The sequence below is a fragment of the Rattus rattus genome, chromosome 5, assembly GCF_011064425.1.
Source record: "Rattus rattus isolate New Zealand chromosome 5, Rrattus_CSIRO_v1, whole genome shotgun sequence".
Lineage (NCBI taxonomy): Eukaryota > Metazoa > Chordata > Mammalia > Rodentia > Muridae > Rattus > Rattus rattus.
The window spans coordinates 133,414,112-133,475,059 of NC_046158.1; the positions used below are offsets into that span (position 1 = coordinate 133,414,112).

General features: G+C 42.4%; 1 protein-coding gene and 1 non-coding gene across 3 annotated transcripts; both read left to right on the top strand.

Moving 5' to 3' along the window:
* The first annotated feature begins 11,059 nt into the window (after window positions 1-11,059).
* LOC116902636 lies at window positions 11,060-11,161 on the top strand. The gene has a single exon (XR_004388213.1). It is a non-coding gene; the product is annotated as a small nucleolar RNA U13 (small nucleolar RNA).
* Window positions 11,162-47,086: 35,925 nt separating this feature from the next.
* On the top strand, window positions 47,087-59,483 carry Bpifa3 (BPI fold containing family A member 3). 2 transcript variants are annotated; one of them, XM_032902424.1, is made up of 7 exons: window positions 47,087-47,405; window positions 53,370-53,520; window positions 55,273-55,380; window positions 57,080-57,229; window positions 58,288-58,372; window positions 58,709-58,772; window positions 59,269-59,483. In XM_032902424.1, exons 1-7 carry the CDS (start codon window positions 47,279-47,281, stop codon window positions 59,280-59,282), a joined length of 699 nt encoding a protein of 232 aa, XP_032758315.1. In that variant the 5' UTR covers window positions 47,087-47,278; the 3' UTR covers window positions 59,283-59,483. The 2 variants fall into 2 exon arrangements, with proteins under 2 accessions (XP_032758315.1, XP_032758313.1); XM_032902422.1 differs by having other exon boundaries at window positions 47,279-47,405; window positions 59,264-59,298.
* Window positions 59,484-60,948: the final 1,465 nt, after the last annotated feature.

A 60,948-nucleotide genomic window follows, 5' to 3' on the forward strand; every position in this document is an offset into this window, starting at 1 on the left:
TCTGATAGGAAAGAAGCACCAACTCACCCCAAATCATTTGGAGCTGAAAAGGGATTTGATCTTCCCAGGTCTAGTGTTTTCAAACCTCTTAGAATCCTGTCCTTGGCTAATGACCAAGCTGCGTTTTCCTGAAGTGAGCCCACATTCAGGTTCTGGTTTTGAAGGATATCTGTAAAAACAGTCATCAGACAGTGTCCCCACCACTAGGGAATGGCCTCCCATTTTCCTGGCTTTAGAGAAGTCTGTTTTCCTACACTGTGTCTTGCAGTCTCTGCAACAACTCAGTCAGGGGTGAAGGGAGTGGATTGCCACTGTCTCCATTGTACAGAAGAGGAACCTTCTGTAAGACTCTTAAGGTAAGGATATAAGTCTACACGGGTGGGTCCATGCATTGTTTTCAGGATGACCTAAGTGATATGAATTAAGCATCCATCAACAAACAAATGGTCAATTGTCCAAGCAGTTGAACTTGACCTATACCTGGGTCAGCGTTGACTTGAGGGTCTGTGCTCTTAAGGAGAAACTCATGTGAGTTTGAGAAACTTGGTCAACAATTGAGAGGATAAACTCTGTAAGAAAGAAAAAACAGGGAGGGAAAATATTGTTATAATCAGTAAAAGTAGGAAATAAAGGGCCCAAAATGGCTGTTTGGAATATGTTCCAGAAAATAATAATTGACACTGAAGTAGGGGATTGGACTCGTCCTAACAGAAGATCATGGAGAAGAACCTGGGAAAGAGTTCATGTGCCAAGCATCGGGTATGAAGTAGTAGGAATGTCCGTATAGGAAAATCTCTACTGTGAAACAAAGCAATTACAACTAAGTACAAAATGAACAAAATGAAACAGTACAATAATCTCTTACTTTCCAAAGGAGTCAACCTTAAAAATGCTGCTTTAAAATATTGATTGTGGGTTGGGGATTTAGCTCAGTGGTAGAGCGCTTGCCTAGCAAGTGAAAGGTCCTGGGTTCGGTCCCCAGCTCCGAAAAAAAGGAAAGAAAAAAAATATTGATTGTAACTCAGTTCTGCCTGCTCTTTTCTCCACATTTTTTAACCTGCTTCATTTCTTTGGGTTTAAAGCATTTTAGGTTAGAATTGCTATATCCTATATATTTTGGTCCAGTTGTATAGTGGTTTTTCAGTCCATCATCCAGCTTCACTTTCTGAAATTATAAATCTGCAAAGACTAGCCTTTGTTTCTCTTAGACTGCTTTCTTGTTCTTTATTGAGTATCTTTGAGTACTGTCAAAAACATTTCACTTCCTATGTAGTTCCTGTATAGTGTGTGTGTGTGTGTATAAATTGGGGTTTTGCTTGTTTGTTTGTTTTTAAGAAAAGCATTTGCATATATGACCATATTGGTTCTGTGCTTTCAAGGCAGTTGTAAGACTGGGAGGATGATTCAGCAGTTAAGAGTGCTTAATACTTTTATAGAAGACTAGCACTCAGTTCCCAGTACCCACTTTAGATCGTCATCTCTAACTCTAGGTGATCTGACACATCTTCTTGTATCTGGGAGCACACACAAAGACATATGCACAGAGATATGTGCACAGACATAAAAATAAAACATTAAAACACTTTTAGTCAAACAGGTGTAATCACAATATTGCAATTAGACTCTGAGATGGACAGGGTCTGCCTATTATAACAATTCAGAGAAGGCCAACTTCGCTAGCATTGTTTGGATGACTACATCTCACAATATGACTCCCTAGGTAACCTTGAACCTAAATGGTGGATATCTCCTTTCTTCATCTTTGAGAGTTGCCTTAACATGGAGCAGGCTTGAATGCAGCATACACAGAGCCTTCCTGTTCCTCTAAAAACTGCTTCTTGGTTATCCCACTTCCTCTATACAGAGAACAGAGGAGCCATTAAATAGTGGCATTTATGGACATCCAAGCCAGTTCAACTTATGCCCTTCATTTCCAGAAGTCAACATATATTAGTAAGAAAATAAACAAAAACAGACAAAAAATCTTACAGAAGTATATGCTAATAATTTCGAGATAGCACTTTAGTTGTATTAAGTATCAGTGAAAATGCGAAGAATGAACACACAGAGAAAGGCAAAGTTAAAGGAATTACATCCTCCCATCTCTGGTAATGTCCGAGCTGTAAAGGTGTTCAGGGCAGTACTTAAAAGAAGGAGAACTTGGAGGCAGGCTCCCACAGACTGCTAGAAGAAGTGGTACAAGGGAAATACTTGTCAACAGCTACTAAAGTTTAAATTGCAAGCTTTAGTACATTTTTAATCTCACTTTGATGGTTGTATCCTGTGTGTATATTGGCAGGTCTTTATTAGGATATAACGTCATTGCACTGTTTATGTCTAAAGTGATTCCGAGTGAGGCAGAAACTGAATAGCTGCACATTTCTCAGGGAACCACCCATAAGACAACACTGTCCCCTCCCATCAGCCTCTGCAATTGCAGGTTTAGTAATTCCTTTGTTACTCTTGTGATCAGCCATCACCTTCATTGACACACTTGCAAAAACAGAATTCAGAACGCCCCAATTATTCAGGCTACTGCCAATAGTACCAGAAACTGATCTTGAGGTTCCAATGAGCAAGCTGCACAAGACAGGAAGACTCAAAGCTGGAACATGTTTGATTCTGACACCCAGGTCATAGAAAGAAGAAACAAAAAACACACAGTTAACACACGTCACTTTAACTCTCACCTACCTGCAAGACAGATGAGCTTCTGTTCACAAGGTAAGGGATGGGGCCAGCAGAGATGCCCACTATCAGGAGTGGATAAAGAAAGAAAGGCCAATGCACAGTGGAATTTTATTCAGCCATAAAAAAATCAAAATCATGACATTTCAGGAAATGGATTGAAGAAGAACCCATTGTTTTCAGCAAAATTAACCACATTCAAAAAGCCAAAGTACCCTATTTTCTGTCAAGTGCAAATCAGCCTCAAGGTGAAAACATATATATGTGAATGAATACATTTATGGGAGGTTCCTACCTATCTGAATGTTGGAGGGACTTAAAATCAGAATATCATGAGAGGAGAAGTAGAAACCTTAAGGGAACAGATAGGAAGAAAGAGAGAGCAAAGAATGCATATGACATAAAGTAGAGACTAGAAAATGGTTGAAGTGGGGAAGGAGAGCAGGGGCTGGAGAAGGATAGGAACGAAGTATGTAGGAAAATACCACATCAAACACCCTATTACTACAGGGAATTTAAGCATAATTAGATTACATGCATAGTAAACATAATAACTGCATACAACTAAAACTGAGGAAAAACAGTCAATTTGTTCTAGAGATGAACAGACAGCATGGGGCAGGTAGAGAATCTTTAGAGACACAGTGAAGGGTCAGGGGCTTGGAAAGCCACCCCAACTCCTGCCTGTGCTCTGTGCTCAGGTCCCTTGGACTTGCTGCCTTCTCTGCTTGAAACATATTTGCTCTTTGCTTTCTCACCCAAATCTGTTCTCTTGCTTCAGAGAAACTTCATGCCTTCCATGAAACCAGCTTCAGACCCCTCTGTAGAGACCAGTTCTAGGTTCCCCACTGTCTGTCTCCAGAAAGCTAGGGCAACACAGTCCATAGGGAAATAACTATGTCTTCTGTTACTATTGACCGTAGACTCTAGTAGGAGGACTTTCTCTACACACTAAGACAAGTTATTGATGAATAAAGTCTGAACAGTAAACTACATGAGTGTAGGTTGCCATTAGTTTGACCTGTATCATCTGTGTCCTCAAATTTGTTAGGGTCAAATCTTTCCCAACACAACAGAGCCTTCTCTCTGCTTCTTCCCCCAAAGCCTCCTGAAGACTCACAGATGGGAACTCACTTTAGTGGAGCCAATACTCCCTGGCTTGGAGAAGGACGCACATGACAGCCTTGTTTCTATGCACAATCTCCTGGGATTTTGGGGTGGCCAGGGCTTTATATTGTGGTTCCAGAATGGGAAGTAAGCCCCATTTCTGGAATGTTTTAAAGAGACTCCAAAGAAAATACCTAAAGTTAGCCAAGACATTCAAAACCAAAGGTCACCCAGGAAGTTTGATTGACGGTGATGGATGGAGAGAATCTTCTGCCAAGACTGATTCCTCAGTGGAGGAACCTGAGGCTGCCAAGATGTGTCGGTTCAGTATTGTCTGGGAAGAAGACCCAGAGTGGATGAATGGGAGAATGTTGTGTTGTGAAGGCTGCTAGTGTGCACCTATGTTAGTCCATTAGTCACTTGAAACCTTGGAGAGGGGAAGACACCAGGTGTAGTCATGCAGTGAGAAGGGTAGAATGGGCTCTCAGGTGACGATGACCATCCTTCCTGTGCACCCACCCTGTATCCCAGAGCCCTACTCACCACACCTGGGCAGAGCCAGCCTCATTGAGGGATGAAGTGAAGTAGCAATAACGACTTCCCTCTACATGTTACTGACTTAGGCATATGTGTTTTAAACCAGCTCCTTAGATTATTTTGTTTAATGCTCCATGAAAGATATTTTTTTCTCAGAGTTGAGAGTTCCAGCAACACTAAAAATAAAGGGAGGAAAATAAGTGGGTTCATGGGCACTCTGCTGCCATGGGGGTATGTTGCTGTTCACAGAGCCAGCAAAAGTGGCTGAATGAGTCACATCCTTTCTCCTTAGAAATCAACCATGTGCACCTAAGCAGCAGGTCCCCTGCAGTCCAGACACTGCCCAGATTGGAAGGGACCCAATCAAAAGCAACCTGCACCCAAATCCTGTGGGAGGGACAGCTAAATCTTCAGGGGGGCAGACACGCTTGGGAAGCCAGAAGAGACTGCACTCTGCCCACATTTCTGACTCCAGAGGAAAACACCTAACACCAGCTGGGACCCCAGTGCACGAGGGGCTCCGGGAAAAGGTGGTGCAGGCCCTCCTGGTCACTGCCCTCACCGAGAGCTCAAAAACAGCACCCCACGAGCAACTTCAGTGGAAGGACCACAGGTAAGACCAACTTTTCTGCTCCAAGTGACCTGCATGGTGGACTCAGGACACAGGCCCACAGGAACAGCTGAAGACCAGTAGACAGGAAAGACTACACGCCCGAAAGCAGAACACTCTGCTCCCATAAATGGCTGAAAGAAAACAGGAAAATAGGTCTACAGCACTCCTCATGCACAGGCCTATAGGACGGTCAAGCCACTGTCAGAAATAGCAGAACAAGGTAACACCAGAGACAACCTGATGGCGAGAGGCAAGAGCAGGAATCCAAGCAACAGAAATCAAGACTTCATGACATCATCAGAGCCCAATTCTCCCACCAAACCAAACACTGAATATCCAAACACACCAGAAAAGCAAGATTTAGATTTAAAATCTCGTTTGATCATGATGACGGAGGACTTCAAGAAAGATATAAAGAACTCCCTTAGAGAAATGCAGGAAAACATAAATAAACAAGTAGAAGCCTATAGAGATGAATCACAAAAATCCCTGAAAGAATTCCAGGAAAACACAATCAAACAGGGGAAGGAACTAAAAATGGAAATAGAAGGAATAAAGAAAGCACAAAGGGAGACAACCCTGGATATAGAAAACCAAAGGAAGAGACAAGAAACCATAGATACAAGCATCACCAACAGAATATAAGAGATAGAAGAGAGAATCTCAGGAGCAGAAGATTCCATAGAAATCATCGACACAACTGTCAAAGATAATGTAAAATGAAAAAGGTACTGGTCCAAAACATACAGGAAATCCAGGACTCAATGAGAAAATCAAACCTAAGGATAATAGGTATAGAAGAGAGTGAAGACTCCCAGCTCAAAGGACCAGTAAATATCTTCAACAAAATCATAGAAGAAAATTTCCCTAACCTAAAGAAAGAGATGCCCATAAACATACAAGAGGCCTACAGAACTCCAAATAGACTGGAGCAGAAAAGAAACTCCTCCCATCACATAATAGTCAAAACACCAAATGCACAAAACAAAGAAAGAATATTAAAAGCAGTAAGGGAAAAAGGTCAAGTAACATATAAAAGCAGACCTATCAGAATCACACCAGACTTCCCACCAGAGACTATGAAAGTCAGAAGATCCTGGACAGATGTCACACAGACCCTAAGAGGACACAAATGCCAGCCCAGGTTACTGTATCCAGCAAAACTCTCAATTAACATAGATGGAGAAACCAAGATATTCCATGACAAAACCAAATTTACATAATATCTTTCTACAAATCCAGCGCTACAAAGGATAATAAATGGTAAAGCCCAACATAAGGAGGCAAGCTACACCCTAGAAAAGGCAAGAAACTAATCATCTTGGCAACAAAACAAAGAGAAAAGCACACAAACATAATCTCACATCCAAATATGAATATAACAGGAAGCAACAATCACTATTCATTAATATCTCTCAACATCAATGGACTCAACTTCCCAATAAAAAGACATAGATTAACAAACTGGATATGCAATGGGGACCCTGCATTCTGCTGCCTACAGGAAACACACCTCAGAGACAAGGTCAGACATTACCTTAGAGTGAAAGGCTGGAAAACAACTTTCCAAGCAAATGGTCTGAAGAAGCAAGCTTGAGTAGAAATTCTAATATCGAATAAAATCGATTTTCAACTAAAAGTCATCAAAAAAGATAATAAAGGACACTTCATATTCATCAAAGGAAAAATCCACCAAGATGAACTCTCAATCCTAAATATCTATGCTCCAAATACAAGGGCACCTACATACATAAAAGAAAACTTACTAAAGCTCAAAGCACACATTGCACCTCACACAATAATAGTAGGAGATTTCAACACCCCACTCTCATCAATGGACAGGTCATGGAAACAGAAATTAAACAGAGACATAGACAGACTAAGAGAAGTCATGAACCAAATGGACTTAACAGGTATTTATAGAACATTCTATCCTAAAACAAAAGGATATACCTTCTTCTCACCACGTCATGGTACTTTCTCCAAAACTGACCACATAATTGGTCATAAAACAGGCCTCAATAGGTACAGAAAGATAGAAATAATCCCATGTGTCCTATCAGACCACCACAGGCTAAAGCTGGTCTTCAATAACAATAAGGGAAGAACGCCCACATATACATGGAAGTTGAACAATGTTCTACTCAATGATAACCTGGTTAAGGAAGAAATAAAGAAAGAAATTAAAGACTTCTTAGAATTCAATGAAAATTAAGGTACAACACACTCAAATTTATGGGAAACAATGAAAGCTGTGCTAAGAGGAAAACTCATAGCTCTGAGTGCCTACAGAAAGAAACAGGAGAGTACATATATCAGCAGCTTGACAGCACAGCAAAGCTCTAGAACAAAAAGAAGCATATATACCCAGGAGGAGTAGAAGGCAGGAAATAATCAAACTCGGAGCTGAAATCAATGAAGGAGAAACAAAAAGGACTATACAAAGAATCAACAGAACCAAAAGTTGGTTCTTTGAGAAAGTCAACAAAATAGATAAACCCTTAGCCAGACTAACGAGAGGACAAAGAGAGTCTGTCCAAATTAACAAAATCAGAAATGAAAAGGGAGACATAACTACAAAATCAGAGGAAATTCAAAAAATCATCAGATCCTACTACAAAAGCCTATATTCAACAAAACTTGAAAATCTGGAGGAAATGGACAATTTCCTAGACAGATACCAGGTACCGAAGTTAAATCAGGAACAGATAAACCATTTAAACAACCCCATAACTCCTAAAGAAATAGAAGCAGTCATTTAAGGTCTCCCAACCAAAAAGAGCCCAGGTCCAGACGGGTTCAGTGCAGAATTTTATCAGACCTTCATAGAAGATCTCATACCAATACTATCCAAACTATTGCACAAAATTGAAACAGATGGAGCACTACTGAATTCCTTCTATGAAGCCACAATTACTCTTATACCTAAACCACACAAAGACCCAACAAAGAAAGAGAACTTCAGACCAATTTCCCTTATGAATAACGACACAAAAATACTCAATAAAATTCTGGCAAATCGAATCCAAGAACACATCAAAACAATCATCCACCATGATCAAGTAGGCATCCCAGGCATGCAGGGATGGTTTAATATATGGAAAACCATCAACGTGATCCCTTATAGAAGCAAACTGAAAGAACAAAACCACATGATCATTTCATTAGATGCTGAGAAAGCATTTGACAAAATTCAACACCCCTTCATGATAAAAGTCCTGGAAAGAATAGGAATTCAAGGCCCATACCTAAACATAGTAAAAGCCATATACAGCAAACCAGTCGCTAACATTAAACTACATGGAGAAAAACTTGAAGCAATGCCACTAAAATCAGGGACTAGACAAGACTGCCCACTCTCTCCCTACTTATTCAATATAGTTCTTGAAGTTCTAGCCAGAGCAATCAGACAACAAAAGGAGATCAAGGGGATACAGATTGGAAAAGAAGAAGTCAAAATATCACTATTTACAGATGATATGATAGTATATTTAAGTGATCCCAAAAGTTCCCACAGAGAACTACTAAAGCTGATAAACAACTTCAGCCAAGTGGCTGGGTATAAAATTAACTCAAATAAATCAGTAGCCTTCCTCTACACAAAAGAGAAACAAGCTGAGAAAGAAATTAGGGAAACAACACCCTTCATAATAGTCCCAAATAATATAAAGTACCTCGGTGTGACTTTAACCAAGCAAGTAAAAGATCTCTACAATAAGAACTTCAAGCCTCTGAAGAAAGAAATTGAAGAATACCTCAGAAGATGGAAAGATCTCCCGTGCTCATGGATTGGCAGAATTAATATAGTAAAAATGGCCAATTTACCAAAAGCGATCTACAGATTCAATGCAATCCCCATCAAAATACCAATCCAATTCTTCAAAGAGTTAGACAGAACAATTTACAAATTCATCTGGAATAACAAAAAACCCAGGATAGCTAAAACTATCCTCAACAATAAAAGGTCTTCAGGGGGAATCACTATCCCTGAACTCAAGAAGTATTACAGAGCAATAGTGATAAAAACTGCATGGTATTGGTACAGAAACAGACAGATAGACCAGTGGAATAGAAATGAAGACCCAGAAATGAACCCACACACCTATGGTCACTTGATTTTTGACAAAGGAGCCAAAACCATCCAATGGAAAAAAGATAGCATTTTCAGCAAATGGTGCTGGTTCAACTGGAGGTCAACATGTAGAAGAATGCAGATCGATCCATGCTTATCACCCTATACAAAGCTTAAGTCCAAGGGGATCAAGGACCTCCACATCAAACCAGATACACTCAAACTAATAGAAGAAAAAGTGGGGAAGCAACTCGAACACATGGGCACTGGAGAAAATTTCCTGAACAAAACACCAATGGCTTATGCTCTAAGATCAAGAATCAACAAATGGGATCTCATAAAACTGCAAAGCTTCTGTAAGGCAAAGGACACTGTGGTTTGGACAAAACAGCAACCAACAGATTGGGAAAAGATCTTTACCAATCCTACAACAGATAGAGGGCTTATATCCAAAATATACAAAGAACTCAAGAAGTTAGACCGCAGGGAGTCAAATAACCCTATTAAAAAATGGAGTTCAGAGCTAAACAAAGAATTCACAGCTGAGGAATGTCGAATGGCTGAGAAACACCTAAAGAAAGGTTCAACATCTTTAGTCATAAGGGAAATGCAAATCAAAACAACCCTGAGATTTCACCTCACACCAGTGAGAATGGCTAAGATAAAAAACTCAGGTGACAACAAATGTGGCAAGGATGTGGAAAAGAGAACACTCCTCCATTGTTGGTGGGATTGCAGACTGGTACAACCATTCTGGAAATCAGTCTGGAGGTTTCTCAGAAAATTGGACATTGAACTGCCTGAGGACCCAGCTATACCTCTCTTGGGCATATACCCAAAAGATGCCCCAACATATAAAAAAGACACGTGCTCCACTATATTCATCGCAGCCTTATTTATAATAGCCAGAAGCTGGAAAGAATCCAGATGCCCTTCAACAGAGGAATGGAATCAGAAAATGTGGTACATCTACACAATGGAATATTACTCAGCTATCAAAAACAATGACTTTATGGAATTCATAGGCAAATGGATGGATCTGGAAAATATCATCCTGAGTGAGGTAACCCAATCACAGAAGAACACACATGGTATGCACTCATTGATAAGTGGCTATTAGCCCAAATGCTTGAATTGCCCTAGATGCACAGAACACATGAAACTCAAGATGGATGACCAAAATGCAAATGCTTCACTCCTTTAGAAGGGGAACAAGAATATCCTTGGCAGGGAATAGGGAGGCAAAGATTAAAACAGAGGCAGAAGGAACACCCATTCAGAGCCTGCCCCACATGTGGCCAATACACTATACAGCCACCCAATTAGACAAGATGGAAGAAGCAAAGAAGTGCAGGCTGACAGAAACCGGATGTAGATATCTCCTGAGAGACACAGCCAGAATACAGCAAATACATAGGCAAATGCCAGCAGCAAACCACTGAACTGAGAATGGGACCCCCCCATTGAAGGAATCAGAGAAAGGACTGAAAGAGCTTGAAGGGGCTTGAGACCCCATATGAACAACAATGCCAACCAACCAGAGCTTCCAGGGACTAAGCCACTACCCAAAGACTATACATGGACTGACCCTGGGCTCCAACCTCATAGGTAGCAATGAATGGCCTAGTAAGAGCACCAGTGGAAGGGGAAGCCCTTGGTCCTGCCAAGACTGAACTCCGAGTGAACATAATTGTTGGGGGAAGGGCGGAAATTGGGGGAGGATGGGGAGGGGAACAGCCATATAGAGGGAGAGGGGGAGGGGTTAGGGGGATGTTTGCCTGGAAACCGGGAAAGGGAATAACATTCCAAATGTAAATAAGAAATACTCAAGTTAATAAAAATAAAATAAAATAAAGTTACTTTAGATTTTGTTGTCTTCAAAAGGGACAGTATATGTGCCAAGAGAGAGGAAAGCTTATATTAAGTAAGCAGAGGTCTTTTCCAAGGCCTTTTAGTTCAGGACTGCAGAGATCAGCACAACAGTACATCTCTGCATCTGCTATCCCAAAATCTGGAAACTCCTTTTACATACAGAGTTCTTGATCATTTGTGGCTCAAAAATGTGATGATTGGCCATTCACACCATTGTGTGAGATATTCCTCTATCAAAAATTTTATGCCATCTATACATTATTCGTTTGATATAAAATGAAAGTAATAGTGAATTTTAACAAATAAACAGTCCAAGTATAAAAAAAATTCTATTTATACCAATAAGACAATGAAAGAATATTGAATGGCTGAGAAGTACTTAAAGAAATGTTCAATATCCTTAGTCAACAGGGAAATGTAAATGACCCTGCGATTTGATCTTACACCAATTAGAATGACTAAGATCAAAATGTCAAGAGACAGCACATGCTGACAAGGATGTGGAAAAGGGGGAATACTCCTCTATTGCAGGTGGGATTGCAAACTTGTACAACCACTCTGGAAATTAATCTGATTTCTCAGAAAAATGAAAATAAGTTTTACCCAAAGACACAGCTATACGTTTCCTGGGCATATACCTAAAAGATGTTCCACCATCTCACAAGGACACTTGCTCCATAATATATGACCTTATTCATAATAGCCAGAACCTGCAAGACACCAGATGTTCCTGAACTGAAGAATGGATACAAAAAAATGTGACTAATTTACAGAATGGAATACTATTCAGCTATTAAAAACAAGGACATCATGAATTTTGCAAGCTAATGGACAAAATTAGAAAACATCATCCTGAGTGAGGTAACCCGGCCCCAAAAGGACATGTATAGTATGTACTCACTGATGAATGGATATTATCCAAAAAGTACAGAACACCCATGATACGCTCCACAGACCTAAAGAAGTTAAACAAGAAAGAAGGTCCCAAGTAAGGATGCTTCAATCCCAACTAGAAGGGAGAACAAAACAGTTATGGGAGGTTGATGGACGGAGGACCCTGGGTGGGACAATGGAGGGAGAGGGGGATAGGGGGCCAGGATCAGGTATTTGGAGAGACAGGATAATAGCCCAGAGGGCCAGTAGAATTGATGGAAATGTGCAGCTGCCAGGGGTGGGTCTGGGGGGAATTCCTAGGAAGTCCATGAGACCTGAGATATGCGAAGCTCCCAGGACTCAATGCGAGTAACCCTAGCCAAAATGCACAAATATGGGGATATGGAACCTGAAGCAACCACTTCCAGTAGCCAGGGAAAAAACTAGTGGAGCGATGAGGACACCAAACAATCTGTCAAATTTTCAACCCAAAATTACTCCTGTATTTAAAAAAAATGCAGGGACACAAATAGAGCAGAGACTGAAGGAAAGGCCATCTAGTGACTGACCCAACTTGGGATCCATCCCATGGGAGGGCACCAATTTCTGACACTATTAATGGTGCTATCCTGTTCTTGCAGACAGAAGCCTAGTATGGCTGTCCTCTGAGAAGCTGTGCCAGCCACTGACTGAGACAGATGCAGATACCCACAGCCAACCATGGGACAGAGGTCAGGCACCCCTATGGAAGAGTTGGGGCAAGGATTGAAGGAACTGAAGGGGAAGGCAACCACACAGGGAGACCAACTGTTTCAACTACCCTGGATCCCTGGGAGTTACCAGAGACTGAGTGGCCAACCAAAGAGCCTACCTGGGCTGGTCAGAAGCCTCCTGCACATATATAACAGAAGGAGGGCTGGCTTGTATGGCCTCCTTGGAGGGGGATGAGCCTAATCCTGTAGATACTTGATGCCCATGGTTGGGGTGTACCAAGGGAAGCACTTTCCCAGATGTGAAGAGGAGAGGGAGGAGGGAAGAGCTTTGTAAGGTGAGACTTGGTGGGGGCAGCATTTGAGATGTAAATGAATAATCCCCTAATAGTATAGAGAACTAAAGTGAGCAAAAAGCAAAAGTTATACACTGAGCTAAGAATACAGACACTGCTTAGTAATTCTACCTTACAGCAAAGGCATTCAATAGATATGTGCTTCATTTTTGTAGGGTTTAGAGAATTAAGATAGGTATATGTTAATTCATCATACAATTGATACTCAAGATTTCAATATGTTGATTTCAATATGTCTTGAGTTCTGAAAAGGCTGATTCTGAGATTCTGTGCTAAACTACAGATGACACTCTCTTCTGATACTAATTTTCTGTATCAAATGTTCTCTTACAACTGTGACCAAACACTTAACTGAAACAACTTAATGCAGGTCATATTTATTTTGGATCAGTTTTATGGGGTTCAGCTGTCATGGTGTGGAGAACATAGCATGGGAATTAATGGCACAAACCACAGTCATGTAAATGTTAAATGGGATCAGAATAACGTCGCTGCATCTGTTCTTAGCAGATCCTAGGAGTTACTTCAAATATATGACAATAGTTTTAGCCTTATTCCTCTGCTGTTTCTTTAAACATTAATTACTTTGGTCAGCACACCTAGACCATTGGCTGTGTCATAGAAATCACAAATGTGCCACCAAGGCCCTCGTGGCTGTTGGGGGGATAGAGTACTGAAAAGTGTCTAAGCAGCACAATATAGAGTCAGGGCAAGATAGTGTTGTTTTACTCTCTTCATAACTACCAGCTATGGAAGAGGCTGACTTCTCACGGTGCAGCTTGGCTCCTCACTTTCTGGTGGCCTCTCACAAGTAAATTCAATTCCCTGAACTCAGTTTCCCCAATTATCCAAAACAAAAAACATTAACAGCCAGAATTCAGCTACCTCAGTGCATAAGATCCTTGTGTGGGGTGGCCCACCTCATCTTGTGTGGAGCGTTCACAAGCCAAACTCTTTGGAATCCCAGCAAGAGTCTTAATAGAGGGTGAAATGTAGTTCCTATATTACGGTGTACCTCCCACAGGCTCCTGGATACCTGAGATGATCTCCATCTACAAGGCTGCCTTCACCAGATAAAAAGATCATGGGTGGATCTGCAACTGAGTGGGGGTCCATGTGGGTGAGAACAGAGCTCCACTTTCTGGACAGTACAGAAGAATGAATTGGCTTCTGGGAATTTATAGCAAGGCTCCTGAGAGGGAGAGGTTGGAGAGCCTATTAGCCCCTCTCCTGTACCATCTCCAGGTCTGATTTACATCTCTCTGTGTAGAATTTTCCTGTAGAGGTGGCAGGGAAAACAAAGTTGAAACTGAAGACCATCGTGGGAGAAAGGCCAGAAGGCCAGTGTCTAAGGGACCTTGACCTGAAGAAGCCAGCAGGAACAGGAAAGTGGAACTTACTGGGAACAATGGAAGTTGTAAGGTCTGAGACAAGTGTGTTTTTACTTCTATATTTCTGTGATAAAACACTATGACCAAGGCACCTTGTAGGCCAACATTTATTTGTGCTTATTCTTCTAGAAGGATACATGGCAGAAGCTATGCAGGGAAGGCTAAGGCAAGAAAGTGAGTTTTATGGGGATGGCCCATTTTGCATGGCTGCAATGGGTGTGCTCTGAAGAGGCCTGGACCCCAGAGACTTTGTACCAAGATTGCCTCTTGCTGCTTATATGGTTCCCCTACTAATGTTATATTGCTCACAAATCTGACATTGACTAATATTTCCTGGGCAGATGTCCTACAGAGTCAATGTGAAGATATCATTTCATGTAATAATGCTGTTTACCACAAAATGATTTTATAATTCCTGATAATGATTTTATAGAGCTCCTGAATTGATTTAACTAATTTCAAGCCTCCTGCAAAATAAAAGGCTGCAAATAAAGTTCTATGTATCACAAGCTAATTGCACCAGGAAAAGAAAATAGGCTTATAACGAATTTACAATCAAGGAAAACATCCCTTCTAGGTTAGGAATGAAGCCACTGATCTTGGTAGCTAAAGGTCAAAAACTGGGAATGGTCACTTTATTGTAGGTACAAGGACAGAAAATAAATGATTGACTTGTTTATCTATGCAAGATTTCAAAATATTAAGACATAAGATAAATGATTTTTCTCTTGACAAAAACCTTAATTTATAACACAAAATGATTGCTACACTTATAATAAACTGTAGAGCTAAAAAACAGATAAGGAATATTTAGTTAATATGACTCTTAATATAAAGGCATGTGAACAGTTCTGCTGTAACTCATTAAACCTTATCAACTTATGACATAAACTATTGCTTTAAACTTACTCTCAACTCCTAAAACATAAGGGTGTTTAGAAACCAAGTGATCAATCATCCTGTTGTAATGTTTCTACCTAAAAATTGCTTTCATTGCTATTAGGTAATTTTTTTTTATAGAGAGCACTTTTGTCTGAGGTTTACAAGTCCTGAAGGAAAAATAAGAATAAGAGAAGCCTTTTTGCTTCATCCATTATATGTGTGTGATTAAGACACATTAAATATAAGGTCTCTCTCTCTCTCTCTCTCTCTCTCTCTCTCTCTCTCTCTCTCTGTGTGTGTGTCTGTGTGTCTGTGTGTCTGTGTGAGTGTCTGTGTGTGCGTGTGCTGTGTGTGTGTGTCTGTCTGTGTGTGTGTGTGTGTCTGTGTGTGTGTGTATATGTGTCTGTGTGTGTGTGAGTGTCTGTGTGTATGTGTCTGTGTGTGTGTCTGTGTGTGTGTGTCTTTCATTTGGGAAGTGAGAACATTGGGGTGGGTATCGAGGAACTCACACCACTGTTGCTAGGGCTATTTGAGCAGCATTAATTGCCTATTGCAATAGATGGTGCCCAACATTGATCACAAACTCATTATTAAAAATTAATTAGAGAATCTCAAGTGGAAAACACATCCCATGCTTTAAGATTAGGAGGTAAGAAAAACTGGGTTCTTAGCAAAGCTGTGGGTTTTTCCCAAGCCACATGCACTTGGGACTAGGACAAAAGAAAGCCTTCTGAACTGCCTTAGAGAGTTTGAACCTCAGAGATGCTGAGAGCCCTCCTGTAGACAGAGACAAGCTACTCAAGAAGCACAGATAGAAATGAATAAAATGGACTTAATTGTTTTTAAAGGGTAAATAGGAGGAAAATGTCTTAACGGAAAATTTAAAAGGTCTATGCCAGGGCAGGCAGCGGGATTCTTGAATGTGGGCTTCATGAAATTCTGGGATTGCTTAGCCTGTGTGACAAATTAATAGCCTAGAAATAGGCTTATACAATAATTAAAAGAGAATTTAATTAAAGTTAAATACATAGAAAAGGATGTTAATTCAAGTTATATAAAGAAAAAATATATATATATATATGTATATATATCCACAGAGATATTAATCTCTATAGAAGAATTTAAGTATACACAGATAAATAAATTTAGGCCTTGATCTCACTATTAAAAATTATTCTTATAAGAAGAAGGTAGGGGAGAGTGAAGAACACTGCTGTCTTTTTTTTTCTTCCATCTTTATTAAATTGGATATTCCTTATTTACATTTCAAATGTTATTCCCTTTCCCCGTTTCCAGGCCAACATCCCCCTAGCCCCTCCCCCTCCCCTTCTCTATGGGTGTTCCCCTCCACATCCTCCCCCCATTACTGCCCTCCCCACAACAATCACCTTCACTAGGTGTTCAGCCTTGGCAGGACCAAGGGTTTCCCCACTGGTGCTCTTACTAGGCTATTCATTGCTACCTATGAGGTCAGAGTCCAGGGTCAGTCCATGTATAGTCTTTGGGTAGTGGCTTAGTCCCTGGAAGCTCTGGTTGGTTGGCATTGTTGTTCATATGGGGTCTCGAGCCCCTTCAAGCTCTTCCAGTCTTTTCTAAGATTCCTTCAACGGGGATCCCGTTCTCAGTTCAGTGGTTTGCTGCTGGCTTTTGCCTATGTATTTGCTGTATTCTTGCTGTGTCTCTCTGGAGAGCTCTACATCCGGTTCCTGTTGGCCTGCACTTCTTTGCTTCATCCATCTTACCTAGTTTGGTGGTTGTATATGTATGGGCCACATGTGGGGCAGGCTCTGAATGGGGGTTCCTTCTGCCTCTGTTCTAAACTTTGCCTCCCTATTCCCTGCTAAGGGTATTCTTGTTCCCCTTTTAAAGAAGGAGTGAAGCATTCGCATTTTGATCATCCTTCTTGAGTTTCATGTGTTCTATGTATCTAGGGTAATTCAAGCTTTTGGGCTAATATCCACTTATCAATGAGTGCATACCATGTGTGTTCTTCTGTGATTGGGTTACCTCACTCAGGATGATATTTTCCAGTTCCATCCATTTGCCTATGAATTTCATAAAGTCATTGTTTTTGATAGCTGAGTAATATTCCATTGTGTAGATGTACCTCATTTTCTGTATCCATTCCTCTATTGAAGGGCATCTGGGTTCTTTCCAGCTTCTGGCTATTATAAATAAGGCTGCTATGAACATAGTGGAGCATGTGTCTTTGTTATGTGTTGGGGCATCTTTTGGGTATATGCCCAAGAGAGGTATAGCTGGGTCCTCAGGTAGTTCAATGTCCAGTTTTCTGAGGAACCTCCAGACTGATTTCCAGAATGGTTATACCAGTCTGCAATCCCACCAACAATGGAGGAGTGTTCCTCTTTCTCCACATCCTCGCCAGTATCTGCTGTCGCCGGAGTTTTTGATCTTAGCCATTCTCACTGGTGTGAGGTGGAATCTCAGGGTTGTTTTGATTTGCATTTCCCTTATGACTAAAGATGTTGAACATTTCTTTAGGTGCTTCTCAGCCATTCGACATTCCTCAGCTGTGAATTCTTTGTTTAGCTCTGAACCCCATTTTTAATAGGGTTATTTGTCTCCCTGCAGTCTAACTTTGTGAGTTCTTTGTATATTTTGGATATAAGCCCTCTATCAGTTGTAGAATTGATAAAGATCTTTTCGCAATCTGTTGGTTGCCATTTTGTCCTAACAACGGTGTCTTTTGCCTTACAGAAGCTTTGCAGTTTTATGAGATCCCATTTGTCGATTCTTGATCTTAGAACATAAGCCATTGGTGTTTTGGAACACTGCTGTCTTAATGGACAATAATCATTTAGGATGCTTTCATTGATTTGAATTGTTTTAATTAACGAAATGTGTGTGGTTATAAGTTTGGTGGTTATGGTATTAAAAACCCTCTGTGAGAGAGGTCAAGATAGAATAGGCCTAATGAAAAAAAAGAGAGACTGCAAATTTGAACCAATCTATACCTTTGATGATTTTTTTGGGTTGCTGGGTCAGGACATGCTATTTTTGGAGAGAGGCTCTATATTTGTTTTAATAGGAAAGACAAAATGGCTTTGGACCCCTTTCAAAGTAATATGAATCAGTTATGATAGAAGACCTCCCTGATCTTGGCTAAAGACAGAAAGGAAAAATTCAAGATCAGACATGATCTGCTGATTCCTCCATATGGGAATAGTCCTGTAACTGACTCAGACATAAAAATGTCTATAGCCAAAACTTCAGCTAAAATTAGACAATAAACTTGTTGGTTATGAAATACTTAAGATTCATCATGCCATCCTTCCAATGGCGTGAACAAAAATTAATCACAATTGGTTATTAATCAATTAACTCATATAAAGGATAGTTGTCTTTCACCTGCTCATACAAGGAGCAAAACTTCATCCTTAACTGATCTGTACACCTTGCACAATCCATATGAATATCTTAATAGTACTAAAATTTTGGTTGTAAGATTCATATACTGCAGAATGTATAGCTCTGACAAGATTTATCTTTGGGGATGCTGAAACGACCTATTGTTCCACTCCCTGCCTCTTGATGCTATTTCCAGACACTTACTTCTAAAACAGCTTCAGGAATATCTGATGAATCCTGATGACCTCACTTCATCCACCCTTTTAGACAGATCCAGTCAGAACTTCAGTCAAGCCCTGAACCTTCTAAGCATACAGAAACTGGATAACTGATGCTCAAGCTAGCTTTCTTAAGTCTAACCAATTTTTTCTAATTTTTCTACCACTGCTCACCCATTAAAAAATGTATCACCCCAACTCAACAGAAAGCAATTGTAGAGAGTTGTCACCCCAATCCTTTCGGTTTGGGTGTCTGGTTATGGTTATTTTATAAATTATAAATAGGTTGTTATTTTAAGGGATAACTTAGAAATGGTCATAATTTTGAACATGGAAGAAACTAAATAAAGAGTTTAGACTTGGGGACTTCTGTCTTTCCTTTCATGTTCTCCATCCTTTTTTTCTTAGGTAAAAGGAAGGCAGTTGAAGGGAGACAGAGTAATATTATAAGAAAAAAAATTAGATTTGTAGAATGGATTACTAATTTATTTTTAAATATAACATTGTATATCCACAATCTTACATTGGTAGAAATCTTTATAATTGATGTAAAATTGAAGTGATAATTTCTTACATTAGTACAGAATTCATATATTGATACAGATTTAAGGTTTGCATTGTCATAAATTTATTGATACAAAATTTGAAATTAATATACAATTCATTCAAGAATACAAGGTTTACAAGACTGAACCCCCAGTGAACGTGATTGTTGGGGGGGAGGGCGATATGGGGGGAGGATGGGGAGGAGAACACCCATATAGAAGGGGAGGGGGAGGGATTAGGGGGATGTTGGCCTGGAAACGGGGAAAGGGAATAACAATTGAAATGCAAATAAGAAATACCCAATTTAATAAAGATGGAGGGGAAAAAAAAAGAACACAAGGCTTAGATGTAGTCCTTCTAATAGCTGACATTACAAATTGTTTAGGATGATTAAGTAATGCAAGTTAAGGACCAGATAGTAAACTCATGGTTATATTAGATTCTGATTTAATTATAGTAAATTTTTCAATATTATTCAAATAAAAACAGCTAAGAGTAGTCAAGGTTTAACAGTACATCTATATTTTCTATGGATAGGTATACTTCAAAAGCATCGGAAATCCACAAAATATGGCATTTATAATCATTTCACTAATGTTAGATTTTTGACTAAGAGACATGTCTGCTTCTGACAGTACCCCTTCATGGTTCAAAGAATATATTGAGCACCATAACCTTCATATAGAGTTGTTCCAGTTGTAACAGGGAATCCACTGGACAATTGCCCTAATTCATCTACAGACAAACAATACTGTCCAGGAAAGGACACAGGATGTGGGACAGTCGACAGCTTAGCTCTGCCAGGACAGGGTCAACTAATCCTTCATAATTCCTGCTTCACTTAACGTCTGTCAGATGGTTCTGGGCCAGAAAGCTGAAGACAGATGCTCCAATATTTTTAGGAATAGAAGAAGATCCACATAGTCAGCTGTCTCTACAAATTATTTAAGTTTTGGAAGCTATGTTTTTATGCTTCCTATATATTCAGATAATATTCAATTCTTTCTCAGATCTCTGATGGGGTTGAAGTCTCATAGTTAAACTTAAGTTGTTTAACATTGAGGAAGATGATATAGATTTGAAAGTATGGTTTTCAGATGTTAATGCAAGTTGAAAATCAAAACATAATTCAGCTATAAAATTATAAAACCTATAAGTTCAGATAGATGATAGAGTAATGTACCTAAATTGATAAAAATTAATCTACTAGAAGTTTTTAGTATATATCATACCTGATAGTTCGCATAACTGTTAAAAGTATGATCATTGTGTTTCTGAGAGAAAAGGCCTTTTTAATGGATGAAAAGGGGCAAATGTGAATTTGGTCTAATTCTTACATTATGTTTTTTGCGTTCCTAAAATTACACAAGAATTTGTATGTGAGACTCTGAGGGTTCCTGAGCTCAGCTGACTCTGATTGGTAAATAAAGTTGTCAGCAGCCAATGGCTGGGCAGGGAGACAGAGGCAGGACTTTAGGATTTGCAGACGAGGGGATCAAGAGAAAAAAAAGAGCCATCATGCCAGGAAAGCAAAAAGACCAGGCCTGAAAATCTCAGAGAGAGAGAGCATACCAAACGGCCCCAGGCAGCCCCCCTCCCCAAACTGGGTCTGGGGAGGCCAGGATGGAACATAGGTTTTAGAAATTAATAATTCAGGAATATTGGAGGAGAGACTGTGTTAGCCCAGCCATTGAACTAATTCAGACATATTAAATATAAGGGTGTGTGTGTGTGTGTGTGTGTGTGTGTGTGTGTGTGTGTGTGTGTGTGTGTTTCATTCAGGAACTGAGAACATTGGGGTGGGTAGTAAGGAACTTGCACTGCTGCCAATAAGGTGATTTGATCTTTGTTAATTTTAATCACCTACTGCAACAGAGGGCAGACATGTTGACTGGAGAAGCTGAGAGCTCATATCTCAAACACCATCAGGAGTGCCTTGAGTCTTTGGAGTTTCAGAGCCCTACCACAGTGGCACAGTTCCTTCATAAGACACATCTCTTAAGTGTTCCCAAACAATTCTGAGAGAGGAACAATTATTAAAATGTCAGAGACTATCTGGGGCATTTATCATTCAAATCACCATACTAAAATAATATGTCTAGGAGCTCCAGAGCTATAGGATCAATTCCTGGCCCTGCCCATAACTCGCTACATGACCTGAATGAATCATACTGCCACTGTGAACATCAGTCATTTCCTGTTCACATCAGGATGCAGGGAACTATGGAAGAGACTCACAAGTTGCAGCCTCCCTAAAAAGGGTGAAATCAGGGAACAGGTGGTGTCACCAGGGTCCTTGATCTCTCCAGGGAGACTAAGATTTCTGTAGTCTAACAGGTGATATCAGGCACTGAATATAAGTGTGCAGGCTAAGTGGGCAAGTAGACCATGAAAGCTTCAACTGCTTCCAAGGAAGAAAAAGCAGGAAGGCCACGCCCACCTGGGCCTGTCTGTCTTTGATCCTCACTCTCATCAGACAGGATAATCTTCATCTGTACAGACTACTGAGGAGACATGGCAAAGATCTGACTGAAGTTATCTCTCACCCTTCGTGAAACCCTTCAATGCCTAGTTCATGTGTCAATAAACACTTTGTACACGTGTAGCTGGGTAACTGAGGTTCTCCCACATTCACATGGTGGCTTAGTGCATACTCTCAGGGCTTCACTGACTCTGTGCATAAAAAAATGTTATAAAATGTGTCCTGATATCTTGTCTAGCTGTCTTTCTACTTTATCTACTCGGTGACAATCTCATCCACACATAGCCCGCACCCTGCAACGTCTCATATTTTAGGAATGAAGAATGCCACACACCAACTTGCAGTTAGGATTAATGCTGGGGTGATAACAGTTGAGTAGACTACTGAGAGAAGAAGGGGGTCTAGAAGTGTCCTTCAGGTGTGCTCTGGCATCCCTCAAGGAGTAGGATGAAGCCACTGGAGACCAACCTGTAACAAGAACATATGGCATCAGGACACTGGCTGTCACAGCTGCCGTGGAAGCTGGCATTCCCTGGAAATTGAGTAGCCTTGCCTCACTGTGTCCACTTGTTTCACATCTGTCCAGCATGGCTTAGGCTATGGTAGGAGAGAGACAGCTATAGATTCGTGGACTTGTTCCAGCACCTTATCCCTATTTTTTTACATATACCTTCTTCTGGAGCAGCAGCACATGGGAAATGATTGAGGAGGGGCAATACCCAATCTTAGTGCAAGGTTTCACTCATAGTCAAGTGTCCGCTCACAGGGTTAGGACATAGTCAATAGCTCCCAGTAAAGGGTTTGAGGAAAAAAAAATATAGCTTAGTCTACATCCATGATGAAGGCTCGTGGTTCAGAATGTACTCAAATCAAAGTTGAACCATGCTGGGTTGTGTGAATGAAACACAGGGGAGCTAGGCTACATTCTAATAATAATTAAAATAGTGGTGAAGTTTTGTGATATAAATCGTTACTGGGCTTTTAAAGCATTGCACATGGTTTAGTCCATCTAATTATTATAATAGTGGTAAGAAATAAATCACACGTCTTTCAGAGTGAGAAGCCCAGGGCATAGAGAGATTAAGTAACTACCACACAATTATACACCCACCCCCTTAGGTGCTTATGACTGAAACCAGGGTCTCACACCTTCTGAGCTAGTGCTCTCACTGAAATATTGCTCCTGTCTCCAGAAATTCTTTCGCACGGTTTCTTGACTTGCTCATTTACCTCTCTGTTTTAAATTAAGAACTTTAAAGCTACAATTTACTTCTCCAGCAAGTCTATCCCAAGTTTATGAGATCCAGATTTGGTGAGAAACCCTATCTCAAAAAATAATGTGACAAGTGGCTAACACACTCATGATGCTGACCTCTGACCTTCACAAATTCAAGTGAGCGAATTCATGAAACTGTATACCCATAGTGCCCACATGCAAACACACACACACACACACACACACACACACACACACATTGCACACAACACTCCTTTGAAAGTGCCTTAGCATGGCATGTTTTCAATAGAATACTTTAAAGCTTCAGGTTTTAGGTATCATAGGATCTCCTCATTTACAGATTGGAAAACTGAGGGCAGAGGTTACACAATCTGATATTTTCATGGCTACGAAAAATTGCTATGTAGCACTGCACCCCCTAAATCCAAGTGACACATACTCACATAGATGCAAAGGCTTTCACAAACATGGTCATTTTCATGTAGATGTCTTTGCCATCGGAAGACAGGTCCACCTGCAAATCCAGGATTCTGAGTTCGCTAATGTGCATCCTGCCCAAATACCACATGTGCACTCGTGACATTCCTCCTTGCAACATTTGCACACCCCCTCATTACCCTCCTGTCTTTACTACATGCATTCAGATATGTGAGCCTCTACATCCACGAGTGCAGTTGAGAGAGGGAAAGAAACAATACACCTGAGAGATAGAACTTGAACCAAGGATTTCGTGACTCAAAACTCCATGAAGCCAGTGTTTGAGACATAAGGGTATGAATTCTAGATTTCTGTCCCTTGAAGAAACTTGGACTTTTGCTCCCAGCTATATTTGAAAATGAAATGTGCTTTTCTCAGAGAAAGGTTTTAGGTACCAAGACGAAGTTTGGGATGAGGACAAATGAAAGTTTTGCTTTGAGCATGGAATTACAGACTGTGGAAACAGATACATGAACTGTCCACGCTACCCCCTGTAGCCCTGCCTCAGACACACTAAACCACTAATGGGGATTGTCTCAGAACTCCTTAGCTCTGTGGGGGAATAAGAGGCTTACTCATCTGTCTTTGATATTGAACTGGCCTCCCAGGGGTTTAGCCACTCTTCGTGAACAAAGCAGCACCAACTTACCCTAAAGCATTCTAAGATGAGAAGAGCTTTAATCTGCCAGTGTCTATGTTCAAAGGTCTTAGAATGTCGTCCTTGGCTAATGAACAACTTGTTCAGGTTCTGATTGGAATCTGTTTTTTAAAAAAGTCATCGCTCAGTGCCCTGCACCACTAGGGAATGAGATCCCATCCTCCTGTTTTCAGAAAAGTCAGTTTCCTACGCTGTCATCCAGTCTCAGCAGCAACTCGATGATGGTTGGATTGACACTGTCTCCATTGTACAGACAAGAAGACTGAGACTCCTACATTTAAAAAAATGTGTCTACACAGATTGGCGCATGCGCTGTTTCTAGGTTGACTTCACATTAATATGTATTGAACAACCACACAAGTGATCAGTTGGCCAAGCAGTTGAAGTTGAGTGTGTACACCTGTTCCATTGTGACTTGAGAATATTTCCCTCCTAGTGAGATGCTCATGAGTTTGAGAAAATTAGCCCAACAACTGTGGGAATAAACTAATAAATGGAAAAATCGATAACAACAACAACAGATAGAAGGAAAACACTGCTCCCATCAGTAAAGTGGCAAATAAAGGTCCCACAATGACAGCTTGAGATCAGGCCCAGAGAAAATAAGTTGACTTTGAAGTGTTTGAAGAGAAGATTTAAGAGAATGACGAGAGAATGGGTAGAAGAAACATATGGACCAGATGGTATGTGTGAAATAATTGGGATGTGTGTGTAGAAAACCTTTCTGCTGTGAATCAAAGACACTACAAACTCATGACTAAAACAAAATAAATCAACAACATCAGCAACTAAAAAAGTCCTTTTTTAAAAATAATCTCAGTTTAAAATGATGCTTTGAAATATTGATTGTAAAACACCTTTGCCTTCTAATTTCTTCATATATTCACCTGATTCATTTCTTGGTGTACAAAGTGTTCTTACTAAGAAACTTGCTGTTGTATATGTTTTGCTCTCTTTGTACAGCAGTTGGTCAGGCCATCCTCTAGTTTTAGCTGCTAAAATCATGCAAATGGGAAAGCTAGCCTTTGTTGCTGCTAGACTGCTTTCTTGTTTAAGAAAAGCATTAATACATAACCATGTGTGGTTTGTGTTTTGAATGCAGTGGTGAGGCAGACGAGAATCCCAACGGTTAGGTTTGCCTGTTGCTCTTGCAGAAAACTAGACTTCAGTTCCCAGCATCCATGTTGAATGGCCCATAACCATCTGTAAACCGAAGGGGATTTGACACTGTCTTTTGGCTTTTGAGGGAGCACACTGACATAGACATACACATAAATAAAATTAAAATCTTAAAAATGGTTTAAATAAAACAGATGTATTTATAATACCACAGGATGCCTCTATGGCAGAAGAGCTCTAACTATTATAATGATGCAGCCCATACAATTCCATCTGTAACCTTGAACATGACACCTTTTTCTCTGATTTGCCCCACCAGCTATGATAGTTGATAGATATCATCTTTGACAGTTGCCTAACTTTGACAAGGTCTATAGGCAGCATTCACAGAGTTTTAGTGTTCCAAGGAGAATTGTTTATCAGTTAGCCCAGTTCTTCTACATCAGAAAGCAGAGGTTCGGTTAAACATATTAGAAGAGATTTCTAGATATCTAAGTCAGGTGTGTTGATGCCCTTCATTTCCAGCCAGTCAACACAGATTAATATGGGGAAAATACGGAAATGTATGATGACAATTTAGACACAACACTTTTGGTAAACTATATAAACCTGTAGTAAACATATGAAAATAAATGGATGGTTAAAATTAGAGAAATGCAAAGTGTAGCAAGTTACATCCTCTCATCTCTGATAATCACAAACCATTAAAGCTGTTCAGATTAGTGCATGCACAGGCAGCACTGTGGGGAGATAAGCAATCACAGACGACTAGAGAAGTAGATAGAGCATACGTGTCAACATCTACCATTGACTAAGATGTGCACACTTCTTAAAATTTGGAAATCTCACTCTGATGAACTTATCCTCCACACCTATTGGCATGACTTTATTAGGATATAATGTCATTGAACTTTATATTTTTAAATAGCAAGAAACAGGGGCAGATATTGAATGTCTGCACATTTCTCCATAAGCCTCTCATAAAGATGAACACTGCCCTCTTCCAGCAACCTATGCTATTGCAGGCAGGTGTTTATTAGCATTATTCTAGGGACCAGCTAGCTTGTGGCACCTCCATTCAGTTGCTTCCAGAGACAGAATAAAGATTATCCAAATTATTGAATGTTACCTCAAATATTACCCAAAGGAGATTCTAAGGTTCCAGTGCAGGCTGCACAAGACAACAAGACGTCTCTGTTAGAACACCTTTGATCCTGACACCAGGATAGTCATAGGAAGAAAAAGAAGTAAGAACACAGGTAACCCACGTCATTCTCATACTTTTCTAACTATAAGAGAGATGTGCTTCTGTTTGCAATAGGTAAGAAGTGGAGAGCACAGAGATGCCAATGCTCAGGACAGGATAAAACAAACAGGCAATTTGCACCATGTAACAAAAGCTAAACTCGTGGTATTTCAGGAAAAATGGTGGAAGTTATTGTAGTGATCAAAATTAGCCAGATTCAGAAAGGCAAAATTCTCTGTATTGCCCCCCAATGATATATAAATTAAGTTAAAGTCATTCATTGGAAAGAGATAGCATTTTCAACAAATGGTGCTGGTTCAACTGGAGGCCAGCATGTAGAAGAATGCAAATCGATCAGTTCTTATCGACTTGTACAAAGCTTAAGTCCTAGTGGATCAAGGACCTCCACATCAAACCAGATACACTCAAACTAATAAAAGAAAAAGTGGGGAAGAGTCTCAATCACATGGGCACTGGGGAAAATTCCTGAACAAAACACCAATGACTTATGCTCTAAGATCAAGAATCAACAAAAGGGAGGGGTTGGGGATTTAGCTCAGTGGTAGAGCGCTTGCCTAGGAAGCGCAAGGCCCTGTTGGTTCCCAGCTCCGAAAAAAAAAAAAAAAAAAAAAGAATCAACAAAAGGGGCCTCATAAAATACTGCAAAGCTTCTTTAGGGAAAGGACACTGTCATTAGGACAAAACAGCAACTAACAGATTGGGAAAAGATCTTTACCAATCCTAATCTGACAGAGGGCTAATATCCAATATATACAGAGAACTTAAGTTAAACTCCGGAGAGCCAAATAACCCTATTAAAATTGGGGTACAGAACTAAAGAAAAACTCTCAGTTAAGGAATATTGAATGGCTGAGAGGTACCTAAAGAAATGCTCAACATCCTTAGTCATCAGGGAAATGCAAATCAAAACAACCCTGAGATTCCACCTCACACCAGTCAGAATGGCTAAGATCAAAAACTCAGGTGACAACAGATGCTAGTGAGGATGTAGAGAAAGAGGAACACTCCTCCATTTTTGGTGGAATTGCAAACTGGTACAACCACTCTGGAAATCAATATGAAGGTTCCTCAGGAAATTGGACATTGCACTACCTGAGGACCCAACTATACCTCTTCTGGGCATATACCCAAAAGATGCCCCAACATACAACAAAGACACATGCCCCTCTATGTTCATAACAGCCTTATTCATAATAGGCAAAAGCTGGAAAGAACCCAGATGCCCTTCAACAGAGGAATGAATACAGAAAATGTGGTACATCTACACAATGGAATATTATTCAGCTATCAAAAACAATGACTTCATGAAATTCATAGACAAATGGATGGAACTAGAAAATATCCTGAGTGAGGTAACCCAATCACAAAAAAACCACACATGGTATGCACTTACTGATAAGTGGATAGTGGCCCAAAGGCTGAAAGTACCCAAGATACAATCCACAGACCCCATGAAGCTCAAGAAGAAGGACAACCAAAGTGTGGATGCTTCAGTCCTTCTTAAAAGGGGAAAAATATTCATAGGAGGAGATATGGAGACAAAGTTTGGAGCAGAGACTGAAGGAATGGCTATTCAGAGCCTGCCCCAGATGGGGATCCAGCCCATATACATACACCCAGACAATATTGCTGATGCCAAGAAGGGTATGCTGACAGGAACCTGATATAGCTGTCTCCTGAGAGTCTCAGCCAGAGTGTGGCAAACATAGATGCGAATGCTAGCAGCCAACCATTGAGATCTGAGAATGGGGTCCCTGTTGGAGGAATTAGAGAAAGGATTGAAGGAGTTGAAGGGGCTTACAACCCCATAAGAACAATACCAATCAACCAGAGCTCCTAGGGACTAAACCACCATCCAAAGTGTACACATGGACTGACCCATGGCTCCAGCTGCGTATGTAGCAGAGGATGGCCTTGCTGGGCACCAATGGAAGGAGAAGCCCTTGGTCCTGCCAAGGCTGGACCCTCCAGTATAGGGGAATGTCAGAGTGGGGAGGCTGGAAGGGGTGTTTGCTTTTGTGGGGGAACACCCTCATAGAAGAAGCAGGAGGAGGAGAGGATAGGGGGGTTATGGACGGGAAACTGGGAAAACAGATAACATTTGAAATGTAAATTTACAAAATCAAATAAAATAAAGAAGTCAATAAAAGTGATTTTTAAAAAAATAATAAATGGGACATCAGGAAACTGAAAATCTTCAATAAGGCAAAGGACACTGTTAATAGAACAAAACAACAGCCTACAGATTGGGGGAAGATCCTCACTGACCAGCGTACAGAGGGCTAATATCCAAAATATATGAAAAACTGAAGAAGTTAGACTCCAAAAAAAACAAAATAACCCAATCCAAAAGTGGGGTACATAACTAAACAGTGAATTCTCAACAGAGGAATCTTGAATCACCAAGAAATGTTCAACACCCTTAATCATCTGGGAAATGCAAATCAAAACTATCCTAATGTTCTACCTTACACCAATCAGAATGACTAAGATCAAAAACTCAGGTGACAGCACATGTTGGCAAGCATGTGGAAAAAGAGGAATACTCCTTCATTGCTGGTGAGATTGCAAACTTGTAAAAAACCACTCTGCAAATCAACTTGTTTTTTTCTCAGAAAATTGGAAATAGTTCTACCTGAAGACCCAGCTATATCTCTCTTAGGCATATACCCAAAAGATGTTCCACCATGCCAAAAGGACTCCACTATATTCATAGCAATTTTATTCATAATAGCCAGATACTGGAAGTCACCCAGATGTCCCTCAACCACAGAATGGATACAGAAAATGTGGTACATTTACACAACGGAGGACTGTTCAGCTATTAAAAACAATGACTTCATGAATTTTGCAAGCAAATAGATAGAACTAAAAAATATCATCCTGAGTAAGGTAACCAAGTCCAAAAAGGACATGCACAGTATGTGCTCACTAATACAGAATACCCGTGATACAGCCCACACCCAAAGAAGTTAAACAAGAAGGAAGTCCCAAGTGAGAATGCTTGAATCCTACTTAGAAGGGGGAACAAAATAGTCATGGGAGGCAGAGGAAAGGAGGGATCTGGGTGGGTGAGGGGATGGAGAGGAGAATGGGAGGGGGTCATAATCAGGTATGGGGAAAGATAGAAAAGAGTCCCAGAGGGACAGGAGAGTAAATGGGAATACACAGTTGCCATGGGTGGCGGATGGGGAGATTCTCTAGAAAGTTCCAGAGACCCAGGATGAACAAGGCTCCTAGGGGTCAATGCAGGTGACCTTAGCAGAAATGCCCAACAGCTGGGATACGGAACCTGAAGAGACCATCCCCAGTAGTTAGACATGGCTCCCAGTGAAGAGATAGGGACACAACCCCACTTATGACCCCAACTTGGTCCTGTCTAAAGAAAATGCAGACACAAAGCTGGAGCAGAGACTGAAGGGATGGTAGTCCAGAGACCAACCATTTTGAGACCCATCCCATGGGCAGGCACCATTCTCTCAACCACATGTCACACATAATCACACTGTTAATGATGCTGTGTTGTGCTTGCAGACAGGAACCTAGCATAGCAGCTCTCTGAGAGGCTCTACCCAGCAGCTGACTGAGACAGTTGCAGATACCCACAAACATGGGACAGAGGTTGGGGACCCCTGTGGAAGTTAGGGGAAGGATTGAAGACCCTCAAGGAGATGTCAATCCCAGTGGAAGACCAACAATGTCAATTAACCTGGACCCCTGAGAGCTCCCAGAGACAGAGCTACCAATCAAGGAGCATACATGGGCTGGTCTGGGGCCCCCAACATATATGTAGCAGAAAACTGCCACTTTTAGCCTCAGTGAAAGAGGGTGTTCCTAATCCTGCAGACTTGATGTACAAGTGATGGGGGGGGCGACTGGGGATTCTGCCCTCTTGCCTCTCAGGTGAAGGGGGTGGGGGAGGACCTCTGCAAGGGGATACCTCTGCAGGATATGGGGCAACATTTGGGATGTTGATTAATTAATTAATTAATTAATTAAAAACATTCCCACATTTCTGTGTTTTTTTTAAAGAAACCAAAATTCTCCCTCCAGGGACCAGGCTTTGAAAATCTGAAGACTGGGGCACTCCCTGTTGGCTCCCTGTTTCCTGCTGGTGACTTGAGATGTGAGCTCTTACTTGCTCCAGTCGCCATGCCTGCCTGTTGCCATGCTTCTCTACCATGACGATGATGGACTCTTCTCTTTCTGGAACTATAAGCCCCAATAAACATTCTACTAGAAGTTCCCTTGGTCACGGCATCTCATCACAGCAATGGAGAAGTAACTAACACACCTGTCTCAGCCCAGGTGACCACACAGCTTTCACTGCCCCACTTCCCCAGTCCTGCTATTTCCCTCGAGGACCCCTTATTGCTGGGCGTCCTGGACTTCTCCCATTCTGGTCCTGTTTCTACTTCCTGTTTCCCCTGCTCTCCCTGTGACAGCATTCTACCTGGGATACAAAACAGACCTCACGATGGTAAGAGAGATGGTCCCACGGGTCTATCAGCCATGCCATCCCAGGGCTCGGTTATAATTTCCCAGAAGCCAAGTCATTGCTCTGCACAGTTCTAGAAACTGGGGTTCTGCTCTCACCCTCATTGGGAACTCTGGGACCTTTTCTCTTAACTCTCTTTGGTCAGAGTGTCTTATCACAGCAAAAGGAAAGTAGACGCTTGTCAAAATAGAGTGAGACTGAAGCAATAATAAAGTCTCCCAACAAAGATACCTGGACCAGACAGGTTCACTGACAAATACGACCAGAGTTAACATCAATGCCCTCTTATCTGTCACATAAAATAGAAAGGAAAGGAATGCTACTAAAGCCATCCTACAAAGCCAAATTTACCCCAAAACTAAAGCTGAATACAAACAACAAAAGTAATCAACCATAGCCTAATTTCTCTGGTGAACACAGACAAAAAAATCCCAATAAAATTCTTACAAACCAAATGCAAAGATACATTAAGAACATTATACCTCATGATCAAATTAGATTCATTCTAGGAGCACCAGGCTCTCTGGACATACAAAAACCAGTAAATATAATTGCCCTGACTATTTTTATATCAATTTGATACACTCTAGACTCATCTAAAGTAGAGGGCCATACTTAGAAAGTTCCTCCGTAAGATCCAGCTGTAGGTCATTTTCTTAATTAGTGATTGACAGCCCACTGTGGGTGGTAAGATTCCTGATCTGGTGGTCCTAGGTTCGTTAAGAAAGCAAGCTGAGGGGTTGGGGATTTAGCTCAGTGGTAGAGCGCTTGCCTAGCAAGCACAAGGCCCTGTTCGGTCCCCAGCTCCGGAAAAAAAAAAAAAAAAAAAAAAAAGCAAGCTGAGCAAACCATAAGAAGTAAGCCAATATGAGGATTCGGAGAAAGAGGAAAATTCCTCCATTGTTGGTGGGATTGAAGACTGGTACAACCATTCTGGAAATCAGTCTGGAGGTTCCTCAGAAAATTGGATATTGAACTACCTGAGGACCCAACTATACCTCTCTTGGGCTTATACCCAAAAGATGCCCCAACATATAACAAAGACACATGCTCCACTATGTACTTAGCAGCCTTATTTATAATAGCCAGAAGCTGGAAAGAACCCAGATGTCCTTCAACAGAGGAATGGATACAGAAAATGTGGTACATCTACACAATGGAATATTACTCAGCTATCAAAAACAATGACTTGACGAAATTTTTAGGCAAATGGATGGAACTGGAAAATATCATCTTGAGTGAGGTAACCCAATCACAGAAAAACACACATGGTATGCACTCATTGTTAAGTAGATAGTAGCCCAAATGCTTGAATTACCCTAGATGCACAGAACACATGAAACTCAAGAAGGATGACCAAAATGCGAATGCTTCACTCCTTCTTTAAAAGGGGAAAAAGAATACCCTTGGCAGGGAATAGAGAGGCAAAGTTTAGAACAGAGGCAGAAGGAACACCCATTCAGAGCCTGCCCCATATGTGACCCATACATATACAGCCACCAAACTAGGTAAGATGGATGAAGCAAAGAAGTGCAGGCTGACAGGAGCCGGATGTAGATCTCTCCTGAGAGACATAGCTAGAATACAGCAAATACATAGGCGAACGCCATCATTAAACCACTGAACTGAGAACGGGACCCCCGTTGAAGGAATCAGAGAAAGGACTGGAAGAGCTTGAAGGGGCTCAAGACCCCATATGAACAACAATGCCACCCAACCAGAGCTTCCAGGGACTAAGCCACTACCTAAAGACTATACATGGACTGACCCTGGACTCTGACCTCATAGGTAGCAATGAATAGCCTAGTAAGAGCACCAGTGGAAGGGGAAGCCCTTGGTCCTGCCAAGACTGAACCCCCAGTGAACAGGATTGTTGGGGGGACGGTGGTAATGAGGGGAGGATGAGGAGGGGAACACCCATAGAGAAGGGGAGGGGGAGGAGTTAGGGGGATGTTGGCCCGGAAACCGGGAAGGGGACTAACAATTGAAATGTAAAGAAGAAATACTCGTTAATAAAGATTTAAAAAAAAATGAAATGTAAAAAAAAAAAAGAAAGAAGTAAGCCAATAATCAGCCCCCCACCATGGCTTCTGCATCAACTACTGCCTCCAAGTTCTTGCCCTATTTGAGTTCTGTGCTGAATTCCTTCAATGATAAACAGTGCTATGGAAGTGTAAGCTGAACAAACCGTTTGCTCCCTAAGTTTCTTTGGTCGTGGTGTTTCATCACAGCAATATTAACCCTAACTAAGACACAGACAAGCTGAATGACATAAACCAAAGGAGCCTGTGAACAATGCAGAGAAGGCCTTTGACAAAGCTGTTATCAAAAACCGTGAAGAAACTAGAAACAGAAGCAACATACCCCAACATACTTCAGCGTAGCTACAGACCCATACCCAACACTATACTAAGTGGGCTAAAACTAAAATCCTCTAGATCAGGAATTAAGCAAGGGTGGCCCCTTGTACCCGATATGGTGCTGGAAGTCTTAACTAAACAATAAGAGAGGAGAGAGAAATTTAAAGAATATAATTAGGAAAAAGAGGAAGGGTTGGGAAGGTGGCTCAGTTGGTAAAGTGCATGCCTACCTGCCTGCCTGCCTTGCAGAAGTGAGGAACTAAGTTAGAGCCCCAGAACCCACATAAAAATGCTGGTTATGCTGGGCTATGGCTGCCTCTCCCTCACTGGATACCCATACAGGCGAAAGCTCCAAGCCACTCCACTGGGCTGGGGGCCCTGTTGATGTTTGAAGCCCATGTTACCACAGAGGAACATGTGATATCCCATTGCCAGCTGTAGCACCCAGGAGAGCAGCCCCCAACCTCACCTGAACAGCCCAGTAGCGCTCACCCTGGGGGTAGCAGTAAGGGTGAGCCAACCCCAAGGACGTGGCAGCAGGCTAGCTTACCCTGTCCCTTGCCATCTGCTATAGACAGGAGTGCTGGTCCTGCCCCTCTCCTTGGCAGAGCAGAAAACCTGGACCTAGTGGCATCGGTGCAGGGGAGCTGGCAGGTGACCACCCAAGCTATAGGGCTTTCAGATGTCCCACCCCAACATCTACCCCAATTATGAACTGCTGGATTGCTTGAAAGGTCCAGTCCTGCAGAAATGAAACTTCAGGGTCTCCATAACACAGGGCAACAATGGGCTATCCAAAAGCCGTCCAGTATTGGTGGTGTAGTAGAAGCCAGAAGCCTTGATCAAACCAATGAATCACTGCAATGAACATTTGCAGGAGAAGCTGTTGGGGGAAAGGGGTATTATTTTGGCTTTGGTTTGTTCTTCTTTAAGGGGAGTGCAAAAGTGGAGAGTGGATAAGGAGAGAGGAGGAGGTAAGTGGGATTTGGGTGCATAATGTAAAATTCATAAAGAATCAATTCTTAAAAGTTTTTAAAATCCTAAAATCCATACAGAAGTACAAAAGATCCTTAACAATCAAATAATCCTAAGCATAAAGAGAAGTGCTGGGGCTTGATCTCAAATTATACAACAGATCCATAGTAATGAAACAGCATAGAGCTGACACAAAAATAGACATGTAGACCAGAAGAATAGAACAAAGAACTCAGAAATCAACCCACAGTTATAGCCACTTAATCTCTGACAAAAGGCGTCAAAAAGAATACATTGGAAAGAGCTTCCAGGGACTAAGCCACTACCTAAAGACTATACATGGACTGACCCTGGGCTCCAACCTCATAGGTAGCAATGAATAGCCTAGTAAGAGCACCAGTGGAAGAGGAAGTCCTTGGTCCTGCTAAGACTGAACCCCCAGTGAACGTGATTGTTGGGGGGAGGGCGGTAATGGGGGGAAAATCTATTCAAAATAGACCAAATACCTTAAAGTAAAGACTCAAAACTTTGAAACCACTAAAGCAAAGCAAACACTTCAGGGTTCAGGCCTAGACAAGGAATTGTGCGGGAATTACAGGTGTGGTTGCAGAGAATTAAAATGCTTCTGCAAAGCAAAGGACAGCATCTCCATTCCCACCGCCCTCCCTGCAGCCCCCACTGCACTTTTCCCACACAGGACATTGGTCGTCACTTCATTGTTCCTTCATTATATTCTGATACCCTCACTAGTGACTAGGAGGTAGAGTGTTGCTTGCCAAAACCAGGCCTGGTGCCTGCCACATGGTTGGCTCAAGACAGACAGCTGAGAAGATGGTTGGTAGAATGCTTGTATCACAAGCATGAGAGCCAAGTTCAGATCCCCAGAACCCACATATCAGCCAGACATGGTGGGGTGTGCCCATAATCCCAGCACTGCAGAGATGGGGGCCGTAGAATCCTTGAAGATTGCTGGCTAACCATCCTTGTTGAATCAGTGCCAGTGCAGGGATGGCGGAGGGGGACAGAATGGACAATCTTATCCTAGTCAAATTGCTTGAAAGCAAACTGCCCCAGGAAAACAAACATTTCAGCAATGAGTCAAAGCACAGCCACGAAAGGGTCCAAAGTAAGTCTAGTACCAGGAGCCACCTTTTAAACTAAGTGTGTTTTTGAAAGATAAATCAAAATAGTCATCATATTTTCAAAGTGCCATCATGCTTTTAAAATAGTAATAATAATAATAATAATAATAATAATAATGTAAAAATGTTGAAGAAAGCTACTTAGAATCTGGAAAAGTTTGCCCATGTGAGGTCCACTGCTATGCAGGTATGGCCAGTTCTGAAGAAGGGAGAGCCTTCTGGCCAGGGCCTGGTTGGAAGCTTAAGCTGGTTTCTCAGCCTCCCAGTCCCTTCACCCATGCAACATGGGGTGGCACAGACAGTAGGCTGGACACAGGAAGGAGCCTGACCATAGTAGCAGAGCCTTCTAAGGATCTACAGGAAAAACATCCATCATCCCACATCATCTTCACTGAGAGCAACCAGAATGCAGTGTTTCAGTGGTCAGCCAACTTATAGTCATCCCATGGATCTCAAATCAGACTCATGTCCCCAGAGAAGTTTTTCCCCAACACTGTCCCTGGACAAGTCTCTTCCCCTGTCCCCTCCCTCTTCATTTCAACCTCCTTCCTAGTCAGGCCACACTTCCAATCCCAGCCAGATTCGGTGACCTTTGAAGACTGTCAGTCTCCACATGAGCAAGCCCCATGAGGACAATAACCCTGCCTGGCCTCTCCCCAGAACACTCAGTACAGCACTGAGTGACTTTACCACCTTCACCCTTACTAATGACTTTCGTTCTCATTAATGACAGTCTTTTATATTTCATGTCTCAGGCACTATCTTGGGACACCCATGCTTTCTGTCATTTATTGAGCTGTTCTGGTCTACAGATGAGGAAAGCTGAGCCTCAGACAGATGCAGGAGATGAAAGTCTGTGAGCATATTCCCTTCCATGCTCACCCACCTCTGACATATGTATCATGGTCCTCTGTTCCATCACCCAACAGCAGAGACAGACCTGAACCTTATCTTCATGACTTCATGCAAAATGAAACAGATGCTCTCAACCTCATATCATTCTGCACCCAACTGCGTCCAAAAGCAGCAGCCATCCTGAACACAACTCTGTCATCTCTCCAGTTGTGCTTTTATAAATGCCACGGTCAGGGGGACCACATTCTCCATATTATCATGATATGAGACTCTGTGGCCCTGAGAACTACGGTAAAAGGAAGTTAGGGCAGATGGAATCCCAGCCACCCCCTCCAGCCACTATACTAACATGTAAAAGCCAAAACACCAAGTTTGTTCCTCAGTAGTGCCCACCCTGCTCTATTTTTCTTGACAAAAAAATAATGAAATTTCAACTAGTTACATAAGACCAGGAAGGGCAGGAAAAGGTACACTAGGAAGTAACTGATATTATGTAAACATCCTCAAGGGGAGCATGAACCCTGAGAAAGGACCTCAAACAGTACAATGCCAACACCCTGAACTAAAGCTCTCAATCTGATCGCTTGCAAAACCAGACTCCACGGTCCCAAGCAAAGCTAATGCTTCTGTGAGATCTGTTCTCCATTACCTGACCTGGTCCGTCCATGGTGTCAGGCAGAGCACACAGCCAGTAGAAATTCCACTGAGGGAGGTTAGAGGATAGCTCAGTCAGTGAAGTGCATACTGACAAACACAAGGATCTAAATTCAGATCTCTGGTACCCACATAAAAGCAAGGTGCTTCAGCTGGGGCTGTGAGGAAAGTGGTAGATCCCTGAAGCTCATTGGCTAGCCAGCCTAGCAGAATTGTTGAGGGCTATGTTCAATGAGAAACCCTGTCTGAAAAATAAAAAAGGAGGGTGACTAAGGAAAACATCCAAGGTCAACCTTTGGCCTCTACACTCACATACACACGTGTACCTGCACACACAGGAAGCAAATATAGATACTACACAGACATCCGCATACACACAAAACAGATGGGGTAGCATGGGAAGTCAGAGAGGGTGTGAGGATCCTGCTAGGCCTGGAGGGGAGGGTACACAAAGTTTTTGCTTGCTGTGTGTAGTGACAAAACTTCAAACAGAGGTGTGGCATTGTCTGATGTGTTCGGATGATTGCTTGGTCAATTGGGCAGATAGGATTGGTAAGTAGCACGGCAAAAGCTAAGGACCAGTTAGGAATCTTTGAAATGACTCAAGGCAAAGTGGTGGGTGGCCTGAAGTGCTAGGAGTGAAAGTGTGGACAGGGTCTCCTGATGAATGGACAGAGGGGCTAACAGAGAAGTCAAAAGCACCTTTAAGGCTGGAACTGAGATTTATGGGAAAACTGGGTACCACTCTGGAGTCAATAAAGGCAGGATGTGGGGTTGGGGATTTAGCTCAGTGGTAGAGCGCTTGCCTAGCAAGTGCAAGGCCCTGTTCGGTTCCCAGCTCTGAAAAAAAAAAAAAAAAAAAAAAAAAAAAAACAAGGGCCAGAGCAATATGGCACCACCAGAGCCCAACTATCCTGATACACCAAGCCGTGGATATCCCAAAATGGCCAAACAATAAGAATACCTTAAATCCAATCTTATAAAGGTGATAGAGGACCTTAAAAAGGAAATGAATAATCCCTTAAGGAGATATAGGGAAATATAATCAAACAGGTAAAGAAAATGAATAAAACTGTCCAGGGAATGAAAATGGAAACACAAACTAAGGGAATCCTGGAGATGGAGAACCTAAGGAAGAGAATGGGAACTACAGATGCATCACTAACAGAAACCTAGAGATGGAAGGGAAAATATAAGATATAGAAGATATGGTTAAAGAAATCAATAAATCCATCAAAGAAAATGCTAAATCTAAAAATCTCATGCAACAAAACATCAGATGTAGAAGATATCATGAAATAAATTGATACATGGGTCAGAAAATGCCAAATGTAAAAAGTTCCTAACTCAAAACATCCAGTAAATTTGGGACAATATGAAAGGATCAAACCTAAGAATAATAGTAACAGATGAGAGTGAAGATTAGCAATTTAAAAGGCAGGAAAACATCTTCAACAAAATCATAGAAGAAAACTTCTCTAACCTGAAGAAAGAGATTGCTGAATAGTATTCTTTTGTGTAAATGGTGTACGGCATTTTCTCCAATTGAGGACCATCTGAGTTGCTTCCAGCTTCTGGCTATTATGAATAAGGCTGATATGAACATAATGAAGCATGTGTCCTTGTGATATTGTAGAGCATCTTTTGGGTATATGCCCAGGAGCAGTATAGTTGGGTCTTGAGGTGGAACTATTTATAATTTTCTGAGGAACCACCAGATTGATTTCCAGAGTGCTTGTACCAGTTTGCAATCCCACCAGCTGTGGAGGAGTGTTCCTCTTTCTCCACATCCTCACCAGCATGAGTGTTTGATCTTAGCCATTCTGATTGGTGTAAGGTGGAATTTTAGGGTTATGTTGATTTGCATTTCTCTGAAGATGAAGGATGTTGAACATCTCTTTAAGTGCTTCTCATCTATTGGAGATTCTTCTGTTGACAATTCTCTGTTTAGCTCTGTACCCCATTATTAATTAGGTTATTTTATTTTATTTTATTTTATTTTATTTTTGGAGTTGTTATATATTTTGAATATTAGCCTCTGTTGGATGTAGGGTTAGTAGGGAGGATACCCTCTCAGAGGTGAAGGGGAGAGGGCATGGAGGAAAAAACTCTTTGAAAAAATCCAGGGCTAAGATTTGGGATGTAATAAAATAAATTAATTAATAAGAAAAAAGAAAACAATGAAAGAGATGACTACAAACATACAAGAAGCTTATGGAGCACCAAATAGATTGGACCAGAAAAGAAAATCCACCTGCCACATAATAATCAAAGGACTAAATGTATACAACAAAGAAAGAATATTAAGAGCTGCAAAGGGAAAAATCCAAGTAACATATAAAGGCAGACCTGTCAGAATTACACAGAACTTCTCAACAGACACTCTAAAAGTCAGAAAAGCCTGGGAAGATGTCTTACAGACTCTAAAAGACCACCAATGTCAGCCTAGAATACTGTACCCAGCAAAAATTTAATCATCATAGATGGAGAAAACAAGATATTCCATGATAAAACCAAATTTAAACAATATCTAGCCACAGGTTTAGTCCTACAGCAGATACTCAGCTCAAGGAGGCTAACTACACCCAGGTAACCACAGGAAATAAATAACCCCACATGAGCAAATCAAAGGATGGGAAGTGCACACACACACACACACACACACACACACACACCCACACACACACTACCACCACAAACATCAAAATAACAGAAACTAACAATTGCTGGTCATTAATTACTCTCAAAATCAGTGAACTCAGTTCTCCAATAAAAAGGCACAAACTGGGGTTGGGGATTTAGCTCAGTGGTAGAGCGCTTGCCTAGCAACCGCAAGGCCCTGGGTTCGGTCCCCAGCTCCGAAAAAAAAAAAAGGCACAAGCTATAGAGATTTGATGCACCAAGGTGGGGAGATGTGCAGGGAGCCCTCCCACTCAGAGGCAAAGGGAAGAGGAATGGGGGGAGGTACCCTGTGAGTGGGGCACCAGGAAGGGGCAGCATTTGGGATGTAAACAAATAGATTAAATTTTTAACAAGGCACAGGCTAACTAAATAAATATAAAAACAGGGTCCTTACATCTGCTGCATACAAGAAAGACACCTCAGCCATAAAGATAGACATTATCTCAGAGTAAAGGGCTAGAAAAAGGTTTTCTAAGCAAATAGATCCAAGAAGCAAGCTGAAGTACCCATTCTAATACTTAATAAAATAGGTTATCAACCAAATTTAATTTTAAAAAGATGGAGGAAAAACACTTTATACTCATCAAAGGAAAAATCCACCAAGACAATGTCTCAAGTCTGAACATCTATGCCCCAAATGCAAGGGTACTCACATTCATGAAAGCTTAAATCACACAAAAACTCCACACATTAAAAGTGGACTCTCACAAATATATAGGGTATCTAAACAGAAAATAAATAAAGAAATAGTGAAACTAATGGAAGTTATAAATCTTATGGACCTAATATATCTATAAAACATTTCACCCGAACACAAAAGAATGTGCCTTCTTGGAACCTCAGAAAATCTTCAAAGATGATAGTCACAAAGCAAGCTTCAAAAGATACAACAAAATGGAAGTAACCATTGTATCTTCTCAGACCACCATGAATTAAAGCTGGGCTTTATCAGCAACCAAACACCAGGAAGCCTACTAATTCGTGGAAACTGGACAACTCTCTACTGAATGACCCCTGGGGAAGAAATAAGAAAGAAGTTAAAGACTTTCTAGAATTCAATGAAAATGAAGGTGCAACATGCCCAAATTTCTGGGGCACAATGAAAGAAGTGCTAGGAGGTAAGTAAGTTCATAGCATTAATTGCCATCATAAAGAAGTCGAAGAGTTCTCATACTAACAATTTAAAGAAACAAACACACAAAAGAGAAATAAATGTCAGGAAATTATTAAACTGAGGGGTGAAATCTATGAACTAGAAACAAAGATAAAGAATCAACAAAACCAAGAGCTAGTTCTTTGAGAAAAATCAGGATTAGGTCTTGCTTCAAAAACCTGTACTCCACGAAATTGGAAAATCTAAATGAAGTGGATGGTTTCTTTGGTAGACACCACAAAGTTAAATCAAAATTAGGTAAACAATTTAAATAGTCCAATAACCCCTAGGGAAATAGTAGTACTCAATAAAACCCTCCGAACCACAAAGAACCCAGGGCCAGATGGTTTTAGTGCAGAATTCTTCCAGACATTCAAAGAACTAATACCAATACTACTCAAGTTATGCCACAAAATAAAAAGAGAAGGAACATTGACAAACTTATTCTATGAGGCCACAGTCACCCTGGTACCTAAACCACACAAAGACTCAACAAAAAGAGTTTTAGGCCAATTTCCCCTATGAACACTGATGCAAAAATACTCAATAAAATATTCAAAACCCCTGAAGAAACAAGATGTGCCAGGATGGGGCATATCTGGGGGGTCCTCCACCCTCTTAGAAGGGAAGATGAAGGGGAAGTGGGTGGAAGGACTGTGGGAGGGGTGAACCTGGAGGGGGTCAGTGACTGGGATATAAAGTGAGTAAATAAATTAATGAAAAAACTCAAAAACTGAACCCAAGAGCACAACAAAAAGATCATCCATCATAAGTAGGCTTCATCAGAGGGAGGCAGGGATAGTTCAGTATATGAAAATCCATCAATGTAATCCACCATATAAACTAACTGAAAGAAAAGAGAAACCACAAGATCATCTCATTAGGTGCTAAGACAAACAAACAAACACCTTTGACAAAATCCAACACCCCTTCATGTTAAAAAGTCATGGAGAGATCAGGAATACAAGATCCAAACCAAACACAATAAGGGATATACACCAAGCCAACATCAAATTAAAGGGAGAGGAACTTAAAGCAATTCCACTAAAATCAGGGACAAGACAAAGCTAGCCACTCTCTCTGTATCTATTTACCATAGCACTTGAAGTTCTAGTTAGAGCAATAAGACGACTAAAGGATATCAATGGGATGTAAATTGGAAAGGAAGAAGTCAAAGTATCAATATTCACAGATGATATGATAGTATACATAAGTGACCCCAAAAATTCTACCAGAGAACTTTTACAGCTGAAAAATACCTTCAGCCAAATGGCTGGACACAAAATTAACTCAAAAAATCAGCAGCCCTCCTCTACACAAGCATTAAATGGACTGAGAAGAAAATAGAGAAACAACACTCATCATAATAGCTATAAATAACATAAAATACCTTGGTGCAACTCTAACCAAACAAGTGAAAGACCTGTATGACAGGAACTTCAATTCTCTGAAGAAAGAAATTGAAAAAGATATCAGAAGATAGAAATATTTCCCTTCCTCACGGATTTGTAAAATTAACATAATAAAAACAGCCACCTTACCAAAAGCAATCTATAGATTCAATGCAATTCCCATCAAAACTCTAACACAATTCTTAACAGATCTTGAAAAAGTAACTCTCAACTTCATATGGTAAAACAAAAAACCCAGGATAGGTCCTGAACAATAAAAGAACTTCTGGAAGTATCACCATCACTGATTTCAAACTGTACTACAGAGCTATAGTAATAAAAACAGCATGGTATTGGCATAAAAACAGAGAAGTTGGTCAGTGGAACACAATTGAAGACCCAGAAATAAACCTGCACACTATGAACATTTGATACTTGACAAAGAAACCAAAACCATAGAAAAAGATGGATTTTCTTAAGGAAAAGGTGCTGGTCTAACAGGATATCTACATGTAGAAGAATGGAAATAGATTCGTATTTATCACCCTGCACAAAATTCAGTTCCAACAAGGACCTCAACATAAAACAGGACCCGCTGAATCTAGTAACAGAGAAAGTGGGAAATGGCTTTGAATGCATTGGTACAGGAAAAAAATTTCTGGACAGAAATGCCAACATTTCTCAATAATCCATTAATTGAAACCTCATTAAACTGAAATGTTTCTACAAGGCTAAGGACACCACCAACAATAGGACAAGATGGCATCCTATAGAATGGGAATAGATCTTCACCAACCCTACATCTGACACAGGATTAGTCCAAGGATGTAAAGAACTCAAGAAATTAGATGCCAGCAAACCAAATAACCCAATTTAAAAATGGAGTACAGGGTGGGGGACTAGAGAGATGGCTCGGCAGTTAAGAGAACTAACTGCTGTCCAATTCCGGAGGTCCCGAGTTCAAATCCCAGAAACCACATGGTGGCTCACAACCATCTGTAACCGAATCTGATGCCCTCTTCTGGTGTGTCTGAAGACAGCGACAGTGTACTCATATACATAAAATAAATACGTCATTTTTTTAAATTGGGTACAGAGATAAACACAATTCTCAACAGAGGAATCACTAATGGCTGAGAAGCACTTTTTAAAAAATGTTCAAAATCCTCAGTCAGTCGTCAGAAAAATGCAAGTCAAAATGACTCAGATTCAGGGACCAAGACCTCAGAAAACAGAAGCCAACGATAAACCCCACTCCTTTTGTTTGTCTTAGGTATCTTCTTGTCACTGTGGCTTAAAAGGAGTACCAGAGACACCGTCACTCATCTGCTCAGTCACTTGAAACCTATTGGCGCTAATTCTCACTAGTACTTTCAGAAAAACATGTGTGTTGTTCCAGATTAAAGTTCATCTTGCCCTCAAAAAAAGTATTATCGAAAGCCTTTAAGGAATGGTGTTAAGGAAGCTGGATTTCCATATGTAGAAGACTGAAACTAAGCTGGGCATGGTGGCACATACCTCTAATCCTGTTACTTGGCAGGGAGAGACAGGTGGGTCTCTGTGAATTCAAGACTAACCTTGTCTACAGGACCAGTGAGTTCCATGATCACCAGAGCCAAAAACACCAACAACAAAACAAAAAATGAAACTAGACCCGCACCTCTCATCCTATTTTTAAAAAATCAATTTAAAAATTGGTCAAATACCATAGTGCAAGACCCAAAATTTTGAAGCGGATAGAGAAAAACACAGAGAAAGCATTCCAAACTGTGTGTATAAAAGACTTCCTGAAAAGGGTACGGACAGTGCAGGAAATAATCCCAGGAATGGGAAAATAGTATCGTATGAGATTTAAAAGCCTTTGCACCGCAAAGGAAGGCATCATCAGAACAAAGACACAGCCCATGGGATTGGAAAGAACCTTTTCTGACTACACATCAGATGGGGAAGTAATAGCTAGGATTTGTACGAACTTCAAAATTTGAACATCAACAAAAAAAAAAATCCAATCGATAGATGAGTTAATGAACTGAAAGGATGATTCTCAAGAGAAGAAATACAAAGTCAATACCAATAAGGAAACGTGTTCAACATCCACAGCCATCATGCAAATCTAAACTGCATTGAGATGCCATCTCCCCTAGGGAGAGCGGTTCCCACTGGGGAAGCAATGGTAACAAGGCATGGAGGATGAGGAAGAGGGGCAATGATTTACACAGTGAGATGTGAACAGGGCAGGGTGGTGAATAAGTATGGACCTGATAGGCTCTCCAAGGGGCGGAGTGACAGTACTTGAGGAGGAGTCGGGTGTGGCACTGTTGGAGGAAGTGTGTCACTGGGGGTGGCTTTTGAGGTTTCAGAACCCAAGCCAGGCCCAGAGTCTCCCACCTCCCGCTGCCCATCTGGATCCAGAGGTAGAACTCTCAGCTACGTCTCCAGTTCCATGACTGCTTGTGTGTTAGCATGCTTCCCACCATGATGATATTGGGGTAAACCTCTGAACCTGTGAGCCAGCCTCAGTACAATGTTTTCTTTCATAAGAATTGCCATGGTCGTGGTGTCTCTTCATATTGAACACCAACTAAAACAAGCAGTCGTTATGGAAATTAGTATGAACTTTGCTTTAAAAAAAAGTACGTGAATAACTCTTAAGTCAACATACCACAGACATGCTTGCACATCTGTGTTTATAGCTGTCCTGTTCATAATAGTCAAAAAGAAAGAATAAGCTTCAGCAGATGAGTGGATAAAGAAAATGTTAAATGATGCGATGGGAGTGTTGAATAGTTATAAAGAAGAAAGGAATAATGACATTCGTATGAAAACAATGGAACTAGAAGTCATTATGTTAATTTAGCAAAATAATCCAGACTTAGAAAGGTAAGTAACATACGTTCTCTTATGTGTAGAACTAGATTTAAAAGTGTGTGTGTGTGGTGTGTGTGTGTGTGTGTGTGTGTGTGTGTGTGTGTAACATATGTGTGGAGGATCACAGATATGAAGAAAGATATCTTAAAGGAGGTAGGGAATGTAAAGAGCAATGGAATGCATGTGGTAAGGAAGAGAACTAGCTGAAATAGGACAGGAGACATGTTGCAGAGCAGTGGGGGAGGGGAGGCAATATGAACGAAGTATAATAACCCATATTTCATACCATGATAAAACCCAACACTTCGTGTGCTGACCTAAAAATTGAAGGTATCCCACACTTGGTTGTAGGACACAGATCAATCTGGAAATGACTCTCCTCTGTTGGCTAGCTTTAATACTGCTGGAAGGTGCTATGTGGTATTTAGTCCTCTGGAGTCGGGGACAATGATAGTGTCCAGTACTGAGCTCCGTAGGCTACAATATCAACCATCAGACAAGATGTGCCCTCTGGCGCAATATTGGTATAGCTGTTATGGAAGAAACCAGTCACTTTCGGATTGATACCCGCTCCATAGGAGGTAATTCATGCCTGTAAACCTTGTCAAAAGCCCACAGCTGAGGTGGGCATAGATCCTAGGGGAACCTATTACTACTGTATTGCTAAACGGACACGTTCTCAAACTGCTTTCTAAATATTCATGTTTATACCCATAGATAAGTGAAACTCTTCACCTTAGTCAGAGAATCCCAATTGCAGATGGCAGCAGTTAATCCAAAGACTTAGTTTGTTAAGGTGCTGAGAGTCACTGTGCGTGGTTAGCCCAAGCAGTGCACCTATATGCATCCCTCCCCGAGGCTCGGGGACCAGTACAAGGGAGGGAGAGGATGTAGGAGCCCGCAGATGAGGAGGGATGCTATGAGACGCTGTCTTCTGGACATGATGTGGCCATTGCACTCAGGACCCCACAGCAGCTGTATTGACCTGCATAAAGATCAAATCAGCTAAAATTCCAGCAGAGAGAACCGAGAGGTCCATGAGGCCCTGTCCTTAGCTGAGATAACTGTCGGCTTCTAAAAGAGGGAGAGCCCTCTTCCTTTGGGGATGTGGCTGAGGGTAGGTTTCCCATGGTCTAATGGATGGTTCCACATTCATCGGCAGCACCAACTGAACTCAGTGGGGAATTAAAAACACTTGGTATCGGGAGCAGGATGCGTTGTGGAACCTGGAGAAAGATGGAGGGAGTGAAGGGTGGATACAATTAAAATATGCTGAATATGTGTATGAAATATTCAAAGACTAAACAAAAAATATATTTAAAAAAACAAAGTTGAAAGATATCAAATGTTAGAGAGAATGTTAAGTGAGCCCATTGCTTTGTCGACTGGGGATGTAAATTGGTCATATGGAAAAAAATATAAGAGGTACCTCAAAAAGTTAAACCACCATATGGTCTAGCAGTTCTGCTTCTGGGTATATAGGGGAAATAGAACCCCACATCAGAGAGACACCTTCTATGTTTACCGAAGCAGTGTTCACACTGACTGAAGTGTCTATCAGGGGTGAATGGAATGTTATTAAGCCCGTGCCAAGGAGAAAATGCCACCATTTCTAATGGTGTGAACAGACCAGGAGGCTATTACGCTATGTGAAACGAGCCAGATGTCGACAGATCTCAAGTGTGATCTCACAGGAAAATAGGACCTAAAAGAGTAGAAAGCAGAGAAGCAGGGTAGAGCAGGGCTTGCTACAGGGAGAAGCGGGTGAGATGTGGTTCAAGGGATACAACCTTACAGTTAGGAGATGAGTAAATTCTGGAAACCTTCCCTGCCCCCAAAGAAGAAAAAATGAGGAAGTTCTATTCCAATTGGACCATGCTGTCTGTGTTGGTCACTGAGGAGTCACCAACATGTAACTTGTGCCCAAGATCAGGGGGAGGACTCCTGCTGGATGACCCAACAGTAGCTCTGGTGAGTGTCTCCAAGCAACCAGATCTGCCTGTGCAGGCCTGGCCTTTTGCATCTGCTGTCCAATGTGAGCTAGCCCTGGGAGCAGCTGCCAGAGCCATTTGTACCACCTCCCACAGCATGCTGGGGGCAGCCGTGCAGCCACCTGCCGGAAGACAGCTGTAAGCCCATCGATCTGGGTGGCCATACTCACAGCCAACTGCCTGGGCCCTGCTGGACCATTACTGACACCTGCAGGTTCGGGTGCCAGCACCTGAGATGCACCTACTCTGGAGGTTCCTGGTCCTCCTCCTGGGATTACTAGCCTTGCCCTCAGCCCTGCCCAAGCAGCCTTGGCCTGGACTGACCAAGGCCCACAAGGATGGCCGGTCCACCCTAGCGAGAAGTGAGCTTCCCACTGGGCTTGGTGTCCTATCCATAGGGTGTGGGGAAGGCACAGCCTGTGCCCTACCACTGACTGCTGAGCTTCTTATGTATGTATGTATGTATGTATGTATGTATGTATGTATGTGTGTGTGTATGTATGTGTGTATGTATCTATGTATCTATGTATCTATGTACACATGTATCTTTGTATGTATGTATCTGTGTATATATGTATGTATCTATGTACATATGTATCTATGTATGTATCTGTGTATGTATGTATGTATTTATGTACATATGTATCTATATATGTATATATGTATCTGTGTATGTATGTATGTATTTATCTATGTATCTATGTATGTATCTGTGTATGTATGTATGTATCCATGTACATATGTATCTATTTATGTATGTATGTATCTGTGTATGTATGTATCTATGTATGTATGTGTGTATGTATGTATGTATGTATCTATGTATCTATGTAACTATGTATGTATTTATCTGTGTATGTATGTATTTATGTACGTATGTATCTATGTATTTATGTATCTGTGTATGTAGTATCTATGTATGTATGTATGTGTGTGTATGTATGTATGTACGTACATATGTATCTATGTATTTATGTATCTGTGTATGTAGTATCTATGTATGTATGTATGTATGTATGTATGTATGTATGTATGTATGTATGTATGAATGTATCCCTTGGATTTTAAGTACAGGAAACTGAGACTGGGTTAAATTTTTCCAGTTCATAGCACATGATCTCTTGTGTCATTTTCTCTTTCTCCCTTATCCTCATTCCCATCCCCTTAGAGCCTTGGCAGAACTACTGTGTGCTTAGCATGTGTTTCTAACTATGTCTGTATCCCTCTGGGCAGGGTGGCATGCATGCCTTTAATCCCAGTACCTGGGAGTCAGAAACAGGCAAGTCTCTTAAGTTTAAAGCCAGCCTGGTTTTATATTGTGAGACTCTTTCTCAAAACAACAACAACAATGACAACAACCTGTGTCTGCGTGCTTTGCAGGAAGGGTGTATGTAACTGACCTGTCACTCACTCTGTGGTTCAGTCTAAAGATGCTTGCTTTGTACTGCTGCCATCTCGCTCGCTTTGAGGAGCGCAAAGAAGTCCATACCTCCTGCTACCTCCGTTTAATTGGCTGCTCTCTCAGGACTGTCGCCTAGGCTGTCTGTATCTTCCCATTGCTGTGAGCAACATTGAGATGAACATCCTTGAGAGGGTCCCCATTAGGACACGTGGGTCAATTCCTCAGGGGTACATATATCCGGAACAGGTGTAAGCTCCGTTTAATTGAAACTGTTAAAATGGCTCCTCCTAAAATGGCTGTCTGGCGTACACTCATTCCAGTTGTAAGAGGACATAGCTGTCACCCATGCTCCCCACCACGGGAGGGTATCCCGTGCCAAACTAGCCAGCACTGCCAGAGCGAAATGCCACAGGTGGGGTAGGATTGGAATGCCAGTAGCAGAACGCAAACAACAGATGGGGGTTTACATCGTCTGTCAGTTAAAAATTCAAGTTAAAGGTGATGGCAAGTTTGGTGTCTGGGGAGGGACCTCTCTTGCTGGCTTGTGGATGGCACTTTCTCACAGCCTGTCAGAGAAGGACATGCCTGAGGTCTTCCTCTTACAAAGACACCTGTTCAATTGGATGAGGGCTGACCCTGTGACCTCATTTAAATGTTTCTCCTGCCTTGAAGGCACGATCTCAAGTAGTTAGTCGCCCCTAAGTACCCACGGGGATCCGTTCCAGGTTTCCCCTCAGATCCTAGAATCTTTGGATGCACCAACCCTTTACATAAAATGGTACAGTGTCTACACAGAGCTGACACAAATCCTTCCTCATACTTGAAACGTCTCTAGATTACTGTAAGACCAAGGACAATGCAAATGACTTGTAAATAGCCATTGTAGCTCAATCAGGGAATAATGGCAAGAAAGAACAGACATGTTCAGAGCACATGTAATTTTTTTCCAAATATTTCCAACCCACAGTTGACTGAGAGTGCAGATAGAACAGAAGATGGCCAATATTCCTCCCCAAACAGGAATAGACTTCAATTCATCAATATATCATCATATAGCTTTGTGTTTTGGGTCTTTTGATGGTGGAGGAGAAGGTTTAGTTTAGATATATGACAGAGCATAGCCAGAGGCAGAGACATGTAAGACAGTACAGACTGGCCATGACCAGACTGACCTGTGTTGGGGGGGGGAGGGGTGGAGAGCCAGTAGGCCCAAGATCTTGTCAAACCCAGAATTACTCTAGTCGTCTATTTCAACAGTGTTCTAGTTTTACCTTCCACGCTGAGGGTGTTAATCCACACAGTGGGCACTTATCTCTACGTGCATCTGTGCGTGAAAAGTAAAACCCAGCCTCATTCCTGACCACATGAGTCAGTTTCCAACCCATGCCCATCTCATAAGCGACTGCGTTCCCAGCATGAGGACTCACCTGCTTTCCAACCGGTCTCTGCAACACAAGGCTTTAATTGTTGCTGCACTGTGGAATACTGCTGCTTCTGACCAACACTTCGTGCTTCCCCATGAATTTCCCAGTGTGTCAAGTTCATCTGAACGAGACCTGCTTTCAGTCATATTGAATCTGTGTGGAAATTTAGAGAAAATGAATATGTTCACAATGGAAGGCCCTACCCATAGGCTTAACCTGTTGTTAATCAGATTTTACACTATGCCTCATAAAATCCTATGGAAGTTTTGAGCATGGTTTCTCAAGTTGATCCCTTGAGAATTTATATGTTTTTTTCTGATATATATATATATATGTATAGATAGATAGATAGATAGATAGATAGATAGATATAGATATAGATATAGATATAGATATAGATATAGATATAGATATAGATATAGATATAGATATAGATAGTTGGTTTTTATGGTACAACTTGGAGAGATCTTCAGCCATAGTTTCCACTTAGGAACCTTTTGCATATGGATCTGTCTCTTCTCTATGGGAGACATGTATCTTAGTTGGAGTTTTATTGCTGTAAAGAGACACCATGACCAAGGCAACTCTTATACATAAAATATTTAATTGGGGCAGCTGGCTTACAGTTTCAGAGGTTCAGTCCATTATCATCATGAAGTATGGCAGTGTGTAGACAGACATGGTGCTGGAGGAGCTAAGAGTTCTACATCTTCATCAGAAGACAGTAGAAGGAGACTATCATCTGTGGGCAGCACAGGACATGATTCGAATTCTACACTGGGTGGAACTTGAGCATAGGAAACTTCAAATCCTGCCCCCACAATGAAGCACTTCCTCCAACAAGGCCACACCTACTCCAATAAGGCCATACATACCTCCTAATAGTGCCACTCCCTGTGGCCAAGCATTCAAACACATGAGTCTATGGAAGCCAAATCTATTCAAACCACCACAACATGGAAACATGAATAAATGCTCAACAGAAAAAGGATACCCTTGGCTCACCCCAGGCCTGCTATCTCCATACCATGGTCCCACCCACAGGGGATGCTGTGGACTCTGACAGTTCTGCACCGAACTTCTGTGGTCATACTTTTTTTTTTTTTTTTTATTAACTTGAGTATTTCTTATATACATTTTAGTGTTATTCCCTTTCCCAGTTTCCGGGCAAAGATCCCCCTCCCCCCTCCCCTTCCTTATGGGTGTTCCCCTCCCAACCCTCCCCCCCATTGCTGCCCTCTCCCCAACAGTCTAGTTCACTGGGGGTTCAGTCTTAGCAGGACCCAGGGCTTCCCCTTCCACTGGTGCTCTTACTAGGATATTCATTGCTACCTATGAGGTCAGAGTCTAGGGTCAGTCCATGTATAGTCTTTGGGTAGTGGCTTAGTCCCTGGAAGCTCTGGTTGGTTGGCATTGCTGTACATATGGGGTCTCGAGCTCCTTCAAGCTCTTCCAGTTCTTTCTCTGATTCCTTCAACGGGGGTCCTGTTCTCAGTTCAGTGGTTTGCTGCTGGCATACGCCTCTGTATTTGCTGTATTCTGGCTGTGTCTCTCAGGAGCGATCTGCATTCACATTTTGATCATCCGTCTTGAGTTTCATTTATTTTAGGCATCTAGGGTAATTCAAGCATTTGGGCTAATAGCCACTTATCAATGAGTACATACCATGTATGTCTTTCTGTGATTGGGTTAGCTCACTCAGGATGATATTTTCCAGTTCCAACCATTTGCCTACAAATTTCATAAAGTCATTGTTTTTGATAGCTGAGTAATATTCCATTGTGTAGATGTACCACATTTTCTGTATCCATTCCTCTGTTGAAGGGCATCTGGGTTCTTTCCAGCTTCTGGCTATTATAAATAAGGCTGCGATGAACATAGTGGAGCACGTGTCTTTTTTATATGTTGGGGCATCTTTTGGGTATATGCCCAAGAGAGGTATAGCTGGATCCTCAGGCAGTTCAATGTCCAATTTTCTGAGGAACCTCCAGACTGATTTCCAGAATGGTTGTACCAGTCTGCAATCCCACCAACAATGGAGGAGTGTTCCCTTTCTCACATCCTCGCCAGCATTTGCTGTCGCCTGAGTTTTTGATCTTGGCCATTCTCACTGGTGTGAGGTGAAATCTCAGAGTTGTTTTGATTTGCATTTCCCTTATGACTAACGATGTTGAACATTTCTTTAGGTGTTTCTCGCCATTCGCATTCCTCAGCTGTGAATTCTTTGTTTAGCTCTGAACCCCATTTTTTAATAGGGTTATTTGTCTCCCCTGCGGTCTAACTTCTTGAGTTCTTTGTATATTTTGGATATAAGCCCTCTATCTGTTGTAGGATTGGTAAAGATCTTTTCCCAATCTGTTGGTTGCCGTTTTGTCCTAACCACAGTGTCCTTTGCCTTACAGAAGCTTTTTGCAGTTTTATGAGATCCCATTTGTCGATTCTTGATCTTAGAGCATAAGCCATTGGTGTTTTGTTCAGGAAATTTTTTCCAGTGCCCATGTGTTCCAAATGCTTCCCTAGTTTTTCTTCTATTAGTTTGAGTGTATCTGGTTTGATGTGGAGGTCCTTGATCCACTTGGACTTAAGCTTTGTACAGGGTGATAAGCATGGATCGATCTGCATTCTTCTACATGTTGACCTCCAGTTGAACCAGCACCATTTGCTGAAAATGCTATCTTTTTTCCATTGGATGGTTTTGGCTCCTTTGTCAAAAATCAAGTGCCCATAGGTGTGTGGGTTCATTTCTGGGTCTTCAATTCTGTTCCATTGGTCTATCTGTCTGTCTCTGTACCAATACCATGCAGTTTTTTATCACTATTGCTCTGTAATACTGCTTGAGTTCTGGGATAGTGATTCCCCCTGAAGTCCTTTTATTGTTGAGGATAGTTTTAGCTATCCTGGGTTTTTTGTTATTCCAGATGAATTTGTAAATTGTTCTGTCTAACTCTTTGAAGAATTGGATTGATATTTTGATGGGGATTGCATTGAATCTGTAGATCGCTTTTGGCAGAATGGCCATTTTTACTATATTAATCCTGCCAATCCATGAGCATGGGAGATCTTTCCATCTTCTGAGATCTTCTTCAATTTCTTTCTTCAGAGTCTTGAAGTTCTTATTGTACAGATCTTTCCCTTGCTTGGTTAAAGTCACACCGAGGTACTTTATATTATTTGGATCTATTATGAAGGGTGTCATTTCCCTAATTTCTTTCTCGGCTTGTTTCTCTTTTGTGTAGAGGAAGGCTACTGATTTATTTGAGTCCGGTCGGTCCCTTCAGGTGCGGTGTCTCAGACGCAGTGGACCTGCTGCTCCTGGGCCCTCCTCTACGGGTACCCAGAGGCTGAATACAGTTTCCTCCTGGGCCAGGGATGTGGGCAGGGGTGGGCAGCGTTGGTGGTCTCCTCTGCTCTGCTGCCTCAGGAGTGCCCGCCCGACCAGGCGGCGAGCGGTCATACTCTTAAATAACCATATGCACATCACATACCTTCTCCATTTCCAGTTATTGCACAGGGCCTCCTGAAGCACAATGCAGAAGGACGAATCCAGAGCATGCGTCTTCTGGACCGTCTGAACGTCTCAGGGACAGTGGCCCCAGGGATGGTGAGCTGGCTTATTAGTGGCATGAACTTCCAGCAGCAGCAAGAAATAAGGTAAGACCTTGACACCTACTGTAGATTGGGGGGCGGGAACTCTAGGGATGGTCAGAGGGCAGAATGGGCAAGACAGAGAGCAGGATTTATGAAGGAAGGCATTCAGACTTAAGGAAGACAAGACACAAAGCCAAAGATGAGAACAATCTGGGGCCCACTGTCAGTTGTTTGGGGAGGTGGTAAATCAGGGAAAGTAGCAAGAACAGCTCAGAAGCAGACGTGTCTGCACTTAAAGCCCACCTTTGCCACCAACTTTAGGGAAGTTGTTTGGGCATTCTAAATTCACCTGTAAAGTGGGACACAGAACAGAGCCTGGACAAATATCCAGGACATCAAAGGAGACCAAGGATGCAACCTGACTCTTGACTCTCCATTGAAGTGGGACATAGCTTTTGTGGCTCTGCATAAGGAGCGGACTACACTTCCCACAAACCTTGGGCACTCAACAAAAAGACAGTCATAGTGACGGCCCCACCCACAGGAGATGCTGTGGACTCTGATAGTTCTGCACAGAATTTCTGTGGTCAACACAGGAGATATACAACCCTCACTAGCTGGGGTTCTAATGGTAGAACTGGGTACACCCTACCCACAGCCACTAAGGCTGCTCCCTTGGCCATCCCAACACCAGGTCTCCATCCTGCCCTCCATTGTTCTGCCTTCTCTGCCCCCGAAAATGCTCTGCACTTTCTCTTCACCCGAATTCCTCATTTGTCTCCACCTGAATGAACAACAATAATCACTAGCAGGGTTTTCTTGTGAAACATGCAGCCAGAGTCACCTCTTTTTAGTCATTCCTTTAACAAATGTTACAATTAGCACCAAATATCTACTGGGTATCACTCACATCGAGAATAAATCTATGAGCAAGGCCTATGACCTTTACCTTTGGGAAGCCTCCATCCCAGTGGACTAGGCCTCAGAAAGTAATAACTAGTTCTAGGTGAAGGGACATGCCATCAAAACAAATTTAGCAAGGTGAGGGTGGGAGCGAGGCGGCTGGCCAGGACCTATCCAAGAGGTGCTCCTTGAAATGAAGAGAAAAGGGCAAATGACACGAGGGATATGGGACAATCTGAGAAGAGGCTGAAGGTGCAAAGGCCCTGAGGTAGAGGAAAGATCAGTGTGTCCAAAGAAGAGAGTGCCTGGCTGAGCATGTCTGGCTGAGCAAAGGTTGAGTGGAGAGGTGGGAAAACCAATACCGTACGGCAAATGTCATCGTGTTCAGTTTGTATCTTATTCCAGGAGTGCAGAGGAACCAGGGTAAAGGGGTGGTGTGAAGGTCACCCAGGCTGCCTCATGGAGAACAGTCTAAAGAGAGGCATCAAGGTCACAGGAGTGAGCCCAGGAAGGAGCTGAAGCATCCTCAGGATGAGCAGCAGAAGTAGTCAAACTCAGGATATGTATGGCAAGTAGGCCAAGGTGGTTCGCACATAGCAGTTTGGGTGCATCGAGTGTGGCAAAGCCAAGGAGCCTCCCTGTGGACTCCCAGAGAGATAATAGGGCTTTGGTCTGAGAAGAGCCTCAGGTTCCTAGGATGGCTGCTGTCAACATCTGGTTCTGTACTGCACAATCCACAGCTGGGGGGGATGCTTCAGAAGCCCTTCAACAGCTGGATGCCCAGGCTGTCAGAACATTCACACCAGGTCTGACTCCCGGCTCTACCACCTGACCGTCCTTGCGGACGAGACTGGCCTTGTTTCTGAGTCGTCCTCCCTCGGCCTTTCGGGGCTCTTCTTTCTCCACTTGCAGTATCAACATTACCAATGTGCAGCTGGACTGTGACGGGATCCAGATGGCTTTCCCCAAAGAGTGGTTCTCCGCAAACATCACACTTGAATTTGACATTGAATTCAAACTGTGAGTACCACCGAACAAAGCGTCTCTGGGACACGTTTTCTCCTTTTGGGGGACCTGGAAGCTAGGGGTGTGGTGAGGGGTGGGGTGGCAGACTAGGAAGTTCAGATTTTTCATGACCTCAGCCCGAACTCAAATCGTGACCTGGGTGGATCACTATTCCCTGAACCTTGGCTTCTTCTGCTGCAGTGGGGATGACACCCTCAGAGGAGGGGGTCATTTGCTCATCCAAACCTGTGGGATGTCAGCAGCTGTGTCCCATGAAAGAAAGGAGGGGAGCCACTCTGATTCCTCTTCTCCCTCTGCTCATCCCCCAGCCCCTGCTCAGACTTCCTGCAAGGAAAGCAGGAGCTGTAGCTATACAGAAAAGCTCTTATAATAGTGGCTTACTCTCAATTCTTGAATTTCCAAGACTCCTGAAATGATCTCTTTTTTTTTCCATCTTTATTAACTTGAGTATTTCTTATTTACATTTCAATTGTTATTCTCCTTCCCGGTTTCCGGGCCAACATCTCCCTAACCCCTTCTCCCCTTCTCTGTGTTCCCCTCCCCATCCTCCCCCCATTACCGCCCTCCCCACAAGAATCCCAGTCACTGGGGGTTCAGTCTTAGCAGGACCAAGGGCTTCCCCTTCCACTGGTGATCTTACTAGGCTATTCATTGCTACATATGCAGTTGGAGCCCAGGGTCAGTCCATGTATAGTCTAAAGGTAGTGGCTTAGTCCCTGGAAGCTCTGGTTGGTTGGCATTGTTGTTCATATGGTGTCTTGAGCCCCTTCAAGCTCTTCCAGTCCTTTCTCTGATTCCTTCAACGGGGGTCCCGTTCTCAGTTCAGTGGTTTGCTGCTGGCATTTGCCTATGTATTTGCCATATTCTGGCTGTGTCTCTCAGGAGAGATCTACATCCGGTTCCTGTCAGCCTGCACTTCTTTGCTTCATCCATCTTGTCTAATTGGGTGGCTGTATATGTATGGGCCACATGTGGGGCAGGCTCTGAATGGGTGTTCCTTCTGTCTCTGTTTTAATCTTTGCCTCCCTATTCCCTCCCAAGGGTATTCTTGTTCCCCTTTTAAAGAAGGAGTGAAGCATTCACATTTTGGTCATCCGTCTTGAGTTTCATGTGTTCTGTGCATCTAGGGTAATTCAAGCATTTGGGCTAATAGCCACTTATCAAAGAGTGCATACCATGTGTGTTTTTCTGTGATTGGGTTACCTCACTCAGGATGATATTTTCCAGATCCATCCATTTGCCTATGAATTTCATAAAATTGTTTTTGATAACTGAGTAATATTCCATTGTGTAGATGTACCACATTTTCTGTATCCATTCCTCTGTTGAAGGGCATCTGGGTTCTTTCCAGCTTCTGGCTATTATAAATAAGGCTGCTACAAACATAGTGGAGCATGTGTCTTTCTGAACTGATCTACTTAAGGAATTTTCAAAAGTCAGTCTAAGTCTGGGTGGGTTCAGTGGGAGAGCCTGCACTTACCATACCCAGGCTCACGTTCCATCAATGGCACCAGGAAAATAGAAACAAGCATAGAGGTCACTAAGGTCAATGGCCAGTTCCTCCTCACTAACCTAAGGCTTAGTGGACACGGTTGTTGGGAAGACGGTGAGTGATGCCTGGCTTTGCCACACTTCTTACTGACCACCCCCACCTCCTTCCATGGAGTTGCTCCTGCCTCCTATCTTACCACAGACCCTTCAATTCGAATATCCTCAAAACCCATGCCCGAATGGGCCTCGCTGCAGAGTCCTGGCTGGAGAAAGATGAGTTCGGTCGGAGGGAGCTGGTGACAGGCAGGTGCCAAATGGAGCCCAGCAGTGACAGTGCATCCATGACCACTGAGTAAGGCCTTCTGCTTTCCCAGGACAGTCCTGCCTCATGAGTGGCTGTGGCTGCATATCCCCACACATCCTCACAAGTCCTAAGCAGACTTCAGTCCTTTGCTAAGACTTTCTCCTCCTGTTCTCCCCTCCCAGAACCCATACCCTTCCTCCCTGTGTTCCCTGTATTCATCCCGGGGTTGGGGATTTGGCTCAGTGGTAGAGTGCTTGCCTAGCAAGCGCAAGGCCCTGGGTTCGGTCCCCAGCTCTGGAAAAAAAAAAAAAAAAGATGTGCACCACCCTGTATTCATCCCATTTTTAACCCACTGCAGAAACACCTTTTGAAGATGGAACTCTGCTCTTTCCCCTAAGGTCCTACTTCAAAGCTTTTGAGGAGAAATACAAAATCAGAAATGCCTCTTGAGCCCCACTAGCCTCATGGCTGCTTGGCTCTGTGGCCATTTTTCCTCCACTGATAGTCATTCGTCTTCACACCCCTGTGCTGGCATATGGCGATCTTCCTTCCAGAATGCCTTCCTGACCTTTTTAAGAACCTCATTAACACATCCCCAAGTATTTCCCAAGAATCTCCTAATGCCAAGCACCCTGCCTAATGCTAGAGGCACCAGGGTGAGCAAGACAGGAACGAGAATTTTATGGAGCTCTGGGGACTGACCACCAGCTCTGGGTCAATTGTCCACCTCAATAGACCCCTGTGAGGGGTGTGCTGATTTCACTCTGTAATTTCCAAATGCTGAACCATGACGCTTTTCATGAATGCCTGCCCATGTAAGCATCAGGTGTGTGGTAACAGCTCAGACTGCGGCAGACATTGACAATGTGGAGGAAGATCATAAACTAGTGCTCTCCTGCCATGGTCCTAACAAGAGTTGGCACTTGATTCCTCTGTGAACTTGGCCATGTCACATTACCTCTCTGGGTCCCAACTGACTATTCCTAGTAAGAATACCTCCCTAGATGGCCAAGTGAAAATTCAAGAGTGTGTTTAGCACATATTTCCCAGCCTTGGTGTAGCCTGGACTGGTTCATTCTGTCCTGATTTCTTATCTTTTCTCTTAGGGCAGCGTCACCCAAGATGAAGAATTTTCTGCACAACCTCAGAGAAAGCCTGGGGAAAGTTATCCCAAATTTGGTAGAAAGTCAAGTAAGTTTAAGGACACTGCCTTCCCTGTAGGCATCTGTGAGTCTGAGGATCGAGGTACACTTATGGGTAACTTAGCAGAGAACGTCTGCCGCTGGGCTGTGGAATCTGACAGCAAATGTCAGTAGCCAATGGCAAGGAACAACCACCCTAAGTGTTTGTATCCTTGTGTGTAGCACAGGCACAGTTGAAGTCCCCACTTCACAGACTTGTGGGGCTTCAGGAAATAGACATGTTGTCTGGGTCCTGCTGGAACCCAGTGCTACCAGTGCCCCCTGCCTCAAAGACCTCAGTTCCTTCCTATCCCTGGCTGACCCTCTGTCTGTGCTGGGGGCCTAGGTATGTCCTCTGATTGGTGAGATCCTCCGGCAGTTGGATGTGAAGCTATTGAAAGGCCTAGTGGGTGAGTGTTGGGGTGCATCCCGGGAGACCTCCTTGGAACTGGTAGATACTGAGGGAGGAGCCACAGCTCTCATGTGCTGTAAGAACACATACTAGGTACTCCATTGCAATGCTCCCCAACCATACGAGTGGGGGGAATAGAAGGGACTGTGGCCACCTAGGCTACACCCTACCAAGTCACCAGACTGGAGACTCTAGTTCCCCCCAAGAGCTCTGCAAGTCCAGTAGGGAGGACTAAAGTCAAAACAACCCCTACTCCAGAGGTGGTTGAACAGCTTCAGCCTCCCCTCCCCCGCTGCCCTGGTGGAGCTCACAGTCTTGGGAATAGAGGGCAGGAAGTGATTTGTCAAGGGATGTCTTTCTGAACATGTGATGGGAAGGGAATGCTCCTGGCCCCAGCCCTTGAAGAATCCATGGGGAAGTAGCCTTTTCTCTGTGGACTTGGGGATTAGAAGGATCACCTAGCAACCAAGACTCCCCTTCTCCTTTCAGAACAGGTGGCTGCTCATAACCTTGGTCAGCCCTGAATCAGTCAAATCTCTGCTATCAGGCTCGAGGGGCCTCCCATTGCCTGCCATTGGTCAAAAGGAGGTACTTCTGGTTGAGATCTTACGTCTCTCTCAGTGTGTGGCTTCTGCTGTCCCCTGGAAAAATGACCCCCAGGTCCCAAGACATCCTGTCCTTTCCAACAATAAACTCTAACTCTGAAGGATAACATCAACACCACTTGAAGGATATGGCAGCCCAAGCCCCTTACACACCCCCACACCACCCCTACACACCACCCTCCACCCCCCCCATCAAGCTTTAGGGCAAATATCCCTGGTTTGCTCGGCCCGGTAATGGTGAGGAATGCCCATGGTAGCCTGTTGTTTGCAGCCGGGGACCTTGCTCAAAGCAGGGAGGAGCTAGACTCATTGGCTCGTCTATGCTTAGTTAAGCACTTACTGTGGGCCATGTCTGTCGCTGGGCTCCCAAAGGGTGCATAGAAAGCACAATAGAGCAGAAATGCAGAAGAGACTCTGAATCAGACAAGGGTGGGTACAGGACAGAATGAGGCCTGTCATTGGACAAGAAGGAAGGATGGGCGGGAGAAAAGTTTGAGGGAAGAGGAGGAGACTGGAATGGAGAGACGGGAAGAGAAGCCATGAGAGAACAGGGAGGCTGACACTAAGACTCCAATCTGTGTATTTACAGGTTGTTATGAATATTCTTCAGGGATGGATGTGTATGGGGCTTTGTATGTTTAAGTGGGCAATTATATCTTATCAATTGGATCAGAGATTATTGTGTTGTGTGTTCTTTCTTGTGGCAAATTAAGTTTAAGAGAGTATGTGGCAGTTGGGACACTAAGCCGCCACGGGATTGGGATGTATATTTCTGGCATGGTGGCAGCCTGCCTTGGGAACTGAATGGGTAAAGAGATAGTTGCCAGGCTCAGAGAGAGGCCATCGGCAATGTGACATGGGATGGAGCAAAGTGAGAGACTTTGCTGACTGAGATTAAGATATCTGTCAGATATCTTGGGGCACTGCGGTGCTGGACCTAGTGGGGGTAAAAAGAAAGCCATTTATTATAATTTTACAACAAGATTCACCTCTATAAAGGAGCGGGTCCATGAGCAGCCAGTGTCTCCAGCCCCAAAGCAAGAGACGGAATAGAGAACAAACTCAGCAAACGTTCAGGGTAAAATGAGTGGATAATTCCTGACCTGTAGACTCACTATCTGTGTCTTAGACAAAGGGCATCACCATTTGGGCTCTTGTGGGAGTAAAAGTTCTGCAGGACCCATGGCACACTGCTGGCATCAGAGAAATCAGCCCGCCACATTAGGAAACTAGCAACACTCAGTCAAGCTGAGCTTAGCTTAGACGTGGGAGAGTCAGCACGAACTGTCCAAAGACAAGGCTGGCATGGCAGCAGTGCACACAAGAGCCGTAAAGCAGCCGTGTCTCCAAATGTCCTGAGAATGGACAGGCAGGCAGGGAGGTAGGAGAGACACAGCCCGTGTTAACAATGGTGATGAAAAGAACCCTCCGCGAGTGAATCTTCCAAAGCTGCATCAGAAAAGACGGACCTGAAGATCGTGTGTTGCAGCTCCAGTGACACAGAAGTAAAAACGTGCCACAGCGGATGCACATTGCTGGGGGTCGGGATTAATCACAGTGGAGCAAAGT

Coding starts and splice junctions, on each gene's coding strand:
- Bpifa3 (XM_032902422.1), top strand. CDS start 47,279: ATGCACCTACTCTGGAGGTTCCTGGTCCTCCTCCTGGGATTACTAGCC. Junction 53,521..55,272: donor CAGCAGCAGCAAGAAATAAG/GTAAGACCTTGA, acceptor CTCCACTTGCAG/TATCAACATTACCAATGTGC. Junction 57,230..58,287: donor AGTGCATCCATGACCACTGA/GTAAGGCCTTCT, acceptor CTTTTCTCTTAG/GGCAGCGTCACCCAAGATGA.